Source organism: Gymnoscopelus microlampas (assembly GCF_963454915.1).
Source record: "Gymnoscopelus microlampas genome assembly, chromosome: 24".
NCBI lineage: Eukaryota > Metazoa > Chordata > Actinopteri > Myctophiformes > Myctophidae > Gymnoscopelus > Gymnoscopelus microlampas.
Window position 1 is genome coordinate 10,715,354 of NC_139961.1, and position 72,089 is coordinate 10,787,442.

At 41.1% G+C, this 72,089-nt stretch overlaps 2 protein-coding genes across 4 annotated transcripts in view; one reads left to right on the plus strand and one right to left on the minus strand.

Moving 5' to 3' along the window:
* The first annotated feature begins 3,312 nt into the window (after window positions 1-3,312).
* gpd2 (glycerol-3-phosphate dehydrogenase 2 (mitochondrial)) lies at window positions 3,313-45,198 on the plus strand. Of its 3 annotated transcripts, none has more exons than XM_084050606.1 (17): window positions 3,313-3,403; window positions 8,214-8,323; window positions 17,218-17,389; window positions 19,541-19,665; window positions 21,499-21,596; window positions 22,319-22,482; window positions 26,003-26,167; window positions 28,164-28,308; window positions 29,414-29,607; window positions 31,260-31,394; window positions 32,145-32,320; window positions 34,197-34,328; window positions 34,858-35,016; window positions 37,398-37,507; window positions 39,296-39,374; window positions 39,667-39,765; window positions 41,819-45,198. In XM_084050606.1, exons 2-17 carry the CDS (start codon window positions 8,222-8,224, stop codon window positions 41,942-41,944), a joined length of 2,181 nt encoding a protein of 726 aa, XP_083906732.1. In that variant the 5' UTR covers window positions 3,313-3,403; window positions 8,214-8,221; the 3' UTR covers window positions 41,945-45,198. The 3 variants fall into 3 exon arrangements, with proteins under 3 accessions (XP_083906732.1, XP_083906733.1, XP_083906734.1); XM_084050607.1 differs by lacking the exon at window positions 3,313-3,403 and adding an exon at window positions 5,967-6,056; XM_084050608.1 differs by lacking the exons at window positions 3,313-3,403; window positions 8,214-8,323 and adding an exon at window positions 14,832-14,836.
* Window positions 45,199-72,039: 26,841 nt separating this feature from the next.
* The window catches only part of LOC311040945 (fibronectin type III domain-containing protein 4-like), a 13,130-nt gene continuing 13,080 nt past the window's right edge, over window positions 72,040-72,089 (minus strand). The window contains exon 5 of the mRNA XM_084051382.1: window positions 72,040-72,089. This exon is cut by the window's right edge and continues 23 nt beyond it. Coding sequence (XP_083907508.1) covers window positions 72,071-72,089 — 19 coding nt within the window. The 3' untranslated portion in view covers window positions 72,040-72,070.

The following is a 72,089-nucleotide window of genomic DNA, read 5'->3' on the forward strand; positions in this document are numbered from 1 at the left end:
TGCAGAGAAATCCTGTCCATCATCATGTGAGCTTTCCAGACTGCCACGAAGTGGAAGTTCATTAACCACAAGGAACTGCACTACTCCTCCTATGGTTTTAATGTAGTACCTATTTTTTTCTATTTGAGTGGGCCCTAGGATATTTGCAATGGTTTCCCCTGTGGCTTCCCTTTGTGTCATTTCAGACCATGCTTTGGCATTTTTCACGTAGCATTGGCTAGATTCGTGTTTAGTGAATCCCTTGTCTTTCTCCAATGCAGTTTTCCAATTATTAAAACCTTGTTTGGTAAAAACCAAATCTCTGTCATTATTTCCCCCAAATTTGCGACAAGGGAAACAAAAGCACGCATCTAGTTTTGCAGAGTATTCCAGCCATGGTCTCCCCCGATACCAGCCCGGGCTGAATGTGCGTGCAGTCAGAATACATATTGAACAATAGATTATAAATGATATTATGCACATAGAGCTCTTCACAGGTTTAAATTATTAGTAATGGACCCTGGAATTGCTTCAGAGATCCGAGTGGAGCCGACATAAATACAATAAAAAAGAAATACGCACCAGGACGCAGTGGTGGAAAAAGTACTCAAATGTTTTACTTACTGTAAGTAAAAGTATCAATACTGCAATGTAGAAGTAGGCCTACTCTGTTACAAGTAAAAGTCCAGCATTCAAAATGTACTTGAGTAAAAGTACAAAAGTATTGGTATCAAAATGTACTTAAAGTACCAAAAGTAAAAGTACTAAAATCTTTGAAAATAGCAGATCTACAAGCTCACAACGCCTCGCGATGTGACGCGTTGTGAGCTTGTAGATATAATTTATATTTTCAAATAGCCTATGTATAAAATAGGGCTAAAGTGGTTAATGTTTTATAATGTAATAATTTATATCTGGAAAGTAACTAGTAACAAAAGTTTTCAAATAATTGTAGTGGAGTAAAAAGTACAATATTTGCCTCTGAGATGTAGTGGGGTAGAAGTAAAAGTACTGAAAATTGGAAATACTCCAGTAAAGTAAAAATACCTCAAAATTGTACTTAAGTACAGTACTTGAGTAAATGTACTTAGTTACTTTACACCACTGCCAGGACGGCACCCATTATTTTATGGACCGGACAAACCTAACAGTCTGCCAGATGCCAGCTATAGGCTACTCCATGCTGCAGCAGCCTACAATAAGATACATTAACAATGATATTAAAATGCATGTTTTCACCTCGATCAATAAGGAATCCAACGACTTTGTTCCCCCATATATATTGGCTGCGCAAACTCATTCAAAACCAGTGTCAGGCTCTATAATCTATTTACTTTATCTTTATTGTATCAATAAAAGGCTTATCTTATCTTTAATCACACTCTCTCTCTCCTCACACACACACACACACACACACACACACACACACACACACACACACACACACACACACACACACACACACACACACACACACACACACACACACACACACACACACACACACACACACACACACACACTACTAGAGGATGGTGCCAATTGACCTCAGGAGGTCTATGACCTGTACATGTGAAATGAATCAACACTGAGCAACTGCATGGTCTATTTCTCACATAAAATGCTACGATGATGTTTTTTCGTTGTTGTATAGAGTGGTGGTTCTCAAATAAAAGTGGGGTCCGGGTGCTTGAAGGGGTTCCAGGGGGTCCCCAGCAAATATAACATCACATATGTGGGCGGCAGTGGCTCAGGGGTAGAGCGGCCGGAAGGAAGCCGTATGGTTTCCAGTTCGATCCCGGGCTCCCCCAGAAGAGTTACTGTCGAAGTGTCCTTGAGCAAGACGCTGAACCCCTAATTGTTCCCGATGAGCAGGTTGGTGCCTTGCATGGTTTCCTCCGCCATCAGTGTATGAATGTGTGTGTGAATGAGTGAATGTAATGCACAATCTATGTGAAGCGCTTTGGATAAAAGTGCTATATAAATGCACCATTTACAATCGTTTTAAAGGCATAGAATGAAACTTTGCTTTCCTGTGTTCACATAATCATATTCATGTCTTACTAAATAAAGTACATCAATCAATCAATCAATAACAAAACAACATATAGGCCTATATTTTGTTTGCACCAATCATTTCCCACTTTACCAGTAGTTACCAGCCACTGGAGTAGTGTGGTGGTGTTAACCAGCAGAAACACACTGGAGTAGTGTGGTGGTGTTTACCAGCAGAAACACACTGGAGTAGTGTGGTGGTGTTTACCAGCAGAGACACACTGGAGTAGTGTGGTGGTGTTTACCAGCAGAAAGAAACACACTGGAGTGGTGTGGTGGTGTTTACCAGCAGAAACACACATGCCCCTTGGAGTATTTTGATGTTTTCACTATTTGTTTTTGTAGCCCCAAAACATCCCTGTCTAAACAAACAGTGAAAACATCAAAATACAACAAGAGGGCACTAGGTGTGTTTCTGCAGGTAAACACCAGTGATGTAAAGTACATTTACTCAAGTACTGTACTTAAGTAAAATGAGCTATCTATTACTACTTTACTGGAGTATTTCCAAATGTCAAATGTTCTACTTCTACTCGACTACTAGCCTGGTAAACCCTCCCTCCGGAAATGAGATTTCCGGAGGGAGGGTTTACCAGGCTACTCGACTACATCTCTGAGGAAAATATTGTGCTTTTACTCCACTACAATTAATTGAAAACTTTAGTTACTAGTTACTTTGTAGATTCTCATTATTATTACAAAACATACATTAACCACTTCAGCCCTATATACAATTCGGCCATTTGAAAATAGCCGATCTACAAGCTCACAATGCGCCGCGATGCAACGCATTGTGAGCTTGTAGATCTGCTATTTTGATATACATATTTTTTATACATGTTATACATTTGAAAACGTGTGAAATGGGACAGTCTGCATAATGAGTACTTTCTACTTTTGTACTTTGAGTACATTTATTTTACTGAATAAAATGTTTAACTCCAGACTTTTACTTGTAACAGAGTATTTCCCCATTGCAGTATTGATATTTTTTACTTTTAAGTAAGAAATGTGAGTCCTTTTTCCACCACTGACTGGTTTAACTAACATTATAGATCATCATCTCTATCACAGAGCAACAGTGTGTGGGTGTGGGCGGGGCTGAACCCTGCATCACCTTCTCCAGGATGCTTGTGCAACATACAGTTACACCGACGAAGGCCCCGCCTCCTCCTCACACACATACACACACGATTGGACGAGCGTCGCCTTCCTGCTGCGTCCCCATTGGCTCTCGCGCCGTGTCGCTCAAAACGCACCCTGCGCTTCCTGGTTTGTTGTTAAACCTCCCAAAGATAAGCGATGTTGTCAGTGTGTTGACGCCCTGCATCATCAACACAGACACTCCACACTAAAACACCAACAAACTGTAAGTTATCCGCCTTAAAAACTGTCTGTTTGGGTCACTGTGTGTGATATTATAAACGTTTAATAACATCATAATAATAATACATACATAGTAGTAACTGACTAGCCCTCTGGGCTCCATGGCAGAGAGCCAATGAATACAGAGAGAGAAGAGAGTGTCTTTGAAGCTTTGAGTCTTTGACTGGAAAGGCTGTATTAAATATAAATACAATACAATGTGTTTTATGTTTGTATTAGCCTTGGATCATCAAGACTATCATAGATTTATTTTTTTGCTTTATACATCTATGATAGTGTTGATGATCCAACTATGGCTACTAAGGCTATGTTTGTATAATTTATGGCAAACAGTCAATTTTATTATTATTTTATTATTATTGTTTGTATTATTGTTTTATTTTTCTATTGGCCTTGGTTCAAGACTATCATAGATGTATTTGTTTTGCTTTCATATACGAAAGCAAAAAATACATCTATGATAGTCTTGATGATCCAAGGCTATGTTTGTCTAATTCATGGCAAACAGTCAGTTTTATGGTCATAAAAACACCACAGACATGCTTGAAATGACCATAACAAAATCCCATCCTACAAGTGGAAATGTAATGTTGTGGAAATGTAATGTTGTTCCTATTGGTGAGTGACCACCAGCATATTGTTGGATGGGGGTTTCCTTGGCTGTGATTTTGGTATGACATTAAAGGAATAGTTCACCCAAAAAAGTACATTTTTTAAAAATCAGTTACACACCCCATGAAGCATTGAATTCATTCATGGTCATTTTTGGGTTTTTCTTTTGCTTCATGGCATGAAAAATGCCTTCTAAATCAGTGGTTCTCAATTTTTTTCTTGCCAAGGACCATTTTCAGATGAGGGTCCGCGGCCAAATACATCATTTCTGATGTATTTGGCCGCGGACCCCCATCTGAATTTTTTTTGTGCCATTTCAAGATTCTTCAAAAATGTAGCAGATCTACAAGCTCACAGCGCGTCACTCCTTGTCACGCTGCTATTTTTAAACTTTTCTTTTTTGTACACAAATCTGCTATTTTTGAGAACCACTGTTTTAAATCCTAAGAGTTTTCTGAAAAAAAAACAACTATATCTACTCTCTCTCTCTCTCTCTCTCTCTCTCGATAGATAGATAGATAGATAGATAGATAGATAGATAGATAGATAGATAGATAGATAGATAGATAGATAGATAGATAGATAGATAGATAGATAAATAGATAGAGCTAAAAATCTAAAATGACACAGATTCCTTCCTGGTTTTAATGGTTGTGGTTTCTAGTATGATGATGAAACCCTGTGACATTTACTTTTACTACAAACACAGTCATAGTCATAGTATCTGTCCTTTCTGTCACCCTAAAGGTAAAAATAACCCACTGATCAGTCTCCAAGGACCATCCCACATTTTACAACCAGCCCCCTAACCCTAACCCTCCGCCACATGATGCTGCTGACTCACAATGAACTTGCTAAAACCACCTCGTACTATGTGTGGTCTTGTACTTGATGGCGTCATCATGAATGATAGTGTCATAAATAATACGGCCAGCGGGGTTAATCTTTATGAGAGGATATCGCCACGTCGTCATGGCAAGTAGGCCTATCCTATTGGCCAGTGGTTCTCAACCAGTGGTCCGGGGACCACCAGTGGTCCTTGGGGGGGGGGGGGGTACCAGGGGGTCCCCAGCGAAATTAGTTAACTCGGCGTCACAATCATTTGAACTTCTTAGCTTTGGCTATTAAAAAATAGCAGATCTACAAGCTCATAGCGCGGCACCGAGTGCCGCACTATGAGCTTGTAGATCTGCTATTTTTTTTAAATCTTGAAAATGTTTGCATATCTTTGAATATATATATATATATATATATATATATATATATATATTTAAATTGAACATTTTTAACCTTAAATATTTGCTTCTGGGGGTCCCTGACACAAAACATTTTCAGACGGGGGTCCGCGGCCAAATGTATATCAATTTAGGGGTCCTTGGCATGAAAAAGGTTGAAAAACCACTCCTATAGGCCAGTTTCATGGACCCTCCCCTATAACTCTGAGAGTGTACAAATGGACCTGTAAGGGTTAGGTAGGATACTTTATTGGCAGTTTAAAAAAAGTCACATTTTCAAGATTTTTCTACAACTTTGAAATTGTAGATTTGCTATTTTTATATAGCCAAAGAAATAAAAAAATGATAATAGTCATAATAGTTTTGAATATGTGCAAAGGCAAAGGCATTTCATGTGCCATATACTATAAACTAAAGGGAAAACTATAAACTAAAGGGAATTAAACAATTATATAATTATGCTGTTACATACAAGACACACGTTGGTCTACTACAGAGCATTATGAAAGTTTGTGGATGCTTTTATTCCGAGCACCTTATGGGTTGTACCATCAGGTCCCGTCAGTGAATCCATTTTTAGCGTGTGTGTGCGTGGCCCCAGCAGCATTTGACCCCCGCTAACCCCATGGCTGGCAGTGAGTCACGCTCTGTCCATTACTGTCCGTAGCGTAGGACCTCTCATGTGGACGGCTTGGAATAAACTCCCATTACACCTAAGAAGACAGGACAGCCTCTGTGGATAGCTTTTAAAGCACAGCTCAAGACCTATCTCTTCACTCTTGCTTTTAGGTGATTTTTAAAAAAGATCTCTGTGTTGTTATTCATACTGTCCTCACTGTTTTGCCTGATTCACTGCCTTTGTTTTGCTTTTATTTTAATGTTGTTTTATGCTTTTGCATTTTATTTATTTTTGCCTTTATTGTTAAATTATGTGTACTTTTTTCTGTAATGCACTCATGAAAAGTTTATTATTATGAATATTATTATAGTTAAATAAGGGAGCGTTATTTGACATGCATGGGTCTTTTATTACTACGAACATACCTTAAGGGTCAACACCTGTTACTGCAGATTTTCACCTTTTAGCCTGCATGAAGGACAAACGGTTAAATAGCAAAGCATGTTGAATGACAAATTATTTTTGCACACACACACACACACACACACAAAAATAACCCCCCCCCCCCCCCCCCCCCCCGCCTCTACCACTTGAGCCCTATATACTTTGCCATGCGATGAATGGCGTAAACAGCCGATCTAAAAGTGAGCTTGTAGATCGCTTATTTTTATTTTAACCCATTAAGACCTGGAACTGTCTCATTTTTAGATTTGAGCTAAAAAGCATTATTTTACACTTTGGGCTATTCAAAAATAGCAGATATACAAGCTCATAGCGCGGCACCGAGTGCCGCGCTACAAGCTTGTAGATCTGCTATTTTTGAAAATTCGTGAAAATGTGTGCAAATCTTTGAATATATATATTTTTAAACCGAACATTTTTAACTCAAATCTTTGCTTCTGGGGGCCCCTGGAACAAAATATTTTGAGATGGGGGTCGGCGGCCAAATACATATCATTTTGGATGGTCCTTGAAAAAGTTTGAGCACCACTGATATAGAAACATACGTTTTTCAGAATACTGTTGGGATTTAGAAGACATTTGTAGAATCAGCTTCAGGTCTTAATGGTTAAAGAAAAGCCCGCGTGTTTGCGTCTATGTTACGACCTTAGTTTTAAGGTTACCAAGTTGTTGTCTATTATTGTGCCACGTAAGCACGCAGTTTAACAATGCCTGAATGTTGGGGAACATTCCCTAGTCACTGTGGAACTGACGGGCCCTTGTGCTCACGAGCATGCATGCATGCCACAGAGATACACACATTCAATGCATGACCATGTTCGTGCAGGCATGTAACATGTGTGCATGCATGGGTAGGTGCAGTGCGCACGCACTCACATACACATACACACACATACACATTATGCAGGCAAACGAGGACACACGCATGTACGGAAGTACACGCATAATCGCTGAGAAAACGATTGATATTTGCAGCCCTAGTACAATACATAATACGCAGCCAGGCACAGTGGTGGAAAGTAACTAAGTACTTAAGTACAAGTACTGTACTATACACTAGTACAATTTTAGGCACTTTTACTTTACTGGAGTATTTCCAATTGTCTGTACTTTTACTTCTACTCCACTACATCTCAGAGACAAATATTGTACTTTTACTCCACTACAATTTAAAAAAAAACTTTAGTTACTAGTTACTTTGCAGATATAAATGATTATATTATAAAACATACATTAACCACTTTAGCCCTGTTTTATACATAGGCTATTTGAAAATAGCCGATCTACAAGCTCACAATGCGTCGCATCGCGACGCGTTGTGAGCTTGTAGATCTGCTATTTTCAAACATTTCCGTACTTTTACTTTTGGTACTTTAAGTACATTTTGATACCAATACTTTGGTACTTTTACTCACGTACATTTTTAATTCCGGACTATTACTTGTTGTAACAGACTCAGAGTACTTCTACATTGCAGTATTGATACTTTAACTTAAGTAAAACATTTCAGTACTTTTTCTACCACTGGCCAGGCATTTAAGGACACGCATGCACAGGCCATAAGGTTAATGCATAAGCACATACCCAGCATACACTGCACAGAAAACTAGCAACGTTCAGTTTATTTCTCCATCTCTCTCTCTCTCGCTCTCTCTCTCTGTCTGTCTGTCTGTCTGTCTGTGTCTCTCTCTCTCTCTCTCTCTCTCTCTCTACCATGACCCTTGTCCTTCAGCCCCTGGCTGCTGGCCCTAATAGTCTCTCTAACCTCACTCACACGCTCGCTCCTCAGTGTAACTGAGGGTCTGTCGTGTCGTATATACTGTATATTGACACGCTTGCTCCTTCTTCTTCTCCTCACCGTGCAGGAGGACCCATGGCGTTCCGGAAGGCTGCCAAACGGACGGCCATCATCGGCGGCGGTGCCGTCGCCGCGTTCCTCGGCCTATCGCAGCTCTCCGAGTACAGGAAGACACAGGTAAGCTGCCTCCTGCCAGAGGGATGGTGTGGCGTTGGTTGGTAACGGGAAGAGTGGGCACCTCAATGTATATTAGAACATGTTTGAACATTTGAAAATGAAGTTCTAATATTTCTACAACTGCTACTCAACCTGTATAGCCTATTTAAGTCTGATAATAATGATGTAACGTGCATGTTGTCATCATGTGTAGGCCTACTTTACATTACTCCATTAGTCCATTTTTCAAATATTTAACTTTTTAACGTGTTGGACAAAAATGGCCAGTTTTGCATTGAGGTGCCAACTCTTCCTTAGTGCCCACTCTTTTCGTATCCATGTGGTTTTATGCAAGGCGTTGTACATGATTTTGATCTTTTGTGTTTTCAGGGTGACGGAAATGTACTTTTTAGCTCATTAGGCAAATGCCACCAAACGTTTTGTTTTTCCTCTTTCTTTTTTTTTACCCCCAAAAATGTAATGTTTATGTATGCATATTATACATACGTACATTTAATCTCCATAATAACACATTATGGTGGTGAATTATAAACAGTGGTCAGAGAAGATCAGTTTTAAAGGGAGGGTCCAAATAAAAGAATCCTAGTTCATCATCATCATAACCTTTATTTCAACTCGGAGTACAGTTCAGGGGCAGACCCTGTAGCCGAGGTAACAATACAGAACACAATACTCAACAGGTAGAGTCATTCATATACAACAATAGTTTAAAACACATGAACACAGAAGACAGAAGATACTCAAAAATCCAAAACGGCTAAACCAACAAAAAATAATAAAGCTGTTACAATCTTGAACGAAAGTGTTAGAAACCATTGCCCTGAACCGACCCAAAGAAGGAAGTTGCCTATAGCTCTGTCTGAGCAAGACTGGGTACGTTTTGCCCGGGTTGTTGAAACAAAGTTCTTGGGAGTCCAGTACTGTGACGTCACACATTGCCAAATTTGGGCAAAGTTTAAGCCCACACTGCCTGTGTCTATTGACTTTAAGTGTGACATTAAAGTTTTAAAAAGTTACATATTCAAAGTATTAAGCATTTTAATGACCTTCCCTGGACCATAACACACTGCAGTGGAAAGTTTCAGCTCAATCCTACCTGGGGTGTGAGCGTGATTCAAAGGCAAACAAAACAGACAGCTTTATTATATAGATGAACTAGGTCTACAGGTTATGTGTGCATAGGAGCTATTATAACATGCCAGCTCAGTGAAAGTATAGACAAGTGATGCATTTATGGAACACTTCTACAGTATGTGGTCATTACCTACTGCAGGGGTCTTCAATGTTTTTCAGGCCAAGGACCCCTTAGCTGAACCAGAGATGAAGCAGGGACCCCCCACTACATATTGTATAAAGTTGTGTTGCAGATTCAACTTTTTCATAGATTTCATAGATAGCTTCATAGAAAATATTTGGTCTGCTCTTTTTCCCCCTCTGCAACAAATTTGTTTGCCGAAAATAGTCGATCTACAAGCTCACAAGTCCTCACAACGCCGCAAGGTGTTGTGAGCTTGTAGATCGGCTATTCTTCGGCTAATGTTCCCCTGAGAATAGTGATGCTAAGGTTCAAGTGGTAATGTAAAATTATAACATTTAAGAAAAGTTCCTATATCACACAAAGTTTGGCAGACCCCCAGACCCCCTGGCAAACTATGAGGACCCCACAGGGGTCCCGGACCCCCTGTTGAAGACCACTGACCTACAGTACACCTATACCAGTTTCCAAAACATGTGTTGGTCCGATTTTATAGGGGTCACAACTTACAGGTAAAAATAATCCTGTTTAACCATTTCCCCCCCCCAAAAAAATCCCAAATATTTTCCTAAAGATTTCCAGAAAAGTATTTTTCTTTTTTTAAATGGAACCTTTTTTCAGAAATGTTCAAACTTTTCAAAAATAGTTAAAATAGGCGATTTACTAGCTCAAAATAAGTCACATCATGATGCGTCATGCATCATAATGTATTTCTGTAACGTTCGGGTTCAGGGGGAGACATCAGGTTTCTCTTTTGGCTTGTTTCTGGAGCTGTAAAAGGTCAGGAAACACCTGACCCTACAGTATGAGGACACGCTGGCTTTGATCTAACGGCAACACAAACCAGCAGGGTCACCAAATGAACACCAACCAGCCAATTGGCACGAAGGAGGCCGCCCGACACTCTGACGGCCGACTTTCTTTTTTTGTAAACAAAATATCAGCCTTGGCGGCAGGGTTGCCAGATCTGCTTATTATAATTTCCCCGCAAGATTTTATTTGAAAATAGCCGATCTACAAGCTCACAACGCGTCGCATCGCGACGCGTTGTGAGCTTGTAGATCTGCTATTTTCAAATAGCTGATGTATAATGTTAAAGTGCTCATGTGGGTCATAGTCGCCTCTTTTGGGCTGGTTTTCCTAGACCTGGTTGCTTGTTTCTCTCATAGAATCTGGCAACACTGCTTGGCGGCTCTGAGCGAGTGAATGAACTTGGAGGTGCGGTAGATCTCAAGTTCTCAGCAACATGCCAGTAATGTCTCAGTGTCTAAGAGGTCAAAATGACCATATACTGTAGGTCAATGGTTCTCAACCTGTGGGTCAGGACCTCCAGAGTCCCCACATGATTTTTTTTTTTGGGGGGGGGGGTCCCCAGATGACAGGGAAGTGACAATCTAAGGACTAGACAAGAAGACGAGAAGAAAAGACAAGAAAAAGACCATTACGGCATCAAAAGTAATCAACAAAAACTATAGTGTAAAAACTTGTCAAACGTTGGCCAAATAATAATATAAGAAAGATGCAAACATTTTGAAAATAGCCGCTGCTCACAACGCCTTGAGCTTGTAGATCAGCTATTTTCACAATATGTACAGTATCTGAGCCAAGCTAAATGTAATGCCTCAACTCCTACAATTCCAAGAAGTGCTTGTCAGGGTGGGGGGTCCCCAGTTCAAATATGATTATTTTTGGGGGTCACGGCATGAAAAGGTTGTGAACCACTGCTGTAGGTAATGACCGTATATACTGTATTCAGCCACATACTGATTTAATAATGCACAGCATAGGCCAGGGGGGTGAGGAGGAGGGAGCACTGTACTGATTTGACGAGGTGAAAAACTGTATGTGGCCATGGTCAGGTGATTACACAGTCCGGTCAAAGGAAATGGCAGCTTTATCTAAACATTACCCAACAATGCCTCACTCATGCCCACTCCTTCTTTAATAGTGTATGAGTCAACCTGCGTGGGTTATACCTTTTTAACAGGTATAGTGCAGATGAAAAAGGGAGGGGAGAGGGAGAGGAAGGGCACACCTCTCCTCTCCGGGCATGTCTAATCTGGGCCATGGAATGTGGTTTGCTGTCAAACACAGTGAACACACTGACTGTAGTTTGCTGTCAAACACGCAGACTCCCCCAACTGCCCAGGGACATAGTCTGTGTGTCTGTTGTTCCTCTGTTGCCATGGGGGTCAGTTGGGACTCTTGGATAACTGTAAGGAAAGGATTGTACACGTCACACACTCCATACTGTATTTGATCATTCACTTTTAGATTTGAGCTAAAAAAAAGCATTATTTTACACTTTGGCTATTCAAAAAAAAGCAGATCTACAAGCTCATAGCGCGGCACCGAGTGCCGCACTACGAGCTTGTAGATCTGCTATTTTTTGAAAAATCGTGAAAATGTGCGCAAATCTTTGAATATATATATATTTTTAAAGCGAAAATTTTCAACTCAAATCTTTGCTTCTGGTGGATCCCTGGAACAACATATTTTGAGATGGGGGTCGGTGGCCAAATACAAATAATGTTGGTGGTCCTTGACATGAAAAAGATTGAGCACCACTGATATAGAAACATAAGTTTTTCAGAAAACTGTTGGGATTTAGAAGACATTTTGTAGAATCAGCCTCAGGTCTGAATGGGTTAAACGTTTGCCTTTATATATTTTCTTTAGGGATATATAGAGATGTTTAGCTTCTGTATATTAGGGCTGGGGAACATCTGGGATTTGTGATATCCTAATATCGTTATACTGTATGACCTATTGTCTTTTCCTGGTTTTAATCACTTATGCACTTATAGTCTTGGAAAAATACTGAAAATAGATGACCGACATGCTTCAGATCGACTGTTTTTTAAAGAAAACAAAAAAGATATTGACACAATACTATATTATGGTCACAATACAGTAGATATCGAGGTATCTGATCAAAGATATTGTGATATTAGATTTTGCCCATATTGCCCAGCCCCACTAACTGTACGAGGTATTTTGATGCTTATCTTAGTTCCTGCCATTGTGGGCCTGTGTCTATTTGTAGGCTCTCTGTTCTGGCAGCTAATCTGATTCAGATTGACTTAAGAATTAGGCTAGAGCTACATTTAGAACACTTTTTTTGCCATTTGTGCCTGTGTGTTGACATATCAGGCTAATAATCCAACATGAACATGACAGTGCTTGGCTCCAGTTTAGTTGTTACTGCTCACACATAAAGGCTTTGCCCTTTACCAACTCCCTTGAAGCTTGAACGACCAACTACATCGTAAACATTTCTGCAGCATAATAAATGAAGCCAGTGGCAGCAGATGCATCCGGTCTGCTCTGTGATGAACGCTGATCTCTGGTTCAGGATTCACTCGGGCGGGGGCGGCAGTGGCTCAGGGGTAGAGTGGCCGGGTAGTGTGAGCTGGAAAACCGCAAGGTTCCCAGTTCGATCCCGGGCGGGGGCGCTCCCCTTGAGTTAGTGTCGAAGTGTCCTTGAGCAAGACGCTGAACCCCTAATTGCTCCCGATGAGCAGGTTGGTGCCTTGCATGGTTTCCTCCGCCATCGGTGTATGAATGTGTGTGTGAATGGGTTAATGGCACAATCAATGTAAAGCGCTTCGGATAGAAGCGCTATATAAATGCACCATTTACCATTTACCATTTACTCCAATGAAGACAATGTTATTTTTAAAGCATCTGTAATTTTGGATTTGAACCACTTTAACCATTATCTTATACTTTGGCTATTCAAAAAATAGCAGATGTAGATCTGCTATTTTTTGATGTCAAGGACCCCCCAAAATTATATGTATTTGGTCGCGGACCCCCATCTCAAAATATGTTGTTCCAGGGACCCCCCAGAAGCAAAGATTTGAGTTAAAAATGTTCGCTTTAAAAAAGAATATATTCAAAGATTTGCACCAATTTTCACGATTTTTCAAAAATAGCAGATCTACAAGCTCATATGAGATGCCATTTTTGAACAGCCATGCTCACAACAGCGTCTACAAGCTCACAATGTGTCTACAAGCTCACAACAAGTTGCGATGCGACACGTTGTGAGCTTGTAGATCTGCTATTTTCACTAATTTGGGCCCCAAACTTGAGCTAAAAAAAGTTTGGGCACCGCTGTGTTAGGTCAACCACGTCCAGTGCTTGTTGGGATGTTTCTGCATTCATGTCCATGCAGTGCAGCGGTCTCCCACGACATGCAGCGCTCATTAATTCACCTCACAGAAGTATAATTAAACAGATAGACGAGAGCTCGTCCTGAGAGGTTCACTTGTGTTCTTGTTTGACTTGTGTGGTTCGTTTGTTTTCCTGTTTGAATTGTATGGTTTGCTTGTTTTATTGTTTGATTATCACACAGAATAAGTTAACAAAGTCAGGAATGCATCGGAATTATGAGGACAAATTTGGTCTGGGCATTTTGGGCAATATATCTATATCGTATCGATGTCGTTCTCTGAGACGAGATATCCTGTGAGATTTTGGATATTGTAATATGGCTTACGTGTTGTATTATCCTGGTTTTAAAGGCTCTAGTAACTTTCTGAACTTACCTGACTGATCTAGCTGCTCCATTATTTGCCTTTTATCCACTTAGTTATTATATAGGCAATACTGATGATTATATATTGTATATTGTGTAAATATTTTGTCAAAGTACCAATATCCCCAAAGTACCAATATCCCCACAATGTCGTCACAACATTGTTTCGATATAGAAATATTTGGTCAAAAATATCATGATATTAGATTGTGACCATATTGCCCAGCCCGAGGAAAGTCTTAATTTTGTCTTATAGCATCTAAATGTGACACGCTAATACATTAAAAGTTGTACATTTAAACACCCACATAACATTTCCCTGGCCAGTTCAGCCTGCGATCTTACCAGCCACCTGACTGAAAGTGTCAGTCATTGTAGTTGAAGGGGATGTCTTAGCTCTAGCCTGGAAACCAGACCAATCTGCCATTGCAAAAAACAACAACTGACTTCTACTTATAACAGAGTATTTCTACATTGCAGTATTGATACTTATACTTAAGTAAAACAAAATTGTACTTATTCCACCGCTGATGATATATAGACACAGCTGTGTATCCTGACCATTTGGAGTACTGTAGCCTAAGTCAAAGTGGGGCCTATTATTAGTCCTACCACTATTACATGGCACTTTGTCCTAATGTGAACTTTGTTTTGCTGTTTGGTGGGCTCTCACCCCACCCCACCCCACACCACATCACCAACCAAGCATGGAATGGTAAGAAAAAAAAACATAAACAAACTGGAACTTCATGGAATGGTGTCTTTCTCACACTATCACCTGTGGGGCCTAATCATGCATGACTCTTCTAATCCTTTGAGATTACAATGCTAATCATTTTATAAATGTAATGGCTGTTTTTGGGGCACTTGCGTGGAAGTAAATGGTCTTTGAAAAAACACTTAAACCCCCAGCATCTGTATTGCAGGGAAAGCTTTCGCAGGAAAATAGCAGATCGACAAAGCTCACAACGCATCGCGTGAGCAATCGATCGGCTATTTTTAGAGAAATATTTTGTCTAAGTTGAACTGTTGTACCCCTAGTCTCTCTCTTTCTGTGCCTTTCTTTCACTTATCTTGATTGCAGACGCACGCCGCCACTTGATTCCGCGGCAGGAGTCGTGCGTCCTCAGAAACTAGACAAAATGATTCTATCATCTTGTTTTCTGTTACAGACCTAAATCACAAGCGTTGCCACCTCTTGCTTTGCAAGTCAAATAGCTCCGTCTGGCCTCAAAGACTAGAGGCTTGATGCAATCATTTAGCTTGTACGGCTAGATTTATCATTGATTATATCTGTATTCTGAAATTTGGAAAGATTTGTTTTGATCTGGGTGTTGATTCTTTTTAGTTTTATTCCATTGTTAATCAAACGTGGAGGGTTTTAATTACATGGCCAAAGACTGGAGAGCCGTAAACATAATGATTTTTAAATATATTTATTAAACTCTGGAAGTGTCAAAATAGGGAAGAGTCCATTCCTCTTACACTTTCAGAGTTAAATTAATATTCATCATTTTGCTTTGTAGTAATGGGTGAATATGTTATTTTAACTAAGACAGTATTGGATATTATAAAGCTTTTTGGCTGCTTGGCTTTACTCAGCCTCACCCTTTAGCATCCTATTTTGAATTGAATCAACATTCCGTTAAAGCACATTATTATCAATGTTACATTTTAATATCCTGTAGTCCGAACATGATATTATATTGTCTCTTGTCGGGTGAAAACCTCATATGTCCAAACTAGGGCTGGGACTCGATTAAAAAAATGAATCTAATTAATTAGAGGCTTTGTAATGAATTAATCTAAATTAAATTATTTGACCTGAGAAGCAATTTCTTTTCAGTTAAAACAGATTTTGGTATATGAGTGAATCAATGAGTGAATACATAAGTTTAAGCAACAAAAAATAGTTCTGCACACAACCGTGTTTTTATCCACGCTTCCATCAGAGAGTTTTTTAAATCTAAATTTCCCATCCACTGGGCCAAGCAAAGCAGTCTGATCGGCTTCTTGTCCCATTGCGTGCACTGGGGTGTGTTGGCTGTTGGTTGGTGCACTGGTATGATCGGTACACCTGAAACTCGTCCAGTGTGGTGCATACACTAAGCGCGATTACAATGCGATTAATTTTTTTAATCGCGTTAATTTTCTGTAATTAATTAATCTAAATGAATCAGTTAAAGTCCCAGCCCTAGTCCAAACTGTTAAGGTCCTTACATACCGGCGAATATAGCGAATATACGCAAAATTCGGACTCGTTCCGAATAATTAAAAGACGTTTTTTCGCTTCGCTTTTTCGCTTTTTCGCTCCATGTACGGAGCCATTGACTTTATAAGGTTTTTTAAAAAAACGCATTATTCGCACGAAAAAATCGCCCTGGTGTGTAAAGGACCTTTACTCTTCAGGATATAGCAGATCTTTAAGGTTGAAACGTGGCGCGATGCTTTTGTGTGACGCTGTAGTATGATCAAGTATGGCGTTAATTTACGAAAAAACACGAAAAGTTCAAATATGGAGGTGAGAGGTTTCTGCCCGACAACAGCGCACAAAGGCACAAATCACACCGTTTTCTAATACGGTGAGATTCATGCATAAGTACATATAATGCTCACAGTCCAAACATGATGTGCTTATATGGCCGTTATAATGCACAGCAGGGTATAAAGCACTGCAGGGGGTGCCTGGTGGCTCACAGAGCACATGAATGAAGTTGTCAGGATTCGAGTTTGAATCCGGCTCTGTCACGTCTTGCATGTTTCCCTTCTTCTCTCAATTTCCCGTTTCTCTTCTACACTACTCTCTCATTAAAAAAAAAACTCATTTTTTTTATCATAATGTGCTACGCTATGGCTAATTAAAACACGCAGTAGAAGTTAACATAGAATTTAACATAGAAACCTAGTTTTTTCTGTAGTGTTTATTATCATATAGTGTAGTATGAACTATAGTGAATCTGAACCAGATGACTTTCTAATTGTGTGTGTGTGTGTGTGTGTGTGCGTGTGTGCGTGTCTCTCTCTGTGTGTGTGTGCGTATCTACTGTATGTGTGTGTGTGTGTGTGCATGTCTCTGTGTGTGTGTGTGCTCTCCAGGCGCGGCTGGCCCACGTTGCAGCAGAAGCAGAGCTGAAGGTCCCGTTCGCCGGCGCGCTGCCCACCCGCCAGGCCCAGCTCAGCGCGCTGCGCGAGGAGGAGGAGTTTGACGTTCTGGTGGTGGGGGGAGGGGCCACCGGGTCAGGATGTGCCTTAGACTCTGTCACACGCAGTGAGTCAACACCATCATCAACACTAGGGCTGGCCGGCCATATGGACAACATCTAATATCATTTTTGTCCCAAGTACCTCAACATCGATAACCGCCGCGCCTCAAGACGGGTTGGGAGCCGGGGACCCCCAGGGGGTCCTTGGGGGGGGTCCCCAGCTAAATTATTTAACCCTTTTAAGACCGGGATACGCACGATTTCTTTGGCTATTCAAAAATAGCACATATACAAGCTCATAGCGCGGCACCGAGTGCCGCGCTATGAGCTTGTAGACCTGTTATTATTGTAAAAACGTGAAAATGTGTGCAAATCTTTGAATATCTATTGTTTTTAAGCGAACATTTGTAACTCAAATCTTTGCTTCTGGGGATTCTACAAATGTCTTCTAAATCCTAAAAAATATATATATATATATGTTGCTAAAATGTCACTGGTTCCAAACTTTTTCATGTCAAGGACCCCCAAAATTATATGTAGTTGGCCGCGGACCCCCATCTCAAAATATTTAGGTTCAGGGACCCCCAGAAGCAAAGATTTGGGTTACACAAAATATAAAATATATATAATATTCAAAGATTTGCACACATTTTCACAATAAAATAAAAAAAAGCAGATCTACAAGCTCGTAGCGCGGCACTCGGTGCCACGCTACGAGCTTGTATATCTGCTTTTTTTGAATAGCCGAAGAAATCTAAAAATGACACAGATGCTTCCCCGGTCTTAAAGGGTTAATATAGCGTCACAAACCTTCATATAATCTTAGGGGTCCTTGACATGAAAAAGTTTGACACTGTCGAAAGGCATGAGTAAAGAAGATACTGGAGCAAGCTCTGACAACTGAAGCGTTTCTTCTAGTAATAACAGGGTGCAGACTATAAGCATTCAATGTTACTACATCTTGAATAAATAATGAAAGAAAGTCTTCAATTGTCCGAGTTTGCTCCAGTGCCTCCTTTCTTCATACCTCAATATCAATATTTGACGACTTTATTGTATTGCGATAATATCAATTCTTTTTCCCTTTTCTTTTTTTGTAAAATGGCAAAAATAGCCCATCTACAAGCTTGTTGATGCTTTTTTTTGTTGTTGTTTGTTGTTTTTGGACAATGTTCAGAATGTCTTTATGTATAAAATAAGGCTTAAGTGATTAAAACTTGAAAAAGACAACACTTAGTATGCCATATCACGATATTACAATATCCCAAATCCTAGATGATATCTAGTCTGTTATGATATGGATATAATATTGATATATTGCCCAGTCCTAATCATCATCATCAGTGCATAGATGTGCATGCTTTCAAATGCTTTCACCCGCCACGGCATTACAAGAAACAAGAAATGACTGGGTTCTGTCATGATTACTGGATCACTCATAAAAATGGCATGGGAACAAACCCAGACCGCTTACTTTACAATGGCTGTATTCAAGTATTTGACCTTAAAGCACCCTACTGCCATCAATATATGTCATTGTTGTCTATACACAGCTTCAAGGAATGATAGCCAGCCAGCACTCATGTTCTGTCCATTCAGACACTTGTTATTTTATTATTAACGCATGCAGGCAACATGACAAACGGACGCGTTTCGGCTACGAAGCCTTCCTCGGCGTGAATTATAAGTGATACAACTCAGCTGTGTCATATTTAAGGTTTAAGGTTATGCTGAGTGCTGACTAATATAGAGTAAACATTTTGCTATACCATGCAAAGCAATACAAATTACACAAAATGTAAAAAAGGATTACAACCATCCACCTATTCACAGCTTCAGCCATATCATACGTAAACATAGACCATTTCCCTGATTAATCCATTTATTTTGTTTGTCTGAGAGGTTAGAATTATATAATATAATATCCATGAATTCAAGTCTCCATGGGGTGAACTATCCCTTTAAAAAAGTAATAATGTTATATTACTTGGAATCTAATTATTGGCTTAGGAATGCGACAAAAACAAAACAATATCCATGAATTCAAGTCTCCATGGGGTGACTAATTGATAGGAAAAAAAGTAATTTTGGGGGTTACTATCACTTTAAGGAGTAATATGTAATAATTAACATTACTCTATAAGTAATATTGCCCAACACTGAATATGACTAAGTATAAATCAGGATTTGATTGTTCTCCTCTCGTTGGAACGTAGACCTCAAGACCGCCATGGTGGAGAGAGATGATTTTTCGTCGGGAACGAGCAGCCGCAGCACCAAGCTGATCCACGGAGGAGTGCGCTACCTGCAGAAAGCCATCATGAAGCTGGATTATGAACAGGTACTGTAGGCATCTGTGTTTTTCAGGCCAAGGACCCCTCAGCTGAGAGAGATGAAGCAACTACATATTGTGCAAATTTGTTGCAGATTAAACCTTTTCATAGATTTCATAGCCTTGTTTTACAGCACTGTCATCAGTGTTGTGTCAATTAATGGTTTTGTTTGTATGTTGGGTATATGTTAACCCATTAAGACCTGAGGCGATTCTTAAAAATGTTTTCTAAATCCTAACAGCTTTTTGAAAAGAAATAGCAGATCTACAAGCTCATAGCGTGGCACTTGGTGCCGCGCTATGAGCTTGTAGATCTGCTATTTTTGAATAGCCAAAGAAATCTAAAGTGACACAGATGCGTTCCAGGTCTTAATGGGTTAATGTATATTTTCAGATATTTAACCACTTAAACCCTCAATACTTAGTAAACTTGACGTTTGGCTCTGTACTTGGTCCGCTTTTTTTCCTTCTACGCCAAACCTCTTTGCCGAAAATAGCAGATCTACAAGCTCACAGTGCGAGGGGTTGTGAGCTTGTAGATCTGCTATTTTCAGCTAATGTTTCCCTCAGAATAGGGTTGGGTTGAAGTAGTGGTTAATGTGTAAAAACACAAAGACTTGGCAGCCCCCCTGCAGTCACTCTGAGGACCCCCTAAGGGTCCCCGGAACCCCTGTTGAAGACCCCTGATCTATGGCATCTACACTGAAAACCCACAGTGTTCATTGAGAGAGTAAACATGAAGGGTCCATTAACACTGTATTCTACTGTAATGTACAGCAGGGGTCTACAGCTTTTATTTTTTCAGGCCAATTGACACAATTTGAGAAAGCCTTCCATTCATACAGTTGGATGGTACGTAGTCTCGCGTTACCACACTGTTGCCTCCCACAATTTTCAAATGTTTCCGGTCATACAGTCTGGGACTCGGAAGCTCTGATCATGATTAGAATATAAACCTGATGTGGAGCCTCCTCCCCACTTCCGTTTCGTCTTTACAGTCGCGCAAATGTATCCTAATATAAATACAAATCATCTAAGTATACATAGCTTGCTGCTAGGCAGAAATGGAAATTTAAAAGTAAAATGTAAAGATATTTTAAAATATATTTTCGTGAACCGAAGTGACAGTTTCCTCTCTCGGATTTTGGGAGTTGTAGTTCCAGACTCTATATAACATTCAGAGATTGTGGAATAGTTGTCTGGCTACGCGAGACTAGATGGTAGGTGTATTGTGGTCTTGCATAGAATGGTCAACTTGAGCTACAGTATTTCTGCCAGATATGCACATTTTGTGACCCAGACATGGTCCCTGGAATTCGCAGCCATACTGACATTGCCTACAGTATATAGTGCTGCTACGTGTGGACGATGGGTAGCCATCAGGGGACAGTTTAGAAAGAGGAAATATGAGGAAGACTGGACACAAAAGTATACAGGTGTGTTTTTTATGGACATTTTTAAACGGCATCCGTCTGTCTCTGGTTTTCTTGATGGCTTTGAAAAGTTCAAAGCCATCATGGGCCATTTTAGAAAGAGGAAAGATGAGTAAGGAAACAAATGCGGTCTATTTACAGCGGTGGCCTTGGAGATGATACTCATTTTAGACTTTATTCTTACCATCATTCCTACCTCATTCAAAGCAAATGAACTACAAATGAACAAGGACTGTTTGTCTTTAGAAACACAGCATGTGTTCTCCATCGTGCTTAGGGTGCCAGAACGTCCAGAAACGCCACTGTAGATGGTAATTACAGTGGTAATTAACAACAATTAACAATGGTAATTACCAGGAAATAATTCAGTTTGTGTCCAAGTACTGATTGGTTGGTCATGGTTCCTCAGTACATGATGGTGAAGGAGGCCCTTCATGAGCGAGCCAACCTGCTGGAGATTGCTCCTCACCTCTCTGGCCCGCTGCCCATCATGCTGCCTGTTTACAAGTAAGTCCTGACCTACAGTCTTACAGTCTCCACCAGGGGTCTTCAACGTTTTCAGGCCAAGGACCCCCTAGCTGAGAGAGAGATGAAGCAGGGACCCCCTACTCTATATTGTATAAAATTGTGTTTCAGATTAAACTGCTTTTGTTTACTTGGTCTGCTCTTTTCCCCCCTCTTTGCCAAAAATAGCAGATCTACAAGTTCACAACGCCTCACGCTGCGAGGCGTTGTGAGCTTGTAGATCTGCTATTTTTGTCTAAAGTTCCCCACAGAAAAAGGGATGTTAGTGTTCAAGTGGTTAAGGTAAAAACAAAACAAAAAATCTTATCACACACAGATTTGGCGGACCCCCTGTAGTAACTCTGAGGACCCCCTAGGGGTCCCGGACCCCCTGTTGAAGACCCCTGGTCTACACTACAGTGCACAAGTTTACCACTTCGACCCATCGACTATTTGAAAATAGCCACGGGTCACGTTGGCATAGGAGCTTGTAGATCTGCTATTTTCAAAAATATAAATATGCATTTTTGGAATATTCTGGAAACATTTTCACAACACAGATCTTGCACGGGGTGGTCCCTGGGTGATTTCTTCACCTGGTCACGATATGTAGAACAGCAGGAACAATAATACTAAAGCTTCATCATTTTACATATTGTGTTGATTGTTTTCAAACATTTTCAGTCGTGAGGTTTTATTTTTGCTTTATGTGTGCATTTCCCAAGATGGTGGCAGCTGCCTTACTACTGGGCGGGCATCAAGATGTACGACCTGGTGGCCGGCTCCCAGTGTGTGAAGAGCAGCTACGTGCTCAGCAAGTCCAGAGCCCTGGAGCTGTTCCCCATGCTGAAGAGAGACAAGCTGGTGGGAGCCATCGTCTACTATGATGGTGAGTAGAGTTGTTCCGTTAACCCTAACTGACCAGTGAGCCTCTGCCCACAGTTTGGGATTCACTGCTTTAGAGCAGGGGTCTTCAATGTTTTTCAGGCCAAGGCGCTGAGAGAGAGATGAAGCAGCATCATATTTGTCTCCGCCAGGAGACTATGTTTTCGTTCTCGTCCTTCCGTGTGTCCACCAAGCTAATATTGGTCAAGCTTCACGTGACACGTGACAATATGTTGAAAGGGTGTGCTTTGATTGGCTAGCGAGACGCATGATGAAATAGAGGCCTATAAATATGTGTGTCACTTCAAACGATCATTTATATCTTTTGAAGTGAGGTAAGACAGGGTTAATCAGGAACAGTACTGGCGGACAGTACCTGTGCTCCGAGGAGCACATTGTCTAGTCTTTTCACTGTACCTGTTTATTTTGTGTGTGTGTCCAGTGGCGTCAGTTCAGCAAAAGCTAAGGTATGGCAAGGTTAGGGTTGCCAACTCTCAGATATTGAAATAAGGGACACCTATTTACACATCGCACTTGTTACCTAGTAACAAGTGGGACTTGAATTGAAATGAATTGAATTCATAGATATTTTGTTTGTCACATTCCCAAGGCAATAATCTGATGACCAGCGCACGGGTAGCCAGTGGTTCCGGTAGGAGACACAAAGAAGACTCTTCGTGTCTCCTACCGGAACCGCTGCCGGTCATCAAATTATTGGCTTAGGAATGCAAAAAAGAAAAAAAAATCCATGAATTCAAGTCTCCATGGGGTGAGTAATCGATAGAAAAAAAGTCATTTTGGGGTGAACTATCCCTTTAAGCCTTAACTGCCCCCCCCCCCTCACCCCCCATGTACTCATCATAGGTCGAAGGTGTAAAAACACATTGGATATGGTTTTGTGACTGTCAGAAGCCATCATGTCTTCAGAGCTTCTATTTGATAAGATGAGAGACAGCATTATAATATGATAGACTATAAAAGACACAACAGCGTCTGTAGGCTCGAACCACAAGCACTGACATGTTACGTACATTCTGCTGCTTCTTACGACTGAAAACATCGCTAGGTCAATAATGTGTGATCGAGCCGTAATCCTCGCGTAATCCTCACATCTTCTGTGCAGATTATGTGCGACTGAAAGAAACACACAAAGTAAAAAAACTAAAAATCACCCACAGTAGCGCTCAGAAGCAGCCTGTAGCTCTTCACATCACTGGTCCTTAATCCACTAAGATCTGTGTCATTTTAACATTTCTTTGGCTATTCAAAAAATAGCAGATCTACAAGCTCATAGCGCGGCACTCGGTGCCGCGCTATGAGCTTGTAGAGCTGCAATTTTTGGAAAAATAGAGCTGCTATTTTTGGAAAAATGTGTGCAAATCTTTGAATATCTGTGTTTTATGCGAACATTTTTAACTCCGATCTTTGCTTCTGGGGGGGGGGGCCAAATACATATCATTTTGTGGGTCCTTGACATGGAAAAGTTGGAGCACTGCACCTCTGATAATAGCAACATACTGTTAGGATTTAGAAAAGATTTTTAGATGTGTATTTGGCCGCGGACCCCCATCTCAAAATGTTTTGTTCCAGGGACCCCCCCCCCCCCCCCCCCCCATGAAGCAAAGATTTGAGTTACAAATGTTCGCTTAAAAAAAAAAAATGAGCTTGTAGATCTGCTATTTTTGAAAAGCCTAAGTATAAAATAATGGTTAAAGTGGTTAAAATCTAAAATGACAAATGCGTTCCCGGTCTTAATGGGTTAACCAACAATGTGTTGACAGGCTGCTGGGAAGACCTGTGCCCCGTGGCACAGAAAGGGCGTTGGGGGGGGTGGGGGGGGGGGTGAGGGTATGTGTCGCCCTAGATTGGCACAGAAGACGGCCGACCATGTGCTACGTCTCTGGCTGGGAGCCGTCTTCTCTTTATTCACATGACGGAAATAGCAGGTTTGTGTCCACAGGGACCATGTTAATGCTCCACTTCCCCCGGTATTTCAGCGTCTACGTCAGGATGCGAGGGGGGGTCCTATAGCTCGGCTATTAAGGCTGATATGATTTTATACGATTAATTTAGCTCTCCAAAAATCTGTTATTGTACCTGAGAAAAACAAACGTGTAACTTTTCAATTTTTATTTTCCGGTGGAAATGTCCAAAACTGTTACTTTTCAGGATGCGAATGCAAATTCAAAAATAGCAAAAAAAAAATGCAGATCGACAAGCTCAAAAAAGTGTCGTGTTTTGAGCTTGTAGATCTGCTATTTTGGATGCGTTTGTGTGACGCTGTAGTATGATCAAGTAGGGAGTTCATTTACGAAAAAAAAACACAAAATGTTTATATATGGAGAGAAGCGGTTTCTGCCCGACAACAACGCATAACCATCTAAAGGTATACAATGTGTACTTTGTATTTATTGGGACATCTTAATGTCTTTATTTTACAGTCCTAATGCATTTAATTAACCACCTCAACCTTATGTACTTCCTTCATCGGAGTCCCCCAGGGTTGTATACTTGGCCCCCTCCCTTTTTTCCCTCTACACCAAATACTGAATATAGCCGATCTACTATAGCTCACAATTGTCGCATTGCTGGCGTGTTGTGAGCTTGTAGATCTGCTATTTTCATGGAATGTTCGCCTATTGTGACATGCCCAGAATAGGGCGGTAGGGTTCAAGTGGCTATAAATAGGTAGACAGACAGACAGACAGACAGACAGAACTTAATCAATCCCTGTCGGTGTCATGTAAAATGTAATGTAAAGTTTAAAAGGTCAAATGTTATACACAACAAAGTAAGAGAAGACTCAGTTAATTGAGCCCGTCTAACATGGCTGTCTGGAACTCACCAGAAACCAACTGCAAGGCTGCAAACACTGAGAGAAATGTCTCTGTGCAAAGTGGCCTTTGTTTGATTTTCACCTCCCCCTCCCCCCACCCCTGGTCTTGTGAGGAAGGGGGGGCTGTGGGTTGGGGGGTTGGGGGGGGGGCATGCAGGATTTTCTCCAATTATGCCGTCTGGAACAATCACGGCCGTGACATTTTAGAATCTGACCTTCTCTTCCACCGGCACTGAGGAGAGGAGAGGAGAGGAGAAAAGAAAAGTGGAGTCTAGGAGCTCGAGATAGATAACATTGCCAGCTGCCTAATGTATAGTCTGCATTGTCTGAATGTAGTATATAGTATACAAGTCCTGTCCTGTGTGTCCATGTACTTTGTCTGTAGTCCTGTGATAATAATACACTTATATTTGTCTAGCACAGTGATTCTCAACCTATTTGATTTGGATTCTAACCCTAACCCATAACTCTCAGAGGTACGGACCTGTAAGAGTCCATTTGGTTCCATTTGCACACTCTCAGAGTTACAAACCTGTAAGGGTCCATTTGGACCGCTGGTCTAGCAACAGTATTAGTAGTTCACCCAAAAAATGACTTATTTTCTATCAATTACACACCCGAGAATCGATATCACGCCTGTGTGAAGTCCGCCCTGCCTCTCCTCACTGTCCTCGCTCTCCTTCCACAGGGCAGCACAACGACGCCCGTATGAACCTGGCCATCGCCCTCACCGCCGTGCGCCACGGAGCCGCCGTGGCCAACTACACCGAGGTGCTCCACCTGCTGAAGAAGACCGACCCGCAGACGGGCACGGAGAGGGTGTGCGGCGCCCACTGTAGAGACGTTCTCACCGGTGTGTGTGTGTGTGTGTGTGTGTGTGTGAGAAGATTGATATATTAACCCATTAAGACCTGAGGCAATTCTTAAAAATGTTTTCTAAATCCTAACAGTTTTTTGAAAAAAATCTAAAAGAAAATCTTTCAAGATTTTTCAAAAATAGCAGATCTACAAGCTCATAGCGCGGCACTCTGTGCCTGATGGAGGGGAAAGGAACTGGTTGGAATAACGTGTTCCTTCCACGCGCTACGTCCTACCGGGGGAAACTCCCCCCGTCAGGTGATAAGAAGCGGCCTGCTAGTTACTCATGCATTGAAGGAGGCATGACAAAGTGTTCTGAAGACCTACCTACAGTGCCTTGCAAAAGTATTCAACCCCCTTGGCTGTTTACCTATTTTTTTACATTACAACCTGTAATTTAAATGTTTTTTTAATCAGAATTTTATTTGATGAATCTGCGCGGAATAGTCTTAGTTTTGAAATGAAATGAGAAATAGGATAGAAAAAAGGATTTAAAAAAATAAAGAACTGATAATTGGCATGTGCATATGTATTTACCCCCTTTGTTATGAAGCCCCTAAAACGTTCTGGTGCAACCAATTACCTTCAGAAGTCACATAATTAGTGAAATTAGTCAGGGTTGGGTTATAAAAAAAATATCCAAATCTTTTTCATAATCAAATGAAAAGAACATGGCACCACAACAAACCTGCCAAGAGAGGGCCGCCCACCAAAACTCACGGACCGGGCAAGGAGGGCATTAATCAGAGAGGCAGCACAGAGACCAAAGGTAACCCTGGATGAGTTCCACAGCAGAGACTGGAGTATCTGTCCATAGGACCACAATTAGCCGTACACTCCATAGAGCTGGGCTTTATGGAAGAGTGGCCAGAAGAAAGCCATTTCTTTCAGCTAAAAATAAGAAGACACGTTTTGAGTTTGCAAAAAGGCATGTCGGAGGCTCCCAAAATGTATGGAGGAAGGTGCTCTGGTCAGATGAGACTAAAATTTAACTTTTTGGCCATCATGGAAAACGCTATGTCTGGCGCACACTCAACACATCCCATCAACCCAAGAACACCATCCCCACAGTGAAACATGGTGGCCAAGAAGTTCAATTTTAGTCTCATCTGACCAGAGCACCTTCCTCTCTGATTAATGCCCTCCGTGCCCGGTCCGTGAGTTTTGGTGGGCGGCCCTCTCTTGGCAGGTTTGTTGTGGTGCCATGTTCTTTTCATTTGATTATGATGGATTTGATGGTGCTCCTGGGGATCATCAAAGATTTGGATATTTTTTTTATAACCCAACCCTGACTCATTTCACTAATTATGTGACTTCTGAAGGTAATTGGTTGCACCAGAACTTTTTAGCGGCTTCATAACAAAGGGGGTGAATACATATGCACATGCCAATTATCAGTTCTTTATTTTTAAAAATCCTTTTTTTAATATATATATTTCTCATTTCATTTCAAAACTAAGACTATTTCGTGCAGATTCATCAAATAAAATTCTGATTAAAAAAACATTTAAATTACAGGTTGTAATGTAACAAAATAGGTAAACAGCCAAGGGGGGTGAATACTTTTGCAAGGCACTGTAAATCTAGCTCTATCCCCCTTAAATGACTTGACTTCCCCTGCATTTGAGGACCTCTTATTTTGTAGCTGTATGTTGAATGTCTACAAGGATATTTTCCTTGTAGCTGTTTTTTTGTGTGCTGACATTCAGCCACAAAAACAGGGCTGAAACATAGACTGATCCATAATGACTTTTATTGGCCAAGTACGTTTATACGAAGTGTACAATGACTTTCACTCAGTTGGTTGCTCACATAAACTAGGAAAATATACAAATATACAACAGTATTATAAAAAAGGGGGATGAGTTTAAAAAAAGTTAATAAAGTAGAAGTAGAATGGCCTATAATCTTTGGGGCGTTCTACTAGAATCTTCTACTAGAATCTCTCGTGCCCGCTCTCATGTTGTCCTATCTGTCTCGCCCTGGTCCAGGAGATGAGTTTGACGTGAGGGCCAAGTGTGTGATCAACGCCACGGGCCCCTTCACCGACTCTCTGAGGAAGATGGACAACCAGAAGTTGGAGAACATCTGCCAGCCCAGCGCCGGAGTTCACATTGTGATCCCTGGATACTACAGGTACAACACGACACGACACAAGGGCCTAAAACTTCACTATCTCACATTTGCGCGAAAGTGCGAAATAAAAAGAAAATACAAGAGAGATGTGATGTGATCTATACGTGATCACACACGTCTACGTCGATAATGTGCAGAACACATTTACCGAGCTCACCAAAGCATGCTGGGATGTGTGGCTTCCATGAGTATATAGGACCTTAGCTATTACAACACAGACACAACACACCAATATGCTGCTCTTTCTTCTCCTTCTCTTCCTCAAGTCAGGCTTTTAAAGTTCACCGAAGCTTATTGAGCCAAACCCGAGGGAGCCTCTAGCCAACACAGCCCTTTGAACGGCATCGGAAATGCCAGACACCTAATTCTTTCTCTCTCTCTCTCTCTCTCTCTCTCTCTCTCTCTCTCTCTCTCTCTCTCTCTCTCTCATATCTTCTTCCCCTTCCTCTATATGCCCCCCCCCACCCACTGCTATCTCTACTCTTCATCTGTCCTCCCCCAATTGTTCTTCTTACGGCCTCTGTCCTCCTTCCACACACCCTCCTCTTCCTCCCCGCTAAACTTTCCGTCTTCGTCTTCTTTGACGGTTTTGACCGGCTCCTCTTTACCTTAACTAATCCCATCTCACTGTGCTAGTCTGGGTTGGCTCGAGGTAGAAGACAAGAGTGCAGCATCTTATAATGGGCCTGGTCTTTAAAGGAGTAGTTCACCCGAAAAATGACTTATTTTCTATCAATAACACACCCCATGAAGCCTTGAATTCATGGACAGTTATTTAACGACCTTTTTTTTCCTACCTATTAGTCACCCTTTAGAGACTTGAATTCATAGATATTTTTTAGTTTTTGTCGCAGTTTTAGTTTTGATGACCAGCAGACCAGTAGGCAGCGGTTCCGGTAGGAGACACAAAGGAGACTCTTTGTGTCTCCTACCGGAACCGCTGCTGGTCATCAAATTATAGTTGACAAAAATGAAAAAATAATCCATGAATTCAAGTCTCCATGGGGTGACTAATCGATAGAAAAAAAGTAATTTGGGGTTAATAAAGTATTCAATCAATCAATCAATCCTGCTTTGTCCCACCCCCTCCCCTCTTTCCACTCAGTCCTGACAACATGGGCCTGTTGGACCCGGCCACCAGTGACGGCCGCGTCATCTTCTTCCTGCCGTGGCAGAAGATGACCATCGCCGGCACCACCGACTCGCCCACCAGCGTGACGGCCCACCCCACGCCCTCCGAGGACGACATCAACTTCATCCTGAGCGAGATCCGCCATTACCTCAGCCCCGACGTGGAAGGTTAGAGCCAAAGATGGTGGATTTTAGAAAGATTACCATTACCTCAGCCCTGATGTGGAAGGTATAGAGCCAAAGATGGTGGATTTTAGAAAGATTACCATTACCTCAGCCCTGATGTGGAAGGTTAGAGCCAAAGATGGTGGATTTTTTTTGCGGTGCCATCCGCTCTACATTTGACTTTGTCTGTGTGTCCGTCCGTCCATCCGTCCCTCTGTCCATATGTTATGTCCGTCCGTATGTTATGTCCGTCCGTATGTTTGAACACGGCAAAGAAGCAACACATGCGCCACTTCAACACACACACAAGCCAATACTGCACACATGCGCACACACGAACACACGCACATACACACACACACACACACACACACACACACACACTTGACGTCCGTATGTCTGTCCGTATGTTATGTCCGTCCGTTTGAGCACTGCATTTAAACAGCTATAACTCCAGTTCGCAGCATGCTACGGAGTACAAATTTTGTACATGGACTAAAACCACCAATAGGCACAAACTGAAATTAATTAAGCCCCGCCCCCTCTGTCTTCCTATTGGCTGGGCTTTAAACAGCCGTTAGTCCAGTTTGCCGCATGCCACCAAGTCCAAATTTGGTATGTGGACTTAGACCACCAATAGGGACGAACTGTAATTACTTAAGCCCCGCCCCCTCTGTCTGCCCATTGGCTGGCCTTTAAACAGCCATTATTCCAGTTTGCAGCATGCTACCAAGTACAAATTTGGTAAGTGGACTCAGACCACCAATAGGGACAAACTGAAATTAGTTAAGCCCCGCCCCAAAGGCACCGCTTCCTTCACACAGGCTAGAATAAAAAAGAAGGATGGATTACAGGGGCGTGTCCCAGCGTAGTACCGGGGTATTGCACATGCGCAGTAAAATCCTGCCTGAACATACAAAAAGGCTCAGTAGATGGCAGCGTGTGACCCTTAAACGGTAATGTTTGTTTTGTGTCACTTCAGTAGCCACGGAGACCTGCTGAAGATCTTTATTTGCTGAAATTAAATGTTAATATGGCCAAAACAAGTAGGCCTATTTAGTGCCATAATAGGCACAATTGTGTGGCATGTCACTGAATGAATATTAGCCCAAACTTGGATATGGGGGTTTATGTCACTTTGTTGTTGTTCTTTATAACTATGTAAGTCATTTAGTCCACTTGTGTATTAGAATTACAAACCTCCAGCTGTTTAGGTGCAGCGTGCTGAGTGGAGAGAACAACAAACACACACCTCGACCGACTGAGAAGGGATCCTGGGGTTTTTTATGTAGCGCCTCTGCTGGAACACTCCGTCGTGCACTTCCTGATAACACTGCGCATGTGCAATACCCCGGTACTACGCTGGGACACGCCCCTGTAATCCATCCTTCTTTTTTATTCTAGCACACAGGGTGTGATTTTTTAAAGATACGCCATCCCAGTTGTAGCCACTAGAGGGTGAAATGGTACACAAATGGTCTCCTATATCTGATGGCAGATTTCACGAACGTCCGATGTTTACTGTGCTGCAGAATAGGCTTCGTTTGCGGTCTGTAGAGACCAATGGCGTGACGCTGTCCATATTAGTTTTCATGGTCTGTTGGTGAAACGCTGTGTGTGTGTGTGTGTGTGTGTGCCTGTCTGTTTGTCCCCAGTGCGTCGAGGGGACGTGCTGGCAGCGTGGAGTGGCATCCGACCCCTGGTCACCGACCCCAACTCTAAAGACACCCAGTCCATCTGCAGGAACCACATCGTCAACATCAGTGACAGTGGACTGGTCACCATCGCTGGTCAGTGTGTGTGTGTGTGTGAGAGAGAGAGAGAGAGAGAGTATATTACTTAGGTTTTCTATGTACTTTAGGGCAGTAGTTCTCAAACTTTTTCGAGCGAAGGACCCCCAAATATGTTTGGCTGTGGACCCCCATCTGAAAACGTTTTGCGCCAGCGACCAGCAGAAGAGTAGATTTGTGTAAAAAAAAAAAAAAAAGCAAAATTATTCAAAATTACTATTATTGTTGTCGATATTTTTCAAAATGTAAAAAAGCTTGTAGATCTGCTATTTTTGAATAGCCAACATATACTGTAAATGGATGAAGTGATTAAGATGATAGTGATACTATGTTAAAGCTACTCCCTGGAACCCCCCCCCCCTCTTCTCTAGGGAAGTGTGTATGTAATTGGACATTTTGTTTTAAAAGTTGGAGCACCACTGATCTAGCAACATACTGTTAGGATTTAGATATTTTTAGATATGTGTTTGGCCGCGGACCCCCATCTCAAAACGTTTTGTTCCAGGGACCCCCAGAAGTTGAAACAGAGTTAAAAATGTTAACTCTGTTTCAAAGATTATATATATTATATCAAAGAATATATATTATTATATATATATTCAAAGATTTGCACACATTTTCCGATTATTTTTCGAAACAAATTGCAGATCTAATATGAGCTTATGTATATCTGCTATTTTTGAATAGCCAAAGTGGAAAATAGTGCTTTTTTAACTCAAATCTAAATCAATCCTGTGTGTGTCCGTCCAGGTGGGAAGTGGACCACCTACCGCTCCATGGCGGAGGAGACCCTGGACGCGGCGGTCAAAGCCCACGGGCTGACCGCCGGCCCGGGCAAGACGGACGGTCTGATGCTGGAGGGGGCCAAAGGCTGGACCCCCACCCTCTACATACGCCTGGTGCAAGACTACGGCCTGGAGAACGAGGTGAGACACGCACGCACACACAGGCACGCACGCACACACAAGTACTGCACTTAAGTACAATTTTGAAGTGCTTTTACTTGAGTATTTGAGTTTTCTGTACTTTTACTTCTACTCCACTACATCTCACAGACAAACATTTTACTAGACGGCAACAGAGCAGGGTTCCCTCCCTCTTAAAGCAATAAACATGGATTTCCTCTGTGGGCTTGAATATCAAGCCATATCGAATCATATTATATCCATTATCCACTAGTGACTCTCTATTCACACCAGACAGTGTGTGGGTGGTAACATTTTGATGTAATTTCAGCTCACTTTCCTTTTTGAGTGAATAGAAATAAAAGGCGCGTGTTTTCATTACAATGAAAAGCACCGTACGTTGGGTGGTGTAAAGTAACTAAGTACATGTACTCAAGTATTGTACTTGAGTAAAATGTTGAGGTATTTTTACTTTACTGGCGTATTTCCAATTTTCAGTACTTACAAAACATACATCCTCCTCAAACCTATATACATTTAGACTATTTGAAAATAGCAGATCTACAAGCTGACAATGCGTTGTGATGCCTCATTATCTGTTTTTTTCAAAAGATTTTTGATATAATTTATATATTTGAAAACTTGTGAAATGGGACTTTCTGCATAATGAGTACTTTCTACTTTTGGTACTTTAAGTACATTTTTATACCAATACCAATACTTGTTATAGTAGTAAATTTAGAATTCCGGACAGAGTATTTCTATTTCTACATTGCAGTATTGATACTTTTACTTGAGTAAAAACTGTGAATACTTTTTCCACCACTGCCCCTCATTAGGCCTTGCCGCCACATTTCTCCGGAATATTCCTAAAAGGTCACTGTTGATATTTGGACAACATTTGCCCTTTTCGCAAGAAGTGGCCAGGAATCACCATCTGAATGGCAAACAGCCAACCGCCAGGACGGCCACTTAGCGTTTAACCCATTAAGACCGGGAAAAAATAGCAGATCTACAAGCTCGTAGCGCGGCTTGTAGATCTGCTATTTTTGAAAAATCGTGTAATTTTTAGCAAATCTTTGAATATATATATATTTTTAAAGCGAATATTTGTAACTGAAATCTTTGCTTCTGGAGGGGTCCCTGGAACTAAATATTTTGCGACGGGGGTCCGTGGTCAAATACATATAGTTTTGGATGGTCCTTGACATGACAAAAGTTTGAGAACCACTGATTATAGAAACGTACGTTTCACACTTAGAAATGTGGGATCTAGAAGACATTTGTAGAATGGTATCTCAGGTCTTAAAGGGTTAACTCTGAAGAGGAAGAGAGCAAGACCATCTTGTGATGTCATTATGACATTTTACCGTTTCATCTCGGTCGTATATGTTCTATTTTTTGGGGGGCGGGGGGGGGGGGGGGTGGTGATGGGGGAGGGGTTGCAGGGGTTGAAGATAAATTGTCACACAAATAATTGCGATTTAATTGTGTTCTTGTCGTGGAAATAGCAGATCTACAAGCTCACAACGCGTCGCATCGCGAGTCGACGCGTTGTGAGCTTGTAGATCTGCTATTTTCACTATTTTTTGAAATGTTTGAAAATATATATTTTTTAAAAACCATGGAAATTATTATGACGATTATGCAAAATAATTAGACGATTATCTCAAATAATTAGACGATTATCTAACAATTGTGACAGGCCTAGGTGTTACATGGACACACAGAGCCAACATTATGAACAAAACGCAGTAGAATGGCAATAGATCTGGTGCAAACAAAAAAACGCTAGTTCATTTTGTTCAGAATGAATACAGATTATTATTTTATTTATTTCTGAAAGCCTCATTATGACCTGTACTGTATGTATGTGTGTTTCTTTTCTGATTGGCAGGTGGCTCAGCACCTAGCGTCCACGTACGGCGGGAAGGCGTTCGACGTGGCCAAGATGGCCAAGGTCACGGGGAAGAGGTGGCCGATCGTCGGCAAGAGACTGGTGTCAGAGTTCCCTTACATTGAGAGCGAGGTATATGAGTTCTCAAGTTGTGCCACATACATTACGTTTCATTCTACAACATACTGGAGAAAACATCGCCATCTAAAGTCATTGATAGATGCATCGAGTATCTTCAAACAAATGCCCATATCCGATTTTCTGATATTAGCTGGGAGGAATATGTCCTAATTTGAAAACCGGAGTAAAGAAGAAAAGAAAACCGTTAGGATTTAGAAGACATTTTGCAGAATCGGAACCTCAGGCCTCAATGGGTTAATAAAACTCTGGCACCAAATGTGTTAAGGGATAGTTTACCCCAAAAATGACTTATTTTCTATCAATTACACACCCCATGAAGCCTTGAATTCATGGAGATGTTTTGATTATTTCCACTATGTTGTTCTCAACATGGAAATGATTATGACTATTATGCGGGAAAAAAATTGATTATCTCAAATATTGCATTTAGGCAATTATGTAATAAATGTGACAGGCCCAGGCCCCCACTGACTGATCAAATAAACATTCACTGGACTCCCTCCTCCTCCTCTGAACACAGGTGGTGTACGCCATCAAGGAGTACGCCTGCACGGCCATCGATGTGATTGCCCGCCGCACGCGCCTGGGCTTCCTGAACGTGCAGGCGGCCGACGAGGCTCTGCCCCGCATCGTCGAGATCATGGCCAAACACCTGGAATGGACCGAGGACCGGAAGAAGGTACGCCCGGACAAAGTGTTGATTTCGTCGACTAAAACTATGACGAAAAATGTTCGTCGACTACCTTTATTCACTGACGAAAACTAAATAAAACTAAATGAAAACTAGGCCTTTATGACTAAGACTAAGACTAAATATATTGACAATTTCGTCAACAAACAAAAACTAGACTAAAATGTTAGGGAGGGACTAGTGGAGACGAGATCCAGTAGAACTAACAGACAAGTCATTTTATGTTTGATTGTGCTCTGAAAATAGCAGATCTACAAGCTCACAACGTGTCGCGCTGCGACACGTTGTGAGCTTGTAGATCTGCTATTTTCAGCATGCAACCAAGTGTAAAATCAGCCATTAAGACGCCATCAAGGCCCGCCAAAACACATTTTAGTCGACTAAATCAACTGTAGATTTAGTCGACTATAATCTTATGATATTTAGTCGACTAAAACTAGACAAAAACTTAAACATTTCAGGGGCCAGTTGCACCACCTCACACTAAGTTCAAACTTAGCCTTTAAAAAAGCCATTTAACCCATTTAACCTATTTTTGAATAGCCGAAGAAATCTAAAATGACAGAGATACTTTCCCGGATTGAATGTGTTTAAGCTATAACTAGGCTAAGTTTGAACTTAGTGTGAGGTGGTGCAACTGGCCCCTGATGACTAAAATATGACTAAAACTAAATGGATGGAATTTTATTCAAAAGACTATGACTAAAACTAAATCAAAATTTGCTGTCAAAATCAACACTGACCGGACCGACACGACACACTCTGAAACACCACAGGACACCACATGAAACACTGGTTTTAGCGAGAGGTATTATTAGTTTTAGTTTCAAGTTTTAGTTTAAATAGACCTGCATGTTAAACCTATATATATATATATATTTTTTTTTTTAACACAAATCTTCTCTTCTGGGGGACCCTGGCACATAACCTTTTCAGATGGGCGATCCAGGGCCAAATAGATTATATACACATTTTGTGGTCCTCGAGATGAACAAAGTTAGAGAGCCACTTGTTTAGTTTAGTTTAGTTTAGTGTAGTTACACCATGGTGTTCTGGTGTGTTGAGTGTCCTGAGAACCAGTTTTAGGTTGGGTGCATTGTCCTAATCCCTGCTGGCCTTACAACATGCTGGCAGCCATTCTGCTTACATCAGAGGACAATGGAGGGGTCCACACCCTTTATCCTCCCCCAAGGGACACAATGTGTTTGTGTGTGTGTGCGCGTATGTGTACTGTATATGTATGCATGAGAGAGTAGGCATGTTAGTGCGTGTGTATGCGTGTGAATGTATACATCTGTGTGTGTGAGTGAAATCTATGCCAAGGTGTGGACTCTGGTTGAGCCTCTATCTGTTTACCCTGGTGACAAAGGACCCCTCAAAACAATTTACCCGATACTGATTTAACCCATTAAGACCTGGAACGCATTTGTGTCACTTTTTGATTTGAGCTAAAAAGCGTTATTTTACACTTTGGCTATTCAAAAATAGCAGATATACAAGCTCATAGCGCGGCACCGAGTGGGGGGGTTCTGGGGGTCCCTGGAACAGAATATTTTGAGATGGGGGTCCGCGGCCAAATTCATATCATTTTGGGGGTCCTTGACCTGAAAAAGTTTGAGAACCACTGATATAGAAACATACGTTTTTCAGAAAACTGTTGGGATTTGGAAGACATTAGCTAAAAATCGGCCTCAGGTCTTAAGGGGTTAAGCAAACTCCTAGTGACACCAACCGTGTGTGTGTGTGCGTTAAGTAAATTAACGCCGTACTTGATCAATACTACAGCATCACACAAAAGCATCACAAGTAGCAGATCCACAAGCTCAAACGCGTCACTTCGCGACGCGTTTCGAGCTTGTGGATCTGCTACTTTTTGAAGTTTAATCCTGCAAAGTACCAGTTTTGGACAATATGAGGTTTCCACCTGACAGAGACGACGTATAAAACAGAAAAGTCCCTCGTGTAGAGCCCTGAGGGACTCTGGTTAACCCATTGAGACCTGAAACCTACATGTCTCCTTAATCTCAACAGTATTCTGAAAAACGTATGTTTCTATATCAGTGGTGCTCAATCTTTCATGTCAAGGACCCCCAAAATTATATGTATTTGGCTGCGGACCCCCATCAAATATTTTGTTCCAGGGACCCCCAGAAGCAAAGATTTGAGTTAAAAATGTTCGCTTTAAAAATATATATATTCAAAGATTTTCACACATTTTCACGATTTTTGAATAACCCAAAGTGTAAAATAATGCTTTTTAGCTCAAATCTAAAAATGAGACAGTTCCAGGTCTCAATGGGTTAACCGGGTATAGGGGTTGAAGTGGTTAATGATAATGATAATAATAATAATAATGGTGTTCCGCTCAGGCGGAGCTGGAAGCAGCCAGGACGTTCCTGCACCAGGAGATGGGATATCGCTCGCGCTCTGAGGCGCTCAACAAGACCGAGATCAACCTGGACTACCAGGAAGTCATGAGGTAAAGCAGTGGTTCTCAACCAGTGGTCCGGGGACCACCAGTGGTCCTTGAGGGGGTTCCAGGTGGTCCCAAGCTAAATGATGGAGAGTTGGTGCTTGGTAACCAAATGGACCCTTATAGTAACTCTTGAGAGTGTAAAATGGAACCAAATGGACCCTTACGGGTCCATTTGGTTCCATTTTACACTCTCAGGAGTCACATTTTTGTTAAATATCTGTATTACTTAATGAAAGAATTGTTATTTTGATCAACGTTTGCCTGTTATCTCGCCTATTGGTACCAATGTTAATACAGCATGGAATGGTGGACAAGTAACAAAATATTCTAAGTTTGGGGTCTGAGAGTCAAATTCTCAACCCTTTTCACACCAAGGTCCATTATTTATTCGGCATTTGAGATTTAGCCTCTCAGACCCAACACTTTGAATATTATGTTTGTAATATCCTCCCACACTCTGCCGGAAGTGGTGCTGATAAGCAGCAGTGCTGCAGAACAGTGGTTCTCAAACTTCTTCATGTCAAGGACCTCCAAATTGATATGTATTTTGACGGCGGACCCCCCCATCTGATAATTTTGTGTACCAGGGACCCCCCAGAAGAGAAGATATGTGTTATTAACTCTCTCAGTGCCAAGCCACGAGTTATCCTGAGTTTTTTGAAAAAAATGTTCAGAACTCAAGATATAATTATCTGAAGATTTGCAGCTCCATCCACTCCTTGTTTAACTTATAACTGAAAAAAGCTTCCTAAGCACTTTTTTTTTTACTTAAAAATAACAAACAATTGCTGGCACAGTATGAACATATTTGTTTTGTTTCATTGGCACTGAGAGAGTTAAAGAGTTAAAATCATTCAAACTCTTTCAAGATTTTTCTAAAATGTTATTCAATGCTATTCAAAAATAGCAGATCTACAAGCTCGTTGTGAGCTTGTAGATCTGCTATTTTCGATGAATTTAAAGGTTCCTCAAAGAACTTTGACAAAAAAAAGTTCTCTAGAACTAGATGAGGAACATGAAGAACCATTCACTAGATCAAACTTAGGGGTGTGCCGATATATCGTCCCGCGATATATCGCGATACGTTTTCGCGACGATATGTATAGTTTTGGAAAAAAAAATATCGTTTTTGAAAAATTTTTTTTTTTTTTTTTTTTTTTTACAATCATAATAATCAGGCATGCAAACGGCCCCGAAGTGAAAAGAGTGACAACATGTTTTTTTTTCGGTTCAGGTGTCATACTATTTGGATTCAAAACGGCTATTGTAGCTGAAAAGCTACAAGTTTGCATGTCTGAATAATGCAAAAACAGAATTATTTGTTTGCATTTTCTTTTTTTCTCCTCCATATATTTTCATAATAAAAAAAGTGCGTATCGTATCGTATCGAAATCGTATCGAAGTTGTGAGCCAAATATCGTATCGTATCGTTTCGTGAAATTAGTGTATCGGCACACCCCTAGATCAAATGGTTCTTTAGTAGTTGATGGTTCTTTGTGGAACCATATAGCCATTTAAGAACCATTATTTTTCTGTGTGTAGTGAGGTATGAGCTAGTACATCTGCTATTTTTGAATAGCCAAAGTATAACATATGGTTAAAATGATTATTACACTATATTAAAAAAGAATTCTGGGAAACCCCCTGGTACCACCCCAAGGACCCCACTTTGAGAACCACTGGCTTAGTTCTCCCACAGTGTGTCTGAAGTGGTGCTGATAAGCAGCAGTGCTGTGGAAGGACGTTGTGTGAGTTTGTAACAGTACGTTTTCCTGTTGTCTGCTTCACAAGGTACAAGACTCGCTTCCACAAGTTTGACAAAGACAACAAAGGGTTCATCACCACTGTGGATGTGCAGAGAGTCCTGCAAGTGAGTGCATCTCTCTCTCTCTCTCTCCCTCAAAACAGTTTTCAGAAGAATGAAAAAGTTGGGTCTTTTAGGGTCTTTTAGGGACCCAACAAATGTGTTGGGTCTCTAGCTGATAAGCAGGAACCACTGATCTACTACAGCATGTCAGTCTCCATGCGCCTTATCACCTCTCTCTGTCTCTCTCTGTCTCTCTGTCTGTCTCTCTCTCTCTCTCTCTCTCTCTCTCTCTCTCTCTCTCTCTCTCTCTCTCTCTCTGTCTCTCTGTCTCTCTCTCTGTCTCTCTGGTCATCAGAACATTAACCTCCAGATAGACGAGGACAGCCTCCACGACATCCTTAATGAGGTGGACCTCAACAAGAACGGACAGGTTGAGTTTGATGAGTTCCTGCAGGTACGTTAAGTGTGTGTGTGTGTGTGTGTGTGTGTGTGTGTGTGTGTGTGTGTGTGTGTGTGTGTGTGTGTGTGTGTGTGTGTGTGTGTGTGTGTGTGTGTGTGTGTGTGTGTGTGTGTGTGTGTGTGTGTGTGTGTGTGTGTGTGTGTGTGTGTGTGTGTGTGTGTGTGAGAGAGCCATTCATGGTTCAGTATCTCTGCTCACCAGCAGTATTGTGGGTAGCACGATCCAATACATCAGGGGTCTTCAACGTTGTCAGGCCAAGGACCCCTTAGCTGAGAGAGAGATGAAGCAGGGACCCCCAACCACATGTTGTATGAAGTCGTGTTGCAGATCGAACTTTTTCATAGATAGTTTCATAGACGTGTATGTGCATTTTCAGACAGTTAACCAGTTAAACCCTCAAAACTTGTACTTGGTCTGCTCTTTCCCCCCCCCACTATACCCCAAACTTCTTTGCTGAAAATAGCCGATCTACAAGCTCACAACGCCTCGCAGCGCGTGGCGTTGCTATTTTCGGCTAACGTTCCCCTCAGAATAAAGTGGTTAATGTAGAAAAAAAAAGGTTCCTATCACACAAAGATTTGGCGGTAGTAACTCTGAGGACCCCCTAGGGGTCCCGGACCCCCTGTTGAAGAGCCATAGGCTCCAGTGACTACTGGATGCTCAAGTCTCATTTTTTGTCCAAACATGTGACCTGCTGTATCAATTCGTATTGAATGTTTTTTCACATTGAACCTCATCTGAAAAAGATAATTTTTCAACATCCATGTATCCATCTTCTTGGGTCTCAGAGGTAGCAGTTCCGTCAGAGAATCCCAAGACTTCCCTTTCCCTGGCCACATCAACCAGCTCTGACAGTTAGACCCTGAGGCGTTCCCAGGCCTGTGTGGAGATATATTAGATGAGATGTACGAGTTACAGTACTAGATGCCTGAACCACCTCGATTGGCTCCTTCCTATGTAAAAGGAGCTGCGGCTTTCCTCCGAGTCTCTCACGGATGGCTGATCTTCTCACCCTATCCCTAAGGGGGTAATCATGCAATCATGACCTACATTTCATGACCATAGGTGACAGTATAGGAACGGAAAGCTTGACCGGTAGATATCGAGAGCTTTGCCTGCTTCTGGCACACAGCTCCACACATTCATGGCCCGATTTGAGTGAGAGCCCCAGTTTTTGAAGCTTGTTGTGAATGTAGCGTGACACGCTAATAGAGAAAGGACCCCCCCCGGTGCGAGCATAGAATAGATTCATAACAGGATGCTTTTAACACATCGGGTGCCAAACACGGTCTGAACCGTGTTTTCACAGAGTAGCGCTTCGGTGCCGAACACGGCCTGAACCGTGTTTTCAGTCTTTTTGTTTTTTTTAGTTTTTTTCCACACGGGAGGGGCTGTGGCAGCTCTGGAATCACCCACGGTGAATCTGAGAAGGAAGGGCCTTATAGATCACCGTGCCAAAAACATGGCTCCCCATCCGCTTCCGTTCTATCTCCTTCTCTAAAACCCCTATAACTCTTTTACGTCGGGGAAAACGACTCATTTTGTGTGCGCGATCGCTCCGCCATTGTGACCCACGGTAAAGATGTTATCGTTCCAGGCGTTAGCCAGGACCATCGTGCAAAATGCACGCATGCTTTGTTTCACATGGATTGCTCGTCGTGGAGTCTACAGCTTAAACAGCGCCGCGTAGCTCAACGGTGAGATTTCTGGCACAGAACGTAATCTGTTATTATAAAATTCTGGCACCGAATGTGTTAACACATTGATCTCTGCCAGGTATTAATTCATTCATTCATCCGCTACTGCCAGCGTTTTTAACCTTGTTTTGACGATCCACAGAGCGCCACGGAAGCCACGATGTGGACACGGATGTAAAAAAAAGGCTGTCTGGGGGAGGGGGAGGGTCTCGTCTATCCACCAGAACAAAAGTTTTTACCGCAATCGTCCATTCTGTTGTCGTCCATTCAAAGATTTGCGAACATGTTTTTTTCTATTTTTCCTATTTTTCAAATGGGTTAACGTGTCACATCTTGTCTCCTGTGTATAGCTGATGAACGCCGTGAAGAAAGGCCAGGTGTCGGACAGCCGTCTGGCCATTCTGATGAAGTCGGCCGAGCAGAGCCTGGACAGCCGGGCGCCCATATCCGTGGACCGCAGCGGTGGCGGGTTCTGAGAGCGCTCTGTCCCCCCAACACAAAGAAAAACCCTACGATCGCCATCCCACTTCTGACACCATCCCTCCTCTCAGAGCGCTGCAGACGGACGTGAAGAGATCTTTCAGGGACGGATCAAGTCAAAAGGTGCCGTTTGTTTTGTTCTGCCTCGCGGGTTGGTGTAAAGAAAGAAAAAGATGAATATGAGGGGCCCGCTCATATGGAGATCAGATCATTTGAATGACAATAGTGCAATCAAGCACGCTTCGCTGGGTAGGAATTTGGATGACGACTAAATGTATTTATTTTTTTCCCATGAAATGGCACCTAGTAATGAACTGGACTGCAATGATAAGGTGGGGTTGGGGGGGGGGGGGTGAAATGTTATTTGTCGCATTGCGTTCACACAGTCATCAGCGTGGTCGAAGGGCCGCTATTAACGCTTGGTTGCTGCCTGGAGGTGCTTAATGTTCCCGGGTGTGAAACGGCCACAGTAAAAAAAAGTCCAAAAGTGGTCAGTTGTTTACATCAGTCACCCATGTAACATTGAGCAGTCACTCACTCAGCACCATAGAAAGTAAACGCAGTTGATGGCTGTGTGAACGCCAAAGTAGACTGTAGACCTGTCTGTTTGTCTGTCTGTCTGTCTGTCTGTCTGTCTGTCTGTCTGTCTGTCTGTCTGTCTGCTTTCCTGCCTGTTGGATTCCTGATCAATCTTCGCTCCGCAGCGCACCTCGTATCTGTTTTATATACTTGATTCAAAGTTCTCTTTTTATATATATAGTATATATGTATTTGAGAGAGATTGTACTTTGGCTGGCGCTTACATTTCTTGTCAGTGCCTGTCATGGCATGCTCAGTGAGCTGTGTGGTTACAATGCCCTGTGATGCTGGAAGAGTCACAAGAACAAAACCAACAATTGTGATAATGTCACGGGTTTGACTCATGATGTTAACTTTCTTCTCATAACCACTCCGAATGGCAACTGAGCGTTTCAAAACGCTCACTTCCGTTTTTTGTTGTTGTTGTTTTTCCCCCCCCCGCATGTTACACCCTGGGCCCCTTTTCCACCAAAATAACGTTGGTTCTAGAACTGTGGCGTCTAGTGCAACTAGAACATCTTTTGGTTCCAGGTTCCAAACCAACTTTTAGGGTTCTGAACCAATTCATTTTCTGTTAAACACTCTGAACTGGTTCAAAATTAGGCGGGAAAAAAGAGCGGAACCGGTTCAACCCGGGTGGAAAGGTGGCCCTGCTGTACCGTTGAGTACTACTGAATAATGACTTTACGGTATATCTTAAGCACATTGATGGAGATGTTTCTGAAATCCTTTTCATGCTGTCCTCTCTCAAGGCCAACCTGTTGTTCATCTGTCGCTGTTGTGTTTCTGAGTAACTCCTTAACACTTGTAAATGGAGAGGGAAGGTAAACCCATGGACTACAGCAGTGGTTTTCAAACGTGTTGTGCCGAAGGCAGCACACCAATGGGTCAAAATCTCAAGGCGAACCTGTATTCATAGTGAATGTAGCCGATCTACAAGCTTGTAGATCAGCTATGTTTGAACAAATGAATAAATACAATTTTATGATTGTATGTGCACAAAGCACTGATATAGTAAATTACAAAATAATGAATGACCTTATAGTTGTATTTATTGCAATAATAATAATGTGGTTGTCACTAAATCCCAAGGCATACCTGGGCTTGTCTGGTGTGCCACGGCACACCGTTTGGGAACCACCGGACTGAAGTCCACGTTGGCATTGATTTGCCTCTACGGGATGGACCTTTAGTCCTTCTTCTAAAGGAGTACAGGGTGACCTCTTGACCCCCTGAACGAGTGATCGTGTGTAAAAGACATTTTAACCGCTGCTCGCGCACACCTGCCTAATTGCTGCACTAAGTGCAATCTATTACTGTCCTGAGGTTTACATGTGAACGTTTCCAGCTTTATCCTGAATTCACACCAGCAGCATTGGTATTCCGACTGCTGGTGTGAATTCATGCCCTGTGCCACACGCCATGGTGTGGCACGCTGAGAACGGCCGAGAATAGCAGACCTGAAAGCTCACAACGCGTTGCATCCGCCATGCGTTGTGAGCTTGTAGGTCAGATATTCTCTGCGCGCAACACAAAGTATGAATTGGGCTTTTTTTTTTTACAGTTACTGACTGTGTTTCTTGGCGTAATTGCCTCTGTACCTCTGGTGCATCTTTCTATATCTATTTTTAAAAGAGACATATTTATTCTTTAGTTTTTTTCATATTCAATGTACACACTGAATAATATATTGCATATTTTTATATTTAGTTTAATCTTGGTGGTGGAATCTTCACAAGAAAATAAGGATGCTTGTTTTGTTTTTTTAGGAAGAAGTGATTCATATTTTGATTATTTATGATTATACTATACAGTATCCCTAGCTGAACTAATAGTATAGGAAACTATTTGAAAAAGATATACGTGTAATCCAGCTTTTGTTTTGTTATTTCTGTTATTTCTGTAAGGTTTCAGTTTGCAGCAGCTACACAAATGCACATATCCCACGCCAAAGTATTGGGACAGGTTCACTGTGTGATCAGGGTTGCCAGATCTGCTTATTATAATTTCCCGCAATATTTTATTTGAAAATAGCCGATCTACAAGCTCACAACGCGTCGCATCGTTGTATGTTGCTTGTTTCTCTCACAGAATCTGGCAACACTGTGTGTGATTCCATAGAAAACTTTGCTCACCATTAGCTGCACTCATCGTCTTATCACAAAAAGAAGAACTAACCAGCATTTAACCAAATGAACCCTAGTCTCGCGTGGCCAGACGATCAGAGATCTCAGCTTGCTGATACGTCCTGTGACATCTAAATGCAGTAAATGGGCTAAAACTGAGTGAAAAAAAAAAAAACAATATCTTTCAATCACTGAATCAGTATCAGGATAGTTTTTTCAAAGCAGTGAGCGTCTGGCTAGGTGAGACCACATGAACCCTAGTGCTCTTATTCTGGGGCCAACATTCGGCAAAAGATCTGTATGTTGCAAAACAAAGGTCATACTAATGAAAGTAAACTTTATACTCATAATGGCAGCTTTCATACACAGTAGAACAGGGGTCTTCAACGTTTTCAGGCCAAGGACCCCCTAGCTGAGAGAGAGATGAAGCAGGGACCCCCCTCTATATTGTATAAAATTGTGTTTTAGTTTCAACTTTTTTTGTTTACTTGGTCTGCTCTTTTTTCCCTCTGCACCTATATACCTCTTTGCCAAAAATAGCAGATCTACAAGCTCACAATGCCTCGCAGCGCGAGGCATTGTGAGCTTGTAGATCTGCTATTTTTGTCTAAAGTTCTCCTCAGAAAAGGGATGCTAGGGTTCAAGTGGTTAAGGCAAAAAATAATAATCATATCACACAAAGATTTGGCGGACCCCCTGTAGTAACTCTGAGGACCCCCTAGGGGTCCCGGACCCCCTGTTGAAGACCCCTGCAGTACAATAATATATTAAGTAATGACTCTTTTACGGTGTTTTATAAGGAAAACGTACAACAATACAGTAGGACAGGACTGTATTGACTGTTGTCAAGCGATGGAATAATGGTGTGCATTTCTTTTTCCGTTTCTGTTTTATTCATGTGTCTCAGTCAACGCAAAGGCAATAGAAGCATAAAGGTGATGCATGTCTAAATATGTGCCTTGATTTCACACAGATGTTATGGGATGGAACCATTTCTACTTTTTACAATAATAATTGTGCTCTTCTCAGTGTCTGAATAGTTCACGTTGTTCAGCATCAAAGCATGCCAAGACTATTGTAACATAAAAACATATATATATTATAAAGGTCAAATCAAAACCAAGAACACAGAGATTTATATGGTGAAACTGTATTTGTCTACTGAATGCCTTTACACTGTGTTTTGCATCTTGTGACTGTGGTCCTTTTGTAACACTCCACAATGGTCTTATTCTTGTTTTTGTTTTTTTTAGCAGTAGTGGGCAGTTGTATTTTTTTGTTGGCTTAATTAGTTAATTAATAGTTGTTTGTATACATTGGTAGTTATTCATTATTTCAATGCAATTGATCATATTTTCCATGGGTTAATGCCAGATGTAATGCACAGGAATAAAGCGCACTGTAAAATATAAAATGTGGTGGAATTGTCTTGCTGGACGTTGGGCTTTCTGCTACAGAGTGACACAGAAGCAGTGTTGATTTTGTCAGAACATTTTGATTTAGTTTTAGTCATAGTCTTTTGAATCAAATTCCATTTAGTTTTAGTAATATTTTAGTCACCTGATTTTTTTTTGTATTTGTCTAGTTTTAGTCGACTAAATATCATAAGATTATAGTCGACTAAATCCTAAATACAGTTGATTTAGTCGACTAAAATGTATTCCGGCGGTGCCTTGATGGCACCGTAATGGCTGATTTTACACTTGGTTGCATGCTGAAAATAGCCGATCTAGTCTACGAAAAATGTTCGTCATAGTTTTAGTCGACAAAATCAACACTATTCCAGAGTGCCAATAATGGAACTCCAGACTCTTGCCATGCAGCTAGAGACCCAAAACAGAAATGTTCTATCTCCCCTGGACCTACAAAATACACCATGAATGAATCACTATTTCAAAAACTAATATTTGTTTAAAAAAAAAAGTAAGTTTCTGAACATTTGTTGAATAGGTTTTTGAAAAAAGAAAATTAAAAAAATAAAGAATACATAATAATAATTCCAAAAATGGTTTGATGTGATTTTTGAAAATGCTGCTCCCATGTTTTGTAGGAAAGGCAAAAAAAAACCAAAAAAACTGGATATTTACTCGCGACCTATTAAAGAAGGGGTCCCTGTGTTTTGTGAAGCACTGCTGTAACCGAACCAAAGCATAGTGTGTCAGAGTGTCGCCACATGAAGCTTCTGGGTACAAAGCCTTTAAAAGAAGGGCTCTTGAAGCTGCCAACCATCAGCCCCTGGGAAGAAAGGCTCCACGGGGCAACCCCACGTAAATCTATGACCCCATGTTTGATCGTCGTCTTTGGATGAAATTACAGCTTTATCCCAGCCTCAAAGAGAATCATATTCCGGCTTTTTTTTGTTGTTTTTTTTACTGTAAGAATACTAAGGAGAAAAGGAGTCAATCTTTCATGCTAAAAAAAGAAAACCTACGCAATTATCTCATTAAATGTATCTGGTTGCTTACAAAGCATTGTGAAGGGTTTTGTTTTCGTGTGTGTGTGTGTGTGGGGGGGGATTTTGTCATCGGTTTGCTTTTGTAATCTGGCTGACTGCCATTGACATTATGGCATCATAACAGGTCGCGATGACGCCTGGGAATAGGCTGTGTGACGGCATTTTGACAAGAACCCCCCTGGGGGGGAGAATGGCCCCATGTTTACCACAGGAAGAGTTTCATTAACCACGACAAAACAAAACAGGATGTCCGCCCTTTGATAAAAGGAGTATCCCAAAAAAAAAGAGAGACGGTAGATCTGACTGTGGAAGATACTATTGTTCTACCGGAGGGTACATGGATCAGTGCAGTGTCCAAGAACACCACGTAGAAAATAAATGATGCTCTGAAGCCACGATGCCTCGAGGTGTCGAGGATATCAGGGTTAGAATTCTCCGCCGGAATTTCATTCCAAAACGAATCCAATGTCCAATATTCAGGTGGAAAAAAAGACAACTGCTTTGACAAAAAAAAGCAGGTGAAATTTTCTTTTTAAGGGGGTAATATGAACAAGCAGTGAGATCACAAGTTCATGGGTTCGTCACTGACATTGAATGATTAACCACATGTATTGTGTATTAGTGTCCCTATTCCTCATCGCAGAATGGTGTCATGCCAAATAAGTGAAAATAGGTGATCTACAAGCTCACAATGTGAGCTTGTAGATCACCTATATTCACTATTTTGTAAACATTTCGCCTATAATGTCATGCCCAAATTGTATTAAATGATCAATTAACGATTATGTTTTATAATCAACTCGTTCGATTAACTGTTGCATCCTCAGTCCAATAATCAGGTTGAAAAAAGACACCTGTGTTTACAAAGAGTGTTTTTTTAACCCATTAAGACCGGGGACGCATCTGCGTCTCATTTTAAGATTTCTTTGGGCTATTCAAAAATAGCAGATCTACAAGCTCGTAGCGCGGCACCGAGTGCCGCGCTACGAGCTTGTAGATCTGCTATTTTTGAAAAATCTTGAAAAATTATTTTCCTGATTTTTTTTTTCAAAAAACTGTTTTATTTTTTCAAAAAACTTTTTTTTTTCTTTTTAAACTGGTGATTCTTAATTTTTTTTAAGAATCACCTCAGGTCTTAATGGGTTAAAGGGCTAATATGAACCAGTGAGTTCATGAGTTCATCATCACTGACATTGAGTGATATTTTCCCCCAAACAAACGTAGGCTCTAGTGTTTTGCAAATGAAATCTCTCCAATTTCACTTTCCCATGGGAGGTAAAGAGATATTTTCAAGTTCAAGATACCCTGTCCATTTCCTCAAAATGGACAGGGTATGGTGTGTTTGTGTGTGTGCACGCCTACATAACAAACAGGAATACACACCACAAGTCGTTTACTGGTGGGTTTCCCTGCAAAACTGGGTGGAACACACGCACGCACGCGCACACACACACACCACCTAAAGGTCACTGTGATTTGAATGACAGCTCTCAAGGTATTCAGTTCGTATTGTGTTGTAAGTGTAAAGTCTTAATTTATGCTCGGAAAAAAAGCCGACCTACAAGCTCACAACCCGTTGTGAGCTTGCAGGTCGGCCATTTTCAGACGTGCGACGGAGCATAATAAATCGGGCTTTACTCCCTCGTCAAAGTCGTGGATAGGAGGAGGAGAGAGAGAGGGTGCAATTAATTGTAATGATGAGCGGGTTGGCATATGATGACCGTCCGCCAAAGCCCCTCATCTCCTCTGAGGATTAGGCCTGAGCCGCTGTGCTTTTGCTGCTAACGTCCGTGAGCTGCTAATTGAAAAGAGCACGAGGGGAGGGGAGGGGGGGGTAGCCTGGCAGGCATAGAGGGTCTTCAAGACACTTGTTCCTCCTCTTTCTCTGTCCAATTGCCATTTTTGTGGTGATCTCTCTCTCTCTGGGAGCTGAATGCTAATCGTCAGAGCAGTGTTTCCCAACCATAGAGTTAAAAAACAATAGAGAGGTAACGAAAATCCACTTGTATGGAGTTGCTCACCGAGCACATACTCCCTCTTCACCCCTTCTTCCGGGTTGGGAAATGTAAACAGGCGGGGCCTATTTGGGGCCTACCGTTTTTGACGCGTTTTGCGTCACTCCGCACGTCATCTCACATGCATGCGCAGTGCAGTGGTGTAACCTCCGTGTGCAAGCTTGTGAGTCGAGCCCATTGGTCGAAACCGTTTTCGGTCGTTCGTGTGTCCTGGCCCCATGCAGCCGTAATAAGCTTGCAGTACCTATGATTGGCCACCATGTCCAAAGCGCTTCACTGCTCCCCTCGGTCCTTGGGGGGGGGTGCTTGTTCCCAACCCTTGCTGCATGATCAGGGCCCACTTGAAATGTTTGTGTTGTTTGTGTTTGCGGCCCACCCCTCTGACCACTTAACGCGGCAGCCGTTCGGCTGCCGTGTTAAGTGGTCAGATGGTTGGGCCGCGTGCATTTTTTTAATAGAGCATGTCGATTTTAATCAGTCAATTTGTATTCTGTCTCGGATCAATGGAGATAACATTGTAGACCTATATACTTAAAGTTTGTGTTTTCGTTTCTGTTGACAATGAAAACGATTCTTTTCAAGGTTTTTTAAAGAAAATAGGTTGAGAAACGCTGTCTGCAGGTAGGGGAGCCACTCACAGGCACACCTCCAGCAGCTCAGGTAAATTAGGTCATGGTAATTAGGGCAATTAGGGGGGGGGGGTGTATTTACGTGACCTATAATCCTGTTGATCTTTCCTGTGGCAGTGAGGCCGGGTCTTGACACGAGTGCACGCTACACACGCCTGCATGGAACCAAGAGAAACGATGCACTGAGACGCATAGTCTTCAACGTGCACTGAGCTCACCCTATAGGAGATGGAACATGGACGAGGTGTCTTGAGTTTTGAGTCTCGTTGAGTAAAGTTAAGTATGAGTTAAGTTCATGGGGGGGAAGTCAGCTGCAGTCAAGGAGCTCTGGTTCAAACACAATGAAATAGAACAGAAAGGATTTTTTTGAACAAATTGACATTCTATGAAATTGCTATTACAAGCTCCATGGGAGAAGTATAGTATAGGGTACATTCAACGTTCAGGGTGGTGGTACAATAGTTATCATGGAGAGCAGGGAGAGAGAGAGAGAGACTAATATACACAGATAAGAGAGAAAGTGCTTGTGTCCCCGGGACCAAACTGCACTCTCTAAACCAGGGGTCTTCAACAGGGGGTCCGGGACCCCTAGGGGGTCCTCAGAGTTACTACAGGGGGTCCGCCAAATCTTTGTGTGATAGGATTTTTCTTTTTACCTTAACCACTTGAACCCTAGCATTCCTTTTCTGAGGAGAACTTTGGCCAAAAAAACACAGGGCAAAGTTGCATACGATGCCTTTAAGTGCTATCAAACCGTTTGCAAATCTTCTTTCATGAGGGGTGGATATCTCATTTTGGCACACATCACCTCAACGTGTCAACGGTCCTTACCCTGTGTCCCTCCAAAACCTCTGGGGGCCTCAGGCACCATGTGACCAAGGATGGCCTCCATTTAACCCATTAAAACCGGGAACGCATCTCTGTGTGTCATTTTAAGATTTCTTTGGGCTATTCAAAAATAGCAGATCTACAAGCTCGGCACCGAGTGCCGCGCTACAAGCTTGTAGATCTGCTATTTTTGAAAAATCGTGAACATTCGTGCACATCTATGAATATACATTACTACAAATGTCTTCTAAATCCTGTCTGTTTTTTGAAAAAAAAAATGTTGCTATAATATCAGTGGTTCTCAGACTTTTTCATGTCAAGGACCCCCAAAATGAGTGTGTATTTGGCTCATGGCGCGGTGCCGCGCCATGAGCTTGTAGATCTGCTATTTTTGATTAGCCAAAGAAATATAAAAATGACACAGATGGTTTCCCTTTCCGGTATGAACGGGATAATGGGTGAAATTATGCTTTTATTGGACGCTCTTGAGCTGCCTCTGATGGACAATATGTCGGGTCATTTGCAAAGGTGTCCAGACATTAACCCAGCTGACATTAACCCAGCTCATTCAATACCTTTGTGTCTGTCAGTTTAGACAGGAAGTTCTTTCATTTGCCTGTCACTCAACCCAAAACAATGCCAAGAATCCCAACAAAAGACTTCCGTTCATCATTCCAACCACTTAAAACCCCCAGCATCCCGTATTGTGGGGAATAAATCGGTAGCACTCATCGAGCCCTATAAACCAACCAGAACGCCACAGTATGAAAAAATGCTTACGGCTCCAGGAAACCCCAAAAAAGTTAGAACAGGAGGCAGAGCATTTAAGTTCCAGGCACCTCAGCTGTGGAACCTTCTCCCAGTCTCAGTCCGCAAAGCAGACACACTCTGTATATTTAAGACTAGACTAAAAACCTTTCTCTATGATAAAGCCTATAGCCGAAGTGTATAGACTCAGTCACCCTATAGTTACCCCCCCCCCCCCTCTCCTCTCGTCCTCTCTCTTCTCATTCTCCCTTTGGTTGTGTGGGTTTGTGTCCCAATGGTACAATAGTACAATCGTAATTAACCCTGTACGGATTCACGCTTTAGTAAGGCCTGCCACTAATTCTACAACCGGGGACCCGCTCCCCGGAGTTTCTTTTATTTCCCACGTCGCAGGTCCATGGACTGTCACTACGGACCCCCAGCTGCGGCTCAAGACTGTGACTGCGGACCGGGCCTCTCCATGGAGCACGACCGTGGATTTCGACTACACTGCACTATACCACTATACTATATATACTGTATATTATCTTAACATTCTTATATTATACCATTATATACTACATACACATTACTGCTGTACTATATCATACTATCATATATATCTTACACTATTATATGTGCTACTACTGTTACTGTTACTACCTGCACTGTATCTCTTTCTGTCTCTCCTCTGTCTCTGTATCTCTCTCTCTGTCTCTCTCTCTCTCTCCCTCTGTCTCTCTCTCTCTCTCTCTCTCTCTCTCTCTCTCTCTCTTCTTTCCCCCGACACGGTCGAGGCAGAAGGCCCCCACCCTAGAGCCTAGGGTCTGCCTGACGTTTCTTCCAGTTAAGAGGGAGTTTTTCGTTGCCACTGTCGCAAAAATTGCTTGTTCAGGGTGGGATTGTCGGGTCTCTTCTCTACATGTAAAGTGTCTTGAGACAACTTGTTGTGATTTGACACTTTAATAAAATTGAATTGAATTGAATAGCACTTTACAATAATGACCCGTTATAAAGCATTTATAAACGTTTATAAGTAGTTTGTAGACTATTAACAAATCATTAACAACCTGTTTGTTGACATTCGTAAATGATTACTAAAACCTTTATAACTACAGTTACAAATCATTTGTAAAGTATTGGTAAGTAGTGAACTATTCATGAATAAGCCATTTATATACATCTGTAAAAGATTATTAAATCATTTGTAACGACCCATTCTAAAGCATTTATAAACGTTTATAAGCAGTTTGTAGACTATTAACAAATCATTAACAACCTGTTTGTTGACATTCGTAAATGATTACAAAAACCTTTATAACTACGGTTACAAATCATCTATAAAGGTATTAGTAACTATTCATGAATAAGCCATGTATAATACATCTGTAAATGATTATTAAATCATTTGTAACTGATGTTACATAATATATACAAGCTATTGGTAGCTTGTTCATGTTTAACATATGCTTTGTTAAACATTCCTAAATTATCTATAAATCCTTAGTACATGTTATTATGTGCCCTATAGTAAAGTGAAGACAGTTCATCATTTACAACTGTCTGTTAATGTGTTTGTTCATGTTTAACATGCTTTGTAAAACATTCCTAAAATATCTATAAATCCTTTGTACATGTTAATATGTGCCCTACAGTAAAGTGAAGACAGTTCATCATTTATGACTGTCTGTTAATGTGGACTTTCTCCTTACCTGTTGCAAACTACCTGGCTTTCATGAATGCAGACACCAAACAATTACTAGAATTATCATTCATGTTAAGCAAATGATGCGTAAGACATTCGTAAAGAGTATGTAAACCATTTGTGGTTCATGTTTAACATATGCTTTGTTAAACATTCCTAAAGTATCTATAAATCCTTAGTACATGTTATTATGTGCCCTATAGTAAAGTGAAGTGAAGACAGTTCATCATTTACAACTGTCTGTTAATGTGTTTGTTCATGTTTAACATGCTTTGTAAAACATTCCTAAAATATCTATAAATCCTTTGTACATGTTATTATGTGCCCTACAGTAAAGTGAAGACAGTTCATCATTTATGACTGTCTGTTAATGTGGACTTTCTCCTTACCTGTTGCAAACTACCTGGCTTTCATGAATGCAGACACCAAACAATTACTAGAATTATCATTCATGTTAAGCAAATGATGCGTAAGACATTCGTAAAGAGTATGTAAACCATTTGCAGACGTTATCATGAGCCTGAGCCTAGTTGCTTCTTTTGGGCTTGTTTTCATAGACCTGTCCGCTTGTTTCTTTTGCAAAATCTGGCAACACACTGATTACCTGCATTACACCTGCAGTAGCCTACTAGGGAGGAAGTGAACAGTGATGCAGTTGCAGACTGGACAGAAATATGTCTAATTCATGTTTTATGTGTTTTAACTGTCTTGTTGCAGGTGATCGAGGTAACATAAAATGGCTAATCTTACACACATGAAGTAGCATTATGACTAGAAACACAACCATTTCACTCCTAATAATACCTATTTGATTTGACATCCTGACTTGCTGCTGTAGCTGAGGCTTGAGCCTGTTACCTGCGGCTCACTAGTCAGTGACTCTATCCATTCACCTACAGCTGTTTCCTTGGAATCTGTGGTTCTGAAACGTTTTGTTGTCAACCCCCCAAATTGACATGTATTTGGGCAGTGGACCCCAATGTGAAAAGATGTAGTGTCAGGGCCCCCCATGAAAAAGATTTATATTTATGCTGTAACACATTTTTTTAAAGTTATTTGTCTTGTTTGTTGTTCAAGTCAAAGCACCAGGAAGGCTGTACTTGTCAGCCATCTGTTAGCTCAATGGGTTGAGACGCAGTATTCATGATCCAGAGGCCATGAGTTCAAATCCCATTGATGTCTTTCCTATGATTCTTTCCTTTGCAGACTGGCTTCCAGAAGATCAAGTGAAAACTACCAGGAAGGCTATATTTGTCATCCAACTGTTAGCTCAATGGGTTGAGACGCAGTATACATGATCCAGAGGCCATGAGTTCAAATCCCATTGATGTCTTTCCTATGATTCTTTCCTTTGCAGACTGGCTTCCAGAAGATCAACTGAAAAGTACCAGGAAGGCTGTACTTGTCAGCCATCTGTTAGCTCAATGGGTTGAGACGCAGTATTCATCATCCAGAGGCCATGAGTTCAAATCCCATTGATGTCTTTCCTATGATTCTTTCCTTTGCAGACTGGCTTCCAGAAGATCAACTGAAAATTACCAGCAAGGCTGTACTTTTCAGCCATCTGTTAGCTCAATGGGTTGAGACGCAGTATACATGATCCAGAGGCCATGAGTTCATTTCCCACTGGTGTCTTTACTGTGATGCTTTCCTTTGCAGACTAACTTCTAGAAAAACAAGTTAAAACCACCAGAAAACCTGTAACTCTCAGCCAACCGCTTAGCTCAACTGGTAGAGCGTCTGTCCAATAACATGACTTGACTTGAGTGGGTTCGATTCCCACTCGAGTCAAGTGTCCCCGGCAACGGATAAATTGACTGATATCCTTAGTGATGCTTCCCTTTGCAGACTAACTTCTAGAAAAACAAGTTAAAACCACCAGGAAACCTGTAACTCTCAGCCAACAGCATAGCTCAACTGGTAGAGCGTCTGTCCAATAACATGACTTGACTTGACTTGACTTGAGTGGGTTTGATTCCCACTCAAGTCATGTTATTGGACAGACGCTCTACCAGTTGAGCTAAGCTGTTGGCTGAGAGTTACAGGTTATTCCAAATTTGTTCATATTGTCAGAGTTAAGAATCAAACTCATAACCTTTGGTTTCTCAGGCAGGCTCTTAATCCAGTGGACCACTGTGCTGTGCTAAGGATTGAAGGCCAAATAGAAAAGCCAAAGGCTTCGTTTCCATTGGGGTTCATTAACATTCAAACATCTAGACAAGCAACAGCACTACAAACCATAGACAAAATATTATGCTGTTAAGATCCTTTTTTTTGGTATTGTGTGTTGTTTGTCAAAGACGAATGGAGACCTTATCACAGTCAGGCAGTTGATAGCTCAGTGTGTAAGACACTGCCTGCATAATCCAGAGGCTGTGGGTTCAAGCCCCGCTCGCTCTTTACCAGGAATCTTTCCTTTACAAGGAAAGGTTCAGGGTAAGGAGTGAGTGAGGTTTGAACTCACACACCCAGAAAGCCTTAAAAGCAACACAGAAAGCAGTGAATTTCAGCCGGTACTGATGGCCTAGCGGACTAAATTCAAGTCACAAGGACTGGCATTGCCATGCCAGATACTAGTCGAAATAAGTTGCGCCAGTGTCGAGTACCGAAGATCATCTCATCCGTGCGTGAGCGGGGTGAGCCCGGGGGATCATTCCCCCGTGGTTTCCAGACAGTACAGCGGAGGGGGTTATAGGAAAAATATAAACGGGCAGCTGAAATATTACAGAGAGATGGATGAAGGGGTGTAGCTAGAGAGAAAGGGGTGGAGCTATAGAGAGGGGCAGAGCTAGGGAGGAAGGGGCAGAGCTAGAGACAGGGGTGGAGCTAGGGAGGAATGGGTGGAGCTAGGGGGTGGAGTGTAGTAGTATATTCTAGTAAGTATAGTAGTTATAGTAGTAAGTATGTTATGTAGTAAGTATATTAGTTAGTTATATAGTAGTATGTTAGTTAGTTATACTAGACCATACCCGGTCGGCGCAGCGCATCCGTGGGGGGATATGCGCACATGATCTGGCAACCCGGGAGGCAGTTTGTCCCATAGCTGGGCAGCCGCAGCTATGGGACGACATTCTTTGACACAAAAACGCTAATAAGAAGCTGGGATTTGATTAAATTGAAAAACGGGCTTCACAGTTGCGTTCAGATTGTAATGGTCAATGGCTGTGTGCAAAATCAGAGCAATTGGTCCAGCCAGTGAGGAGAACCGGGTATCTTCACTCACTCACGTACCACTACAGAGGTTACTAGAATTATAGTAGGATTATAGTAGGATAGTAGTAAGTATGTTAGTTATATAGTAGTTATATAGTAGTAAGTATGTTATATAGTAGTAAGTATGTTAGTTAGTTGTATATTAGTTAGTAGTAAGTATGTTAGTTAGTTGTAAGTATGTTAGTTAGTTATATAGTAGTAAGTATGTTAGTTAGTTGTATATTAGTTAGTTGTATAGTAGTAAGTATATTAGTAGTAAGTATGTTAGTTAGTTGTATATTAGTTAGTTGTATAGTAGTAAGTATATTAGTAGTAAGTATGTTAGTTAGTTGTATATTAGTTAGTTGTATAGTAGTAAGTATATTAGTAGTAAGTATGTTAGTTAGTTGTATATTAGTTAGTTGTATAGTAGTAAGTATATTAGTAGTAAGTATGTTAGTTAGTTGTATATTAGTTAGTTGTATAGTAGTAAGTATATTAGTAGTAAGTATGTTAGTTAGTTGTATATTAGTTAGTTGTATAGTAGTAAGTATATTAGTTAGTTATATAGTAGTAAGTATGTTAGTTAGTTGTATATTAGTTAGTTATATAGTAGTAAGTATGTTAGTTAGTTGTAAGTATGTTAGTTAGTTATATAGTAGTAAGTATGTTAGTTAGTTGTATATTAGTTAGTTGTATAGTAGTAAGTACATTAGTTAGTTATATAGTAGTAAGTATGTTAGTTAGTTATATAGTAGTAAGTATGTTAGTTATATAGTAGTAAGTATATTAGTTAGTAGTATATTAGTTAGTTATATAGTAGTATGTTAGTTAGTTATATAGTAATATAGTAGTATGTTAGTTAGTTATATAGTAGTATGTTAGTTAGTTAGTTATATAGTAGTAAGTATATTAGTTAGTTATATAGTAGTAAGTATATTAGTTAGTTATATAGTAGTATGTTAGTTAGTTAGTTAGTTATATAGTAGTAGTTATATAGTAGTAAGTATATTAGTTAGTTATATAGTAGTATGTTAGTTAGTTAGTTAGTTATATAGTAGTAAGTATATTAGTTAGTTATATAGTAGTATGTTAGTTATATAGTAGTAAGTATGTTAGTTAGTTGTATATTAGTTAGTTATATAGTAGTAAGTATGTTAGTTAGTTGTAAGTATGTTAGTTAGTTATATATTAGTTAGTTATATAGTAGTAAGTATGTTAGTTAGTTATATAGTAGTAAGTATGTTAGTTATATAGTAGTAAGTATATTAGTTAGTAGTATATTAGTTAGTTATATAGTAGTATGTTAGTTAGTTATATAGTAGTATGTTAGTTAGTTATATAGTAGTATGTTAGTTAGTTAGTTATATAGTAGTAAGTATATTAGTTAGTTATATAGTAGTAAGTATATTAGTTAGTTATATAGTAGTATGTTAGTTATATAGTAGTAAGTATATTAGTTAGTTATATAGTAGTATGTTAGTTATATAGTAGTAAGTATGTTAGTTAGTTAGTTATATAGTAGTAAGTATATTGTCCAGCTCCTGTACTGGATCTGCCAGATTACATGGACTGTGGGCCTCCTTTTTTTAAATATCCAATTTGAATGATCTGATCATAACGTTACAGCCAATACCTTTAATGATGTTGATGGACTGGCATTATTTGGCACTTACACCACCCAGAGAATACCATATGATGCACAATACACATTGAATACCGACCACAGGTTATTAATAAGAGGCAGAGACGTGGGTTTCCAGTTTAAAAATGATGTTTGTTTTTATTTATAATTCAAGGCAGAATAAGCATCTAAAAATGGAAAGTTCATGAAGTTTAGGAAATATATTTATTTAGCAGCAATTTCACAACTAATGAAAACATAGTACAAATATCTATCAAAAAGGGGCATTAGCTAAGATACCAGTAGCCGGGGGGTATAGGTGGGAAAGAGGGGTTTCACTGCCATCAAAAGCGCACACAAGCACTTCACTCACTGTAAGACAAGAGAGAAATATATTAAAATACACACAACACTGGATTCTTGATCATGCACTAAAGCTAAATACAAAACCCCATACTGCACCCGTGACCACCCACCTATCGGCCTTCTAATTATCAGTGAGAACAGCTGGTTTGCACAAACAATAAACCAAAAATAATATGGACAAAAACAGCAGAGGCAAACGGAGCTTCTAACTAAACAAAGGGACATAATAACCTGATCAATGACTTAAAACAAAAACTACTATGTGCGCAGCGACCTCCATAAAGTGGCACAGACTGGACGGACACCGGGAGCACCTCCGTTTACAAGGAGGTCGGGGGAGCACAACATTAGGTTTCTCCAAGCTCACACATCAATACATAGTTATGGTACCTTAAGAAAGACACGGAAACGGTGCCACGACCAGCCAGACAAACTAACTAGCGGCCACGTACAGCTGCCTGTTGATTACGGGGGGCGTTGCGTTGCTAGGGGCAACCAGCATAAAGCTCAACCCACTACAATCTGAAAAGTTGAAGTGGGACATTCTGCATAATGAGTACTTTTGGTACTTGGATAACAATGACATGAGTGAAAATGTAGGCTATTTTATTAGTTAGGGAACAGGAGTTCGTCACATTATATATACCTAGAGAGACGTTACTACAATGAATTGGCGTCTGATATAAACTATTCACCCTGGGAACGAGAATGCGTTGATCTTGTGCTGCAAAGTGTAGAGACGCTGCCTTCATGATCTGACCTAAACTCCGCTCATTCTTTACCCTCTACTGCCCTCTAGGGGCTACAGAAGCACTAGTCAAAAGCAACACAGAAAGCATCAGGTTTAGCCGGTACCAATAGCGTGGCGGACTAAGTCATAGCACATAGCACAAGGCCTAGCAGTTCCACCGAACAGGCTAGGGCTCGTCGCACTAAGGGCCGCGGGTTCGAATCCTGGTTTGCACCTAAGTCAAATCCAGCTAAGTCCCGTGAAGCAAGGTACTGAAGATTGTCCCGACCATGCGAGAGCGGGAAGGGCGGGGGGGTTTATTCCCCCTGGTTTCCAGACAATAAAGGGGAGGGGTTATAGAAAAAATATGAATGGACAGCTGAAATTTTACATAAAAATTGAGAGAGGAAAGAGGGGTTGTGGCTACAAAAAAAGAGGTGGGGTTATTAACTAATAGTTGCTGTCACGACAGTCTATAATTATAATGTACTGTAGTTAATGACCACATTTAGACATGTCTTTCTTTGAACTATTCCATAAATATGATCTAATGGCCAATAATGAACCAAACTAGGCACCACAATTACAACAAGTACAGATCCTGTACAGTTACACGGCACATGTTTAAACCAGTTGAATTAAAGGTAATTCAATGTTTGTAAGTGTCCCCATTCACTGCTGTCTGAAGCGTTCCTGAATGGCTGGGGAGGAAACAGACCGACAGACAAAGCCTCCTTGGGTCAAACATGTACCACACAGTGACACAGATACAAAACAAACCCATAAAAAAATACAAACAACATGGTCATGGTCATAGGGCTGGGGGTTAATCTACTTGATTTAATCAATTAAACAAAAAGTCAATTCGAATTTGTTGATTTGTAGATTAAAAAAAATATAAAAAAATATATAAATGTGTAATCAATAGAGTTTTGAAAATAATGGATAGCTGCAGCCCTAGTTTGAAGTGTCTGCTGTTGATTGTACTGGAATCTTGTCATTTAAGTATACTTGATTCAAAAGCTGCACAATGTGTCCAAAGAATTAGTGCACTTACAAATGCCCATGTTTACTAATTATGAGGTTTTGTTCAAGGAGGTCATAGAAAAAAGGATTTGGAAGGAAATAAAGCCTGTGAGAAATGGGAGTATATATCCTTGACATGAAAAGGTTTGAGAACCACTGCTGTAAATACAGCAGTGGTTCTCAAACCTTTTCATGTCAAGGACCCCCAAAATGAAATGTATTTGGCCGTGGACAAATCTGTTGTTCCAGGGACCTGTGATTGTGACGCTATATTAACATATTCCCTTACACCTTACACCTTACAGTTTGTAAACCTGGTTTAAACGGAATGTGTTGTCTCACAAGTTAGACAGTTGTGAGATTCTCCTTCAAGTCTATGCCTATGTCTATTAACCTATTCAATCTGGGAACACATCTCTGTCATTTTTAGATTAATTTGGCTATTCAAAAATAGCAGATCTACAAGCTCATAGCGCGGATCATAGCGTAGATCTGCTATTTTCTTTTTTGAAAAATCGTGACAATTTGTGCAAATCTTTGAATGTATACTGTATATACTTTTGAAGCGAACATTTGTAGAATCCCCCAGAAGCAAGCAAAAATGTTTGCTTTAAAAACATAAATATTCAACGATTTGCACACATTTTTCAAAAATAGCAGATCTAAAAGCTCATAGCGCTTGGTGCCGTGCTATGAGCTGAATAGCCAAAGAAATCTAAAATGATACAGATGCGTTCCCGGTCTTAATGGGTTAACCTCCTGCAGCCCAGGTTGCTGGTCATGGTGTCCAGTATCACTGGCACCATGCTGTGATCATGAGCACGGCCACGTTGTGCCACCATCAGCTTCACCGTGCCAGTAGCCCAGGTTCCCGTCGATGAGCAGCACCACTGGGGCCGGGGCAGGGTGGTGGCCAGGACCTGTGGTACAGTCAGGCTTTATTTCTGTTGCATTAGCATTAGTTTAGGGGTTTATAATAACAATACATCAATTTAAACACTTTTGCAGTAAAATATATCTGCATTTGATCCATTTGATGTATGGAAGACCTTAGAGATGTTGTGTGGTTGTAGCTCCTCTCCAGTAGGGGGAGCTGTTTGTCACTGCTGGGGAAAAAACCTGACCCTGAAACATGACAGTCATACCATGACAGTCATGGAACCACTTGTTCCTGGTTTGCGAATGTTTTACATTTACAACTGCCACATCTACATTAACGTTCACATTTCAAATATAAAGTGCTTAGCCCCAAGGCACGGATGTTACAAGTTAAAGCACACCGGTCTAAGTACCCGTATCTTCCGTATTGTTCAATAAAACGCATTTTAATCCGATCGGCGGCCATTCTCCATTTTATTTTTTATAATGTATTAGGGTGCAATACATCTTCCAACCAATAGGGTCACGTGGTTGAAAGTATCAGAGAAAATTCGGAGAAAATGGCCACCAATCGGATTAAAGGCTTCTTATTGAACAATACGGAAGATACAAGCACTTAGACCAGGGCGCTTTAACTTGAAACATCCGTGGCCGTGGGTTCAGCACTTTATATTTGAAATCTGAATGTTTATGTAGATGTACAAGTTGTAAATGTACAAACCTCGCAAACGAGGAACAAGTGGTTCCATGACGCTTGTAACAGACAAGCATCATGTGAACCATGGCTTCAAACATGTCCTGTTTAAATCCTCTCATTGTGATTCACAAGATTAGCATTAGTTTAGGGGTGTATAATAACAATACATCAATTTAAACGCTTTTGCAGTAAAATATTTTGACATAAGAATCCATTTGATGTATGGAAGATCTTAGAGATGTTGTGTGGTTGTAGCTCCTCTTAAAAAGGTTAAAAACATACATTTTTAACCATTTTGTACCAAACCAACGTAAACAAAGCTGTGACAATGTGACTCACCGCTCAGTGTGTTTACAGATCTGATATGTAATATGTAAAGGGCTTGTCTCTCTGGCAGCAAAACAAACACACTGACTGTTGACCTGGATGTGACATCATACACAACACCCTGAGCCCACAAACCCAAAAGACAGCACGCGAGCGCCATCTAGTGGACTTCCATCACATGTGTGAATAGATAAGTTTAGTTTGACACAAAAACACAACTGAACTCAACACAACACCAAACAGTGATAGGATTGAGGAGTGCAGTTCAGGAAGTGACTTCACCTAGTTGACATTGTTACCTTGGTTATGTAAAAGGTCAGGTGGGTGTTATTTGTGTTGCCATAACCCCTCGTTACTGTGTGCTAAACACGATAGAAAATAGAAAAATCGTGAATATAATATTTTTTAAAGCGAACATTTCTAACTCAAATCTTTGCGTCTGGGGGTCCCTGGAACTAAAATATTTTGACATGGGGGTCCGTGGCCAAATACATATCCCAGCCACCCCGCCCATACCCATACCTGCCAACCTAATTGTAGAATAGCTCACAACACGTTGCAATCCGTTGCGAGTGATGGTGTAATGGTCTAATTGTCAGGCTTTCAGCTTGGAGATTCCATGTTCAAAACCCAGTCCTCCAACAATTGATGGAGTGCTTTAAATTTTCAAAGGCTAAAATACAAAAGAACAACTCAAAAGCACTATAAGTCAAATCTGGGGTTGAACAGGAAAGTTACAATATTATGCAGCTTTAAATTCTGAAGAATTCAACTTTACTAACTGAAGGCTAACATACAACAGAATGTTTCAACAATACTTGGAGACATCTGCTGTGAGTCACTGAGCAATGGTTGTTCTTCTGGAAGTCAGCCTGCAAAGGAAAGCCTCAGGTTAAAGAGTAGAGTGGGATTCGAACCCGCATCCTCTGGTTCATGTAGACAACAGGCTGAGCTATTTGCTGCCTCTCCGTACTACAGTGTTCTTACAGTCTCTACTCTGCTTTGATTAACAACAAAAAAGAAGGTCCCTTGACAATTTCTCTAAAAAGTTTTAAATATAAATCTGTCTGGCACTACATCTTTTCATATGGGGGTCCACGGCCAAATACATATCACTTTGGGGGTCCTTCACATCAAAGCGTTTGAGAACCACTGTGATCAAAGAGGCAGCCATAGGTGAATGGGCACAGTGACTGTCTGATGGGCAGAAGGTCACAGGTTCAAGACCCGATTATGGCAGTGTGTCTCTCAACTGCTCCTCTGCTTCAGGATCTAAAATCCTGCTGCAAGCAATTATGTATCCGAATATTTTCAAAAAGCACTGAAATGTTAAAACTAGCGTTTCTAAGAAGGGGGAGTATGTGACACAGATGAGTTTGATTGCTTGCATGCAATAGCTGCTTTGATGCACATTTCTCATCATTTCATTTAGTTAGGGAATTTTAGCAATATGTGTGGACCATCTGTGAAAAAAATTACTACCAATAGCTTTCTTCACCAATGTATTCTTATAGGTGTCTAGAATCACCTCTCAATTAATGCAAACCCAAATCCTCGTGGAAAATCCTGGAGAGCCAATCAAAGTTAAGGAGCCCAGAGGGCTTGGGTGAAAGATATTTAAAAAAATAAAAGTCTAAAATGAACTTGTGAGGTGTCTAACTAGGGGTTTTCAGGGGTGCTGAATCCATTCCACCCATTATTTTTGAGTAAAAATGTCTCCCTGGCCATCTAATATTGGTATATTGGTTATTGTTAGTGTATAATCAGTGTATAATCAATGGTAGGGGATTGGGGTGTTGTTGAATTGATTCTATTCTGAAAAATAAAATAAGAAAATATTGCTAAACACTTGATAAGAGTGTGCACCTACTGTGCACATGCTCAGTGGGATACACTGTCTGCATGTGGGGAAGGAGCGGGAGTGTTGCATCCTGGCAAATATGTCTGGACGATTTTAAGGTACGGTAGTTTATCTACTTTTTGGCATTTATTTTCCTCTGCTGGCAAAACTTTTGATTACTGTGAATTGAGATGTCAATTGTCTCTAGCCTATTGCTTACATTGAACAACCATTAGTTAAACAATCATGACACTTTTCTTTTAGTAGACAACATGGAAGAGGATTCTGTAGCTTGTGGCTTAAGGTGCTTCATCTGTGGTGCAAGAAGTACAGTATATCCACTGGATATCGTACGTTTTTTTCCATTGTGATGAAAGTTGCCACTTGCAGATTTCAATCCTATTCTATGTTGTGAGTGACATCATAATTTAATAAAAACTTTAAACATAATCTATTCTTTAGAGCAAGATGAGCAAGTCCAACGGCCAGACAGGAAGAAAAGACGCAGGGCATTGTCTGGGTCAAGTAGTTCAAGTGCTAGCTGGCACACTTGATCTACCATAATACTTGCATCCTTTGCAATGAAGGTATCAATGTTGGCACATTGAAAAGAAACCCTGGTAAGTCTTTTTTTGTATGTAAGATTCAAATGAATTTTGATAATTGTTTTTATTGCTCCTCATTGTAGGCTTCCACTCAAAGTCAAATAATTTAATCATGCACATACTGTATGTGGCTACCTTTTATCCAGACAGAGCTTGGCAGTTGTGTCGGGCACCTGATAATGTCTACCACAGCCGACTGAAAAGGAGTTTGATGCAGAGGGCAAAGCGACGAGGTGATGACTGGGGGCTTGAAGTCGCTGGTCGCCGGGTGGCAGAAGAGGCAGTATATCATATTCGATGCAGAAGAGACTTTGAGAACCCTGTTACAAAGTCTGAGGTAACATTATATGGATACACAATGCAGCTGTACAATACAACTCACATTTCTTATCCTTTATTAGTCCCCCTCATTCCTGGACCCATATCAATCTTGCAGAATACATTATTTTGAAGTCAAAAGTTTCACTATAAAAAATTATATTTCTTCCCTCAGGATAAGAAATGTGAGTTGTATTGTACAGCTGTATTGTGTATCCATATAATGTTACCTCAGACTTAGTAACAGGGTTCTCAAAGTCTCTTCTGCATCGAATATGATATACTGCCTCTTCTTCCACCAGGCGACCAGCGACTTCAAGTCCCCAGTCATCACCTCGTCGCTTTGCTCTCTGCATCAAACTCCTTTTCAGTAGGTCCTGGTAGACATTATCAGGTGCACGATACAACTGCCAAGCTCTGTCTGGATAAAAGGTAGCCACATACAGTATGTGCATGATTAAATTATTTGACTTTGAGTGGAAGCCTACAATGAGGAGCAAGAAAAACAATTATCAAAATTCATTTGAATCTTACATACAAAAAAAGACTTACCAGGGTTTCTTTTCAATGTGCCAACATTGATACCTTCATTGCAAAGGATGCAAGTATTATGGTAGATCAAGTGTGCCAGCTAGCACTTAGAACTACTAGAACTACTTGACCCAGACAATGCCCTGCGCCTTTTCTTCCTGTCTGGCCGTTGGACTTGCTCATCTTGCTCTAAAGAATAGATTATGTTTACATTTTTTATTAAATTATGATGTCACTCACAACATAGAATAGGATTGAAATCTGCAAGTGGCAACTTTCATCACAATGGAAAAAAACGTACGATATCCAGTGGATATACTGTACTTCTTGCACGACTGTATAGCTCGGTTTTGCATTCCAAATGGTATCTTAGTTTGGGGTCATCTCAGTTTTTCCAGTCCTCATGAAGGCTTCAGATTAATGCTGCATCATCTACACTCTCAGAATAAGACAAAAAATGTGCATAGCCTTTTTGGGTGACTTTTGAATCTCAGTCTCAGGACCACCACAGATGAAGCACCTTAAGCCACAAGCTACAGAATCCTCTTCCATGTTGTCTACTAAAAGACAAGTGTCATGATTGTTTAACTAATGGTTGTTCAATGTAAGCAATAGGCTAGAGACAATTGACATCTCAATTCACAGTAATCAAAAGTTTTGCCAGCAGAGGAAAATAAATGCCAAAAAGTAGATAAACTACCGTACCTTAAAATCGTCCAGACATATTTGCCAGGATGCAACACTCCCGCTCCTTCCCCACATGCAGACAGTGTATCCCACTGAGCATGTGCACAGTAGGTGCACACTCTTATCAAGTGTTTAGCAATATTTTCTTATTTTATTTTTCAGAATAGAATCAATTCAACAACACCCCAATCCCCTACCATTGATTATACACTGATTATACACTAACAATAACCAATATACCAATATTAGATGGCCAGGGAGACATTTTTACTCAAAAATAATGGTTGGAATGGATTCAGCACCCCTGAAAACCCCTAGTTAGACACCTCACAAGTTCATTTTAGACTTTTATTTTTTTAAATATCTTTCACCCAAGCCCTCTGGGCTCCTTAACTTTGATTGGCTCTCCAGGATTTTCCACGAGGATTTGGGTTTGCATTAATTGAGAGGTGATTCTAGACACCTATAAGAATACATTGGTGAAGAAAGCTATTGGTAGTAATTTTTTTCACAGATGGTCCACACATATTGCTAAAATTCCCTAACTAATTGTTCAGTTTGCAAAAAGCACACTGCACACATAATAAATGTAGGCTAATTAAAAAAATGACAAGTGGTTTAATGATATGATATGATAAGTGCAGATTAGTGGAGTGGAGCCTGGTTTGAAGCCAGCATAGGCAGGAGTAGGGTCAAGCTCACCGCTGTAGGCTCTGTATAGCGTAGACCTGGAATAACAAATAAGTGATCAATTGGCATTTTTGTAACACAGTGTAGTGCAGTGTGCCGGTTTACACCAATCCAATCCACTTTATTTATAAAGCACATTTAACCCATTAAGACCTAGATTTATTTGGCTATTCAAAAATAGCAGATATACAAGCTCATAGCGCGGCACCGAGTGCCGCGTTATGAGCTTGTAGATCTGCTATTTTTGAAAAATCTTGAATTATTTTTTTTTTTTTCAAAAAAACTGTTAGGATTTAGAAAACATTTTTAAGAATCGTCTTAGGTCTTAATGGGTTAAAACAACAGCCTTGAACCAAGGTGCTGTACACTCAGTAACAAAAATATATACTAAGAGCAACACTATACACAATAAACCTCTCGGGATCCCAGATCCAGAGAGGAGTCACAGGGCTGTGCTGGGTCTGAACACCATGACCTCTGTTTTGCTTTCATTAAAATTCAGCCTGCGGCAAAAGATGGGCAGTGACTCTGCTGTCCTGACATCAGTGGGGAGTTCGTTCCACCACTGTGGGGCCAGAAGAGAAAAAAGCTGTGACCGTGTAGAAGATTAAGGACAAGGACCACTGAGCGACGAGGCAACTTAAGTACAATTTAGAGGAATTTGTACTGTACTTGAGTATTTCCAATTTCCAATACTTTTACTTCTACTCCACTACATCTCAGAGGCAAATATTGTACTTTTACTCCACTACAATTATTTGAACACTTTAGTTACTAGTTACTTTTCAGATATAAATTATGATATTAGGAAACCTACATTAACCACTTTAGCCTTATTTTATATATAGGCTGTTTGAAAATAGCCGATCTACAAAATAAATAGCAGATAAACAAGCTCAATACTTTAGTACTTTTACTCAAGTCAATTTTTAATTCCGGACTTTTACTTGTAACAGAGAACTTCTACATTGCAGTATTGATACTTTTACTTAAGTAAAACATTTGAGTACATTTTCCACCACTGTCTCAAACTAAAGTTTTGAATTTGAATCCTGAAAAGTAACAGTTTTGGACATAATAATGAGGTTTCCATGCCGACAGCAACAATACAAACATGAATGCAGTCCATTTACCCGTTCTCTCATCCAAGCCCCATTTCAAGAGTTTCCCCCCGAAAAGTCTCACACCACAAGGCACAGGTACATCAAAGTATGTGTATTAGTAACTTAGTAAACATAGCGATTTACAATCGAGACGTTCTCCTCCAGTAAGCCCTTCATACAAACACATTTGTATAAAGAAATGACAATCATCCAATCTATATCTATATCTAATCTGTCTTTTCTTTTTCTCAATTTATTTCACCCATACTGTTTTCACGTTATCTACAAGTTCATATTACATTATATGGTACATTCTCGTACATGTTAGTGATGTGATCAGTACACATGTAGTGGCACTATTAGGAATGGCAACTGTATACAGCAGGGGTCCTTCAATGTTTTCAGGCCAAGGACCCCCTAGCTGATAGAGAGATGAAGCAGGGACCCCATCTATATTGTATAAAATTGTGTTTCAGATTAAACTTTTTTTGTTTACTTGGTCTGCTGTTTTTCCCCAATACACCTAAACCTCTTTGCCCAAAATAGCCGATCTACAGGTAGGTGAGTTTAGACTCAGCGAGTCAAATGAAGCAGTGGCGTAGCTTACATAGGGTTAGGCTAGGTTACGAGCAGTGTTGATTTTGACAGCAAATTTCGATTTAGTTTTAGTCATAGTCTTTTGAATAAAGTTCCATTTAGTTTCAGTCATATTTTAGTCATCTGAAATGATTTAGTTTTTGTCTAGTTTTAGTCGACAAAATATCATAAGATTAGAGTCGACAAAATCTACAGTTGAATTAGTTGACTAAAATATATTTTTGGCGGTGCCTTGATGGCGTCATAATGGCTGATTTTACACTTGGTTGCATGCTGAAAATAGCCGATCTACAAGCTCACAACGCCTCGCGCTGCGAGGCGTTGTGAGCTTGTAGATCGGCTATTTTTGGCTAAAGTTCTCCTCAGAAAAAGGGATGCTGGGGTTCAAGTGGTTAATGTAAAAAAGAAAATCCTATCACACAAAGATTTGGCGGACCCCCTGTAGTAACTCTGAGGACCCCCTTGGGGTCCCGGACCCCCTGTTGAAGACCCCTGGTATACAGTATGAGGTGTTAAAATTACTCTCACTTATGCTCACACACACACACACACACACACACACACACACACACACACACACACACACACACACACACACACACACACACACACACACACACACACACACACACACACACCCCTTCCTTCCTGGGTTCTTCGGAGGCCTCCTCAGCCATCCTTCACACCTTCAGGGCCGTTGGGTCGGTCAGTGAGTCTCGGTGGGGTCTCTAGAGGGCCAGGGTGGAGCCCGCACTTCTTAACCAGCATATCTATTGTGGGGTGTGGGGGGGGGCAAACATAGCATATCTACAAGCTTGTAGATCGGCAATTTTTGTCAATAGACTGCGATCCTTGAATTGAGATTACAGGTTCTCGTTGGTGAAGACCATGCTCCCCCAGAGGCGGCCAAAGCAGTAGGATCACTCTTATTCTTGTCGATCGCGAGCGTCCCTCTTACGATGACGGGCACATTCCTACTTCCACACCGAAGCAATGGTGCAGTGGTTTTCAACCAGTGGTCCGGGGACCACCAGCGGTCCTTGAGGGGGTTCCAGGTGGTCCCCAGCTAAATGATGGAGAGTTGGTAACCAAATGGACCCTTATAGATCTTTAACTCTTGAGAGCGTAAAATGAAACCAAATGGACCCTTACGGGTCCATTTGTTGGCGTCATTTTACGTTGGCGTCATTTTACGCTCTCAAGAGTTAAATTATTGTTAAAAACATCTGCATTAATAATATAATTGTTATTTTGATCAACGTTTGCCTGCTATCTCTCCTGACACCAACCAATACAGCATGGAATTGTGGACAAAATCTCATCCAAAGATAACAAAATATTCTAAGTTTTGGGTCTGAGAGTCTAAATCTCATCAATCTCATGGTGGTCCGTGGCTCAAATGCAGAATAAATGATGGACCCTGATATGAAAAGGGTTGAAAACCACTGCAATGGTGGACAGGTAAACTGCTCTGTGAATTGTGGCAGGAACAGAATGAGGAACCGGGCCTTTTGTTGTTAGTCAGTGACCGGGTCGCGGATAAGACTTTGGCTGGATGGATGGTGACGCATCAAGGGTCTGGAGAGTGGGCGGCAATAGAAGCTCATCATCAGGGATGGAGGTGCCCACTGTGTTGGCGTGACTGAAGAGTGTTTTGAAGTGTTCTCTCCATCGTCGTGTTGATCTTGACCCGGTCCTTCGTGAGGGTGTATCCATCAACACGTCTAATGGGACAGACAGAGCAGCGTCTTGGCTTTATAAAGGCAGTGCACGTCACGCTTGTCTGCGTAGTTTACAATTTATTGAGCTCTTGGAAACCCACCCACCTCATTCTGCAGGTGTCGCAGTTCCTGCTGGACTATCTTCTACTTTAAGCCTGAGTTATACTTGCACAACCCTGGCACACAACTAAATATAAATCAGGCTTTAGTAGCTGTGAGACAGGGGTGATCAAGGTAGGTTTTTTTCCTCTCAGTGCATAATGTCCAGAACAAAGGTTCTCAGGCTACCACCCCCCCAAAATAATCACATTTTAACTGAGAACCCTCCAAAATAATCTGAACTGGGAACCCTCCAAAATAATCTGAACTGGGGACCCCCCACCCTGACAAGTGCTTAAGCCAATAATTTGATGACCTTCGTAAAGATGCTAATGTCTCCAGTAAAGGACACTCAAAGTTGACACTTTGTGTCTCCTACCGGAGCACTTGACGTTTGATTTGTCTGCCACATTCACCCATAAAAAACATTATCATGAATGAACAGGTAGGAATTCAATGGTATTTCAAGGAAAACGGTTAACCCATTGAAGCCTGAGGTTCCGATTCTGCAAAATGTCTTCTAAATCGGTTTTCTGGAAGAAAAAAAAAAGCAAAGATTTGAGTACAAAATGTTTGCTTTAAAACAATATATATTCAAAAATGTGCACACATTTTCAAGATTTTTCTAAAATAGCAGATCTACAAGCTCGTAGCGCGGCACTTGGTGCCGCGCTACAAGCTTATATATCTTCTATTTTTGAATAGCCAAAGTGTAAACATGAAGCTTCTTTAGGACAATCTAGGGACAAGAGGACGCACTGTTAAACTGACGGCTCACACGACTCTAGGCAGCGGTCGCTAAGCTTCCATCCAAATACTGTTAAGCAACATTACAACACATCGCAATAGATATATCAGCATAAAGACCATTTAGGAGAAGAGAAGCTTCATGTGGAATGGGCAACTGCTGATAAGCTTTCCTCGAGAGGTTTGAGGTGGAAAAAAACATTGCATGTTTTATACTGAAATGATGCGCTTACATAGCAATGAAAACTGTGAAATACACAAAGACTGTACGATAGTCGTAAGTCATTAAGTCCTCAACATTTTCCCATTGTTTTTCCTGGCATTTTTGTTTACTTGCTTCAGTGCAATTGATATTTTTTTTTTATTATTGTTTTTTTCTTTGCTTGTTTTTGGAAATGCTTTGTGTTGATCATGAAATGATGCACAACATGATATCAATGGAAACAGTGAAATATACATAAAGATTTTGCCCAAAAGTAGTTAAGACCCATTGTTTTTTTTTCTTTCCTGAATGTCTGTTTACTTGCTTCAGTGCAGTTGTTGTCTTTTGCAAGATTTAAAAAGACCAAAGATTTGCCAGATGTTGGGATGGAACCGTAGCTTGTGACAGAATTCAACAGGCAGCAGGTTTTTTTTTGTGTATGTACATGCTGACAAATCTACACATAATGTCTACACCTAGACGTATACATCAGTTGAAACACATTAAACTTCAAAATCACTCCAGTTCAACAGAAATAACTATCTTCACATCAGTACAGTTCAAATCTGTGAAAAGCCTCAGGTGGTCAGCACGGCGCTGTAACAGTCTTTCGCCACTAGAGGGCAGTATGTCTCTGATTCCAACGCAGCATGATGCTATAGCATCCTTCTGCCACTGGGAGGGCAGCCAGATCACCGTTTCCATCCGCAGTCACTTAGGGTTGTGTGTCATGTCACATCCATCTAGTTTCTGCAAAATGTCCCTCTCTCTCACCTTGCACTCAGCCAATGACACTCGTCCGTATTGCTAAGAAGCCCACGCTGTCATACCAATCCCATCCTGAAGGGGGCAGGGCAGGCCTTCAGTCACACAGCAGAAGCCACAGACTTTGCTCTTTTTTTCGGGGCCTTTATAGCAAGTCATCTCCACTCACCCTAAAGCCTCGCCCCACCCCACCCTGGGGGTCCCAAAAGCCTCACCCCACCCCACCCTGGGGGTCCCAAAAGCCTCACCCCACCCCACCCTGGGGGTCCCAAAAGCAGGCGTCACCTCCCTCTCAGACTCTGATGATGCTG

Excerpts from the sequence above, each read along its gene's own strand:
- gpd2 (XM_084050606.1), top strand. The coding sequence starts at position 8,222 with ATGGCGTTCCGGAAGGCTGCCAAACGGACGGCCATCATCGGCGGCGGT. Across the intron at positions 21,597-22,318 it reads ATCATGCTGCCTGTTTACAA|ATGGTGGCAGCTGCCTTACT; the intron begins GTAAGTCCTGAC and ends GCATTTCCCAAG. Across the intron at positions 39,766-41,818 it reads AGTTTGATGAGTTCCTGCAG|CTGATGAACGCCGTGAAGAA; the intron begins GTACGTTAAGTG and ends TCCTGTGTATAG.